The following is a 72,089-nucleotide window of genomic DNA, read 5'->3' as shown; positions in this document are numbered from 1 at the left end:
AATATAAATATTGTTCCGTAAGGGATGGCCTGGCGTAGACTTGTTACCCATGAGGAGATCTCAGGTCCACCTGCCACACATGATTCGCCTAGTGTGGCATTTATATTGTATCTATCTTATAGCAAATAAAGTCTTTCTATATTTAATAAAATTTATTAATTTAAAACAATAAATATAAATTAATTTAATTAACTTTATAACCTATAATGTCATGTATAGTATAGAATCCACTCAAAACTGTTTACTTCTATTTTTTTTTCTTAATAAACAAATATTTTTATTAACATTTAAAAATTTTCATTTTTAATAAAAATTAGTTTATATTAATCATTTATATTTATTTATTGTATTATATAAGATTTTTTTATTTATGAAATAATATACATATTATATATATTTTTATTGAGAGATCATTTTTAAAATATTTAAATACATATTCTATATTTGTAATCATATTTAATTTTTATTTTAAAATTACTAACAATATTTTTTACATGAAAATGAAATAAAAAATAATATTATAACTTATTATTATTAACTAATTAAACATCATCACATTAAAAAAAAAAAACTCAAATAAAATTTAATTATAGTATATATTATTATTAAACTGTGAGATCCGTTCATCGTGCTTTTGCCGTAAGTTGGTAAGGTCCGAGACCATCACCTCCGGCAGCGGGCTATTAAAGCATTCATGAAACGCGCTTTCGAGATCCGCCCACGTATTACATGAATTCGACAGCAGATATGCATACTGCGTAAATACTGGCCCTGTGAGGGACAACGAGAATAGTCAGAGTTTGAACCAATCGTTGGTCCCGAACTCTCTTCTGCATTGAGCTGTGAACCACCTAATGTGTTCAATGGTGGACCGTGAATCTTCGCCTGAGAACAATGTGAATTCTGAGACCCGTGCATTCCGGGGAAGCTCTGGCAATCTGATCCGAAAATGGCCGTTGATAATGCAGACAAGCGGGAAGCCAGATAGGGTCGCCATACAGCCTCCGAATTGCTTCCTTGATGACCTGCGGATTAATAATCGGTCGCGGTAGAGGAGCAACTAGGGCGTATCTTCCAGGCTGCCCGGGCCTAGCTGGGCGCGAGGAAAATATTGTTGATAGCCTTGTGGAGGGTGAGCCGGAAGTGGACGTCCTCTATTCCCCTCGGCTGGTGCTCGCGGAGGTACTGCCGGTGAAGGGACAAAATTTTCGAAATTGATCGGGGGACCCTGCTGTGCAGGTCCGTACCCTTGTTGTGCAGCTAGTCCGGCAGGGGGGCCTCTTGGTATACTACTTGCCCCCCGGGGGAGGTGACAAGGTCAGAGCATGTGCACCCGAGCCTCAAGCCACTGCTACAGCCAATGGGACTGAGCCCCATGGACCCAGAAAAGCAGAAGTTGTCCCCCAAGGCAGATTTCGGAGGTGGGACAGATGCCCCCCAAGTCATTTCCGGAGCCGAAGGAGCGGCCAGAGGTGTTGAGGCTGTGGTCAGCCGTGCCCCCCAAAGGTCAACCGTTTCTCCTTCAACACGGATGTTTCCTTGCCCATTCGGCCCCGCGGACGATGTGGGCGCACTCACAACGCCGAACAAATGATTGTTTTTTCATTGGGCGGCTGGTGGCGTGTACACGTTGTTCCCCGGATGTCCCTGATGTGGCGGCGGCCTTAAAATGGCCTGCCCCAAGGATCGGCAAGGTCCTTCAGCCATTATTTCATCCGAGGGGTTACTATTTTTGTTTCTTTTGCTCAATATGGTCACATTACCATACTGGAGTGTCGTTGGAGAGTATCCAAACGTGCCCCCTGTGTTGCCTTCGTCGGAGGTGCATTTTTATCATCTCCGAGACCAGCCGCCGGCGCTTCCCCTTTGCGCAGCTCCTCCTCTCTCACCCATACAATCTTGTTTCAGATAAATGGTTTCAGGACGCCTGCGAGATATTGAGATTCGTGGAAGGCTGTTTGAATTTCCTCACCGATCTGAGATTGGAGGGTGTTGGCCGAGATTGTGACCAACCTGACCACGCCTCCCGGAGCTACGGACGATTCGTCATGGGTAACTTCTCCGGAGATGCGTGGGGCTGAAGTTTCACTGGCTATTTCTCTCTCCTTTGACATCGTGATTTTGTTCGGCAATGCTACCTTGCGACTCCTTAATCGCATAAAAGGTGCGAGACTCGTCGAAGTCCCACTGAGCGTGTAAATCTGTTGTCGCTAAAATTCGTCGATGACGGTCCAAAAAAATCTAGGCCAGTCAAAATCGACAATAATTGGGTTCTCCGACTACTAAAAAAGTATTCGACCCAAGTCTCGCAATCAAAATGAATCGATGAAAAAATAATATAGGGGTTGCGTTGCTGAATTATGAAGAAGCTGAAGAAGAATGGTAAAAAAGATTATTTCAGAACTTGGATTAAATTGGATAATTAAGGCTAACAAGAAAATAGGAATAAAAATAATGCAGGAATAAAAAGTAAAAAGAAATGAGATGAATTTGTTGTTTTGGATCGGATGTATTGGATCTTATTGTCTATCTTCTTTCCTCCTCTGTTTGCTCCTTTTAAATCCTCACAAATTTAGGAACTACCTTAACCAATCATCCATTATTCCTTATCCACATAACCCACTCCCCTGAAACGGTTCTACCTCAAGATGTTAGGTCAGTGGGCTGCCAATCCAAGTGAGCTGCTTCTCCTCTGGGCCGATATTGTGGAGCTTTGGGCCTATTTCTGGTTCATTCGGATTGGGCTTAAATTATTTTTATAGGATCACAAAATGATTACTCTCAATTAGTTTTGTGTATTAGACAACTTCTTTCTAAGTAAAATCCCGTCGAATAATGTCACGTCTATAATTAAAAATGTTGATAATTATGACATTATTATATAGATATTTTAATGTATTCTTATTCTAATTTTGCATATAAAATAATGTTTTAAAGTATATTTTTAAATTTTAAATATCATTGTTCTATTGTTTGTTGTCCACGCACTTTTAGGATGGACTGTTTAATACTATCCGACTTTAACTAAAACTATTTTTTTAATACCAAACGACATATTCCATCTAACAAATTTATAATACATAATACATCAAATATTATAAATTTATTAGTGTGAAAAATATACTAATTTATATATTTAGTTTATTTTTATACTGAAAATTTCTATATTTAACAAATATATATTAATTATATTTTTAATATGTAATATACACTATATAAAAATGTTAAAATGGATTATTACCTTATAATACATGTAAAACTAATTATAAAAATATAAAATCCCACACATATATATATATGTTTCTTTTTATATTACAGTTGTTACTTAAATTTGAGGGATACATAAGAATAGGTATAATTTTCAAAACACTGGATAGCTCATATAACAAAATCTAATCTAAATATAAGATAAATATCTTTTAACATACTTAAAATTTATTAATTTTCAACTCAAAAAATTGAGTTGGATATGAAATAGTGTGTATTCAAATTTGCTCAAATTTATATATTGAGGATTCTATCAAACTAGCCATTATCTTAAATAATATTTGGTTGATTTTAACCACTCCATTGCTACGTATTCTCCAATTAAAGATTATTATGGCTGAAGACGAATATTGTAAAAAAAAAAAAAAAAAAACCGTGCATCAAGTGGATTAGTTTCGGGCGATGTTGTAGAGCTCATTCTCAAGTTACTTCCGGTTAATTCTTTCGTCCGATTCAAATCAGTTTATAAGTCATGGAATTGTACCATCTCCAGTAGGGATTTATTTTTATCAAACTAAGAAGTTAATTCCAGGCCCGTTCCGAGCTTTTTTGAGGCCCGGGGCAAAATTGAAATAGTGAGTCCCTAAATATATATTTTTATATTAACATAATAATAATAATAATTTTACACATTTTTAATGTAAATGATAAAATAAAATTTATTTTTATATATTGAAAGATCAAAATATAAATAAAATTAATGGGGCATTTATTAGTATAATATAAAAAATTCAAAAAAAAATATACGATTTAATATTTTTTAAAGGAATTTTTTTATAAATAGTCAAAATCTTTAAAAGAAATTTTCAAACAAAAGTATTATTTGAGATGTTTTGTTTAGTATTTTGGTTTGAAGAAAAAATTTTGATATAAGGTATAACAAATTATGTAAATAATAAAAAAATAATTGGTTTATTTGTAAGATTTTACTTTTGATTTTACTATTCAAATATTATTTTTCCTTTAAAAACGTCAAATCAAACGCTCAATTTTCATTTATTTTACTATACTAAAATCTAATTTTACATTCAAAATATCACATCAATACATATTATATCAAACATCTATTTCAATTCCAAATTTTACTATTCAAAATCAAAACCTCTCAAGTAATATATTAATTTTTTTGAAAAATGGTATTGAAAATTTTTGGTAAAAAAATAAATTTATTATATAATACCAATTTTTGAAAATATCACCAAAAAATGTAATAGAATTTAAAAATTTAAATATATAACCATAAAAATAAAAATATAAAAAACATATAAAATATTATTTTCTATCATATCTTCATTTACATAATTCACAACAAAAATATATAAAATTATACAATTAAATAAACACACTAAAACATATAAATAAATAACTAAAAATTTAATATAAATATAATTTATTTTAAAAATAGTATGAAATAAAAATTTTATTTAAAAATTAATTTTATTTATTCTTTAAAACATTTAACAATAATAATAGTATTAATATATATATTAAGTATATAACAGTATGTATATATATATATATATATATAATTGGGGGCTTCTATGACGCCCTAGAGAAAATGGGCACAGGGTCGGGCCTGGTTAATTCTATTTGATTTAAATAATAACGGTTCGTTAGAATAAAATATATATATATATATATAACTGATTATAATAAAAATCTCTACAATTGTCTCAACTACAATTAAACTATTATGTTGAAGCAGGCCTTTAAAAGAGAAAGAGGACTTTGTTTGAAAATCGTTTATTCTTGAATCTACCATTTATCAATGATATTTTTCATTTGTCAAAGTTATTATTATGACAATTTATTCAAAATTCAAAATTTAAATTATTAATTCATAATTTTTTTATTTATACTTTTATTATTTTTTTTATTTAATTTTTTAATAAATTTTATATAATACTTTATTTTTACATAAAAATACTATTTTTAGCTTTCATACCCAAGCAAAATAAGAAATGTATTTGTTTCATTTATAGTGTTGGTAAGTGCAATTAGAAGAATGGTTGACAATATATGTTTTAGATATAAAAATTAGAAGAATGTTTTGACAATATAATTATATTTTAGGATGTTTGTAAAAAGTACAAGTATATTCTTAAATATTTTTTGTAGATTTATTTTTATTGCATATTTATTTTATTGCTTTGACTGTGCCTAAACAATAATTATCTTAAAGTATGGTCATTTGTTTCATATAATGTTTTTTTATGGTTACAACAATATACTTTCATATAAACCGTTGAACACATGCTTAAATTAATTTTAATACATATTTATCAACACATAAGATTTATTTTATAAAAAAAATAATATATTTTATTAGAAAATATAGAAATAAAATAATAATAATTTTTATTTGAAATCAAAATTTAACACACCCAATATATATAATATTAATAAATAAAAAGTTAATAAATTATCCAATAATAATGTATATAATACGAGTTTGCAACCAAAATATATATATATATTCATGCCCCCACACCTCCAGATCACCTACCACACATGATTAGTCTAGTCTAACTTGTCTGTCGCTATGTTTAGGTAGCTGTAGTCAAAAAAATTGTGTTATATTTTTTTATAAACAAAAAATCGTACAAATTACATGTTATTTAAATATATGTGGGTCTTATTCTCTATTCGGATTCTTTGATTCTCTTTCCGAGTCGATCCATTTTTCAACTTAGATTTGGGTGGCTTCTTTGATCCAAAGGAATTTGGTCTTCGGTTTGATTTTGCCGCCTTTTGGAGGACTTTGGCATCCATGTTAGCGATGTTGATCATCGACTTTGGATTTGATGTCTCCTCCGGATAATCCGAGGGAATTTGATCTTTTAGGAGGTAGATTTTGTGTTCCATAACGCCTTTGGCGACATGTCCTTTTGACTTTTGGATCGAAGAGGGCCGAGTTTATGTCTTTTATTAAGAACACGACGAATATCTTGAAGCTTTGGAAACGACGTTGGAGGCTCTTTCTTGGCTTTGATTGATTCCTCGATGACTTTGGGAGCTTTGATCCTTCCTCCGGCTCGGGCATACGACGAAGAACGTTAACTTCATCGATTCGTCAATCAATATTATATCATTTGTCCAAATCGGTGACTTTTCAATGAAGAACGCTTCGAATGACATGAAAAACATTGCAGAGAGTCTAGAGAGACTTACCATTGCGCGAGTCTTCAAATGAACTTCGATGTGTAATTAATTGGCTAAGGCTCCTATTTATAGGGGAGGGTGGCCTTGGCTTCCTTTTCGAATGGTGCCACGTGGCGCATCCTCATTGGCCAATAGAAAGATTTTATAATCTTTCCTTTTCCATCACATGCCGTTTTCCATTCTTGACGGATTTGATTATGTATCTTCCTTTTTCGCCAAAATTTTTATATCATTGTCTTTTTTGGAAGATATTAATTTATATACTTTCTTTATTGACAAGATTAATTTATTTTGCTGCCAAATTTATTATGACTCTATTTATGCACTTAATATTTGTACGGTATTTTCCATTTTAAGCAGATTTTTGCATTAATTGTTGATATTTATTGTACAAAATTGACATATGTGCATAATTAAATATCATATATTTATATTATTGAAATTTTATTTTCTTCCAAAATAGATGATATTTAATTTAATTTAAACATTTAATTTTTAATGCCTACAGTATCGATTTTTAAAGATTTTTAAATATATCTTAAGTTGGTTGGATAATAATAAAAAGTAAATATAAATAAATATTAGAGTTTATATCTTAAATATACAATGTAAATTTAATATAATTTTTAAATAAAAATAAATTTTGAATATTTTTGTAGTATGATTTTTTTTTTTTTTTTGTGAATAGTAAAATATAAGTCGAGAACAGAAACATTGCAAATTTGTTTGAGTGCATTCTCTATGAAATATTTATTGAAAATTATATTATTAGATACTTATGCATATAACCACATCAAACAAACTTAAAATTTATTATAAATTTGTTTTCTTTACATGTTTAGGTTATTTTTATGCAATATTGACAATTATTGTAAATTAAATTGATACGGAGAAAGATGATCGCTTTCTATTTGGATCGGATGCCACATAAAATATAATGCTTCGACATTAGCTTCTCGGTTAGTTTTTCTAATGACGGTATCAAAATTTATTTGAATTTTTTGTAATAGGATCAAAATTAATTATATATATATATATATATATATATATATATAATGAAGTTAAAATTACTTGTTTTTTTTTTTTTTTTTTGGGACCATATTTGATCTTTTCCCTGAAGATTAATATCCGAATGCAAGTTTGCACCTTCTAGAATTTTATATTGGCTCAAGCTTCCAATCTCAAAGTGAGCACTTCAAATTTTTTCATTCAAACATTTGAAACATTATTAAAAGAAAATTTGGAGTTTGCAAAGTAACATGGAATATATAAAGATATGTATTGTATGGTCTTTTAGACCAATTTGCTTATATGGGCTTGTTTTGCTTTACAAAATTACATAAGAAAATGAATTCAAATATCAAAATGTGTTTGAAATGTTTGAATACTTTGATTTGATAATGAAAATTGGCCGTGACTTAAAAATAAATAAATTATGTTACTTACCGTAGACATTAAAAATTAAATGTCTAAATTAAATTAAATATAATGTATTTTAGAAGAAAATAAAATTCTAATAATATGAATATATGGTATTTAATTATGCACATATGTTAATTTTTGTACAATAAATATCAACCATTAATGCAAAAATATGCTTAAAATGAAAGATATCGTACAAATATTACGTGCATAAATAGAGCCATAATAAATTTGGCAGCAAAATAAATTAATCTTGTCAATAAAGGAAGTATATAAATTAATATCTTTAAAAAAAGGCAATGATATAAAGATCTTGTCAATAAAGAAAGTATATAAATTAATATCTTCCAAAAAAGACAATGATATAAAAATTTTGGCGAGAAAGGAAGGTGCATAATCAAATCCGTCAAGAATGGAAAACATCTTATGGAAAAGGAAAGATTATAAAATCTTTCAATCCACGTGGCACCATCCGAAAAGGAAGCCAAGGCCACCCTCCCCTATAAATAGGAGTCTTGGCCAATTCATTACACACCGAAGTTCATTTAAAGACTCGCGCAAGGGTAAGTCTCTCTAGACTCTCTGCAATGTTATTCATTGTTTTTCGTGTCCTTCGAAGCGTTCTTCGTCGAAAGGTCACCGATTTGGACAAATGATCCAATATTGGTTGGCAAAACGATGGAGTTAACGTTCTTCGTCGTATGTCCGAGCCGGAGGAAGGATCAAAGCTCTCAAAGCTATCGAGGAATCCATCAAAGCCAAGGAAGAGCCTCCAAAGTCGCTCCCAAAGCTTCAAGATGTTCGTCGCGTTCTTCATAAAAGGTGCAAACCAGGCACTCTTCGATCCAAAAGTCAAAGGGACCGCCGCCAAAAGCGTTATGGAGCACCAAATCCCTCCCTCAATGATCAAATTCCGTCGGATCATCCAAATGAGGCATCAATCCAAATTCGACGATCAAAATAATCAACACGGATACCAAAGTCTTCCAAAAGCCGGCGAAGTCAAACCGAAGACCAAAATCCCTTCGGATCAAAGAAGCCACCCAAATCCAAATTGGAAAAATGGATCGAATCAGAGAGAGAATCAAAGGATCCGAATAGAGAATAGGACCCGCATATATTTAAATTAAATGTAATTTGTACGATTTTGTATTTATAAAAATATAACACAATTTTTTTGTCTACAGATTTTTGGCACGCCCAGTGGGACGACTCTACATTTCATCTCTCTTTCCGTCGAATTCACAAAACGATCAATGGCTTCCTACAAGATCAAGACTTCCAACACTATGTCGAAAGCTGCTACTCTAGCCGCCGCCGCCAAAGGAGTCGCTGCTACTACATCAAGAACCTCAAGTGCTTCAACGAATGCTGGAGTGATGACACGAAGCATGGCTAAAAGAGTACTATCATTTTCCGAGGATGCACATCCGAAAATCACAAAGCAAAACTCACTCTATGAGGAGGACGAAAGCTTCAAGAGTACCTCCGCACTGGGCACCCCTCAAGAAGTTGCAACTCGTTCGACTGCATCGATTTATGCCCCGATGATGACCACGAATGCTTCAAACATAGAAGACCAAATTGTTGCACTGGCCAAAGTTGTTGAAGGGATGTCTCAACACATGCAGCAACAAGACAATGTCATCGCAAAACTACTTGTAAAATTAGACAAGCCGGAACCAACGAACCATAATGCTTCAGAGGCCCAAAATGAAGCAGAAACATCCATGGATCAACGCCAAGGTAAAGAAAAAATGGCGGGACCAATGCCGTTTCAAGCATCATCTGACTCCTTCATCCATTTATCCCAACTTGACGAGTATATCAAAGGAGCTCTCAAAAGGGAGTTTGAAGGAAGTTCAAGGCCAACAAATATGTATGCCAAGCCTTACACTTCAAGGATCGATGCCCTCAAGATGTTGTTGGGATATTAACCGCCGAAGTTCCAACAATTTGATGGCAAAGGCAACCCAAAGCAGCATGTGGCACACTTCATGGAAACATGCAACAACGCTGGGACATACGGCGATCTCTTGGTGAAGCAGTTCGTACGGTCATTAAAAGGCAACGCCTTCGACTGATACATCGACCTGGAGGCTGGTTCCATCGACAGTTGGGAGCAGTTGGAGTACGAGTTCTTGAACCGGTTCTACAGCACAAAAAGGACCGTCAGTATGACAGAACTCACCAATACTCGTCAATGGAAAGATGAACCAGCGATCGACTATATTAACCGCTGGAGGAGTCTGAGCTTGAACTGCAAAGACCGGTTGTCTGAGGCCTCCGGTATAGAGATGTGCGTCCAAGGAATGCACTGGGGGTTGAAATACATCCTGCAAGGGATCCGACCTCACACTTTCGAATAACTTGCTACCCGCGCTCATGACATGGAGTTAAGTATGGCTTCAAGCGGGATGCACGGACCACCAGTTCAAGAATCTTCAAAAGCAAAAAGATACGAAAGATATGATGCCGTAAAGAAGGGGAACAAAGCTCCTATCAAGTCTTTCAGAAAAGAAGCCTTTGCCATAAAAGCGACGACCAAAGCACCTGTGAAGATCCAAAGTAAAGAAAAGGAAGTTGCAAGGAAAAGACAGTCAACTCAGACAGAAAGACCTCCAAGGCCAACCCTTAAAGAGTTGCAATCCAAAACTTATCCTTTCCTGGATTCTGACGTCTCGGGCATCTTTGACGATCTACTCAGAGAAAACCTCATTGAACTTCCGAATTAAAAAAGACCGGAGGAAGCTGGAAAGGTTGATGACCCAAGATACTGCAAATACCATCGTGTCGTAGGACATCCCATCCATAACTGTTTCGTCTTTAAAGACAAAGTCATGGAGTTGGCTCATGAAGGAAAGATCACCCTTAAAGATGATTCTGCTTCTGTTAATGTCACTTCAATCATGTTCGGGTCTCTCGAAGTTGACATAAAATACAAAGAATCATATTGCCTCACTACCGAGAAAGGTGGCAAGGCGATCAGAGACAAATCGAGTGAAGAATGTGCCACGATAACTTTCACTGATGAAGATTTGATATTAGGATCCAAACCCCATAATCGTCCATTACTGGTCGTGTATTATATCCATGAACAAAGGATTAGCCGGATATTTTTAGACGGAGGAGCTGCAGTCAATGTCCTTCCTCTATACACATTGCAAAAATTGGGAATACCAGTAGATCAGTTGTTCGAGAGTCGTATGACAATACATGGATACAATCAAGAGGGACAAAGAGCACTTGGCACCATAAGATTGAGACTGTTAATCGATGAAATGGAAACTAACCCTTTGTTTTACGTGATAGATGCAAAGACATCTTACAACATTCTTTTGGGAAGAACATGGATACATGAGAATGGTGTAGTTCCATCAATGTGGCACCAATGCTTCAAATACACTCAAAATGGAGTGACAAAGAAAGTTCTCGGAGACACAAAGCCATATGCAGAAGCCGAGTCACACTTTGCGGACGCCAAATATTTCTCTACAGAAGCAAAAAAATCCAAGGTACATGAAGATGTCAAAGCACCACAACCAAACTTGGGGGCATAGTCAAGAGATAAAGAAAAAACACCTGCTCAGGTTCTGCAGACTCATTAATTGAGCCTCTGAAAGATTTGACTCTTCCGAAGACCCCACTCAACCCAATCTCCCCCTGACAGACAAGGAACGGAAAAGAAGAAAAAATAGAGGCTATGCGATTGCAAAAGGACAAAAGCTTTAGCCCAAAAGCCTACAAACTTCTCACAAAAATTGGATATAATCCAAATGAGGAGTCACTGCTGGGAAAGTTACCACCACAGACAACCCAAGGTTTGAGGGCTGGTCTTGGATACATGCCACAAGCTCCCGTACGCATCGCTATCAAAAGGGCTGCAAATCATTATATCACCAAAAGCGAGACTTTGTCTTCCAATTCACCTCAAAAGGGGAGGAATGCAAGAGTATCGGTTTTCGAGAGGCTAAAACCTTCTGTCTTCACAAGGTTAGGACCAAAGATCAATAAAGAGAAAAACAAGATGAATTCCATATCAAAAAAATATGTGGAGATGGATGAAAAAATCAAGAGCCGCTTTCCATCCCGCATGACGCGTCAAACAAAAATGACGATACATTGCGGTAAAGTTTTAAAGGCTAAATGGCAAACCGTTGTCTTCACCAAACCCAAAGAAGATAATGAAAAAAGTGTTGCATCATCCTGCTACTTCACTGAAGAGGGTGAAGAGACAATGATTGAAGAAGATGCAGGAAATGCACCCGCCGCGCTTGAAGAAGGGGTCAAAGCTGCAGTGGACGAGTTAGAAGAAATCAACTTGGGAAGTGAAGATCACCCAAGACCTGTCTATGTCAGCAAAGAGCTGGGTGAGGATGATATGAATGCCTACACCCGACTTCTCAATGAATTCCAAGATGTCTTCGCTTGGTCATATAAAGAAATGCCCGGCTTAGACCCGAAAGTTGCGGTCCACCATCTAGGTGTGAGGAAGGGAGCTCGCTCTGTAAAGCAAGCGCAACGAAGATTCCGTCCTGAACTCATCCCTCAAATTGAAAATGAAGTCAACAAACTCATTGAAGTGGGGTTCATCTGGGAAGTCAAATACCCCCAATGGATTTCCAACATCGTGCCTGTAAAGAAGAAGAATGGACAAATCTGAGTTTGTGTGGATTTCCGGGACTTAAACGAAGCATGCCCAAAAGATGATTTTCCTTTACCTATAACTGAATTGATGATTGATGCAACGACAGGACACGAAGAGCTTTCTTTTATGGATGGATCATCTGGATATAACCAAATTCGTATGGCACCTGAAGACGAAGAGTTAACCGCCTTTCGTACACCGAAAGGTATCTACTGTTACAAAGTTATGCCTTTCGGATTAAAAAATGCTAGGGCAACCTACCAAAGAGCAATGCAAAAGATCTTTGATGACATGCTACACAAAAATGTAGAGTGATGTGTTGATGAATTGGTTGTCAAATCCAAGAGAAAAGAAGATCACCTGCAAGACTTAAGAAAGGTTTTTGAAAGGTTGAGGCGCTACCAATTAAAAATGAATCCTCTCAAGTGCGCTTTTGGATTCACCTCCGGAAAATTCCTCGTATTCTTTGTCCATAGTCGTGGAATTGAGATTGAACAGGCAAAGATAGATGCCATCACAAAAATGCCTGAGCCTCGTAACATCCACGAGCTAAAAAGCTTACAAGGAAAATTAGCATATATAAGAAGATTTATCTCTAACCTCGCTGGACGATGTCAACCTTTCAACCGAATCATGAAAAAGGGAGTGCCTTTCCATTGGGATGAAGCATGCAAGAATGCATTCATAAGTATCAAAGACTACTTGACAAAGCCACCAGTGCTGACAGCCTCAATTCCTGGACATCCGTTGACGCTTTACATCGCTGCACAAGAACGTTCAGTTGGAGCCTTGTTAGCACAGGAAGCCAATAAAGGGAAAGAAAATGCCCTCTACTACCTCAGTAGAATGATGACACCAAATGAACTAATTTATTCACCGGTGGAAAAGATATGCTTGGCGCTCATCTTCGCCATAAAAAAGTTGAAGCATTACTTCCTAGCGCACACTATCCGGTTGGTGTCCAAAGCAAATTCCTTAAAATATGTCATGTCAAAGCCTGTCCTTTCTGATCGACTCGCGAGGTGGTACCTGCAACTGCAACAATTCGAAATCATTTATGTACCACAGAAAGCTGTAAAAGGACAAATATTGGCTGACTTCCTTGCTGATCATCCCATCCCCACTGAGTGGGAGTTGTCTGACGACTTCCCTGATGAAGACGCGTTTTTTCTCAAAATCACCCCACCATGGAAAATATATTTTGATGGCTCATCACACAAAAATGGAGCTAGAGCCGGAGTAATATTTGTCACATCATAAGGAGAAGTCCTTCCATACTCTTTTGCCTTAAAAGAAAAGTGTTCAAATAATGTGGCTGAGTATCAAGCACTCATCCTCAGCCTAAAAATGGCGATAGACATCAAGCAACGCCAACTTCAAGTATACGGGGACTCCAAGCTGATTGTAAATCAAATCACTGGAGAGTTTGAAGTGAAGAAACCAGAACTAATGTCTTACTTAAAGTATGCTAAGGCACTCATTGAGTTGCTCGGGGATGTCTCTATTGAATATGTCTCAAGGAAAGAAAATGGGCAAGCTGACGCTCTGGCTAAACTGGCATCGACTCTATCCATCCCGGACCAACAGGTGTATATTCCGATACGCAAAGTTTGGGTGGATTCCTGCAAGTATGAAGAAGAAGAATGTATTGAAAAAGAAGTGAAACACCTCATCGAGGTGTTTGAAATTGAAGAAGAAGAAGAAGATTGGCGGCAACCAATATTAGATTTCTTAAAATATGACAAGCTCCCGAGTGACCCGCGCAGACGAGCAGATATCCGAAGAAGAGCTGCACGCTATGCCTACTTCAACGGCATACTCTATCGTCGGTCATTCGACAACATGTTCCTTCGATGCCTCGGCAATCATCAAGCCAAACAAGCTATGGAGGAAACTCATGCCGGAATCTGTGGAGCTCATCAAGCCGGCCCAAAGTGTAACTTCCGAATAAAGAGGATAGGGTATTATTGGCCAACCATGGTTAAAGACTATATAGACTTTGCACGGAGATGCCAACCGTGTCAATTTCATGCTAACTTTATCAATCAACCACCGGAACCATTGCACCCAACTATTGCTTCGTGGCCATTCGATACCTGGGGCATGGACGTCGTAGGACCACTCACAAAGTCGTCCGCTGGACATCTCTATATCTTGGCTGCAACAGACTACTTCTCCAAATGGGCAGAAGCAGTTCCTTTGAAAGAAGTCAAAAAGGAGACGGTATCTGACTTGATACGAGTCAACATCATTTACCGTTATGTGGTTCCTCGGTGTATCATCACTGATAATGGAAGATCTTTCGCCAATACTCACATCGACAAGCTTTGTGAAAAGTTTGGCTTCCAACAAAAGAAGTCCTCGATGTATTATGCACCGGCAAATGGACTCGCAGAGGCATTCAATAAAACACTTTGTAACTTGCTGAAAAAGGTTGTCTCCAAATCAAAAAGAGATTGGCATGACCGCATTGGTGAAGCTTTGTGGGCCTATCGTACTACATTCCGCACTCCAACACAAGCGACACCATACTCACTTGTATATGGGGTCGAAGCTGTCCTCCCATTGGAAAGACAAATTCCTTCACTAAGGATTGCTCTCCAGGAAGAATTGACGACTCAAGAAAATGTCAGATTAAGACTCGAAGAGCTAGAGGCTCTCGACGAGAAAAAACTACAAGCTCAACAAAGACTGGAGTTTTATCAAGCACGATTGTCTCAAGCTTACAATAAAAAAGTCAAATCACGATCCTTTCAAATCGGAGACTTGGTTCTTGCTGTGAGAAGGCCCATTGTGATCAAATTTCGTTCGGGAAATAAATTTTTATCCAAGTGGGATGGACCCTACGTCGTCACTCAGGTCTACACAAATGGTGCATACAAGTTGACATCTCAAGACGGACTCCGGATAGGGCCAATCAACGGGAAGTTCCTCAAAAGATATTATACGTGAGACCTTCAAATCAAATCAAGACTCCTTAGCATGAGAATAAACTGCAAAATAATGATAAAAGCAAATTCAAGTTGCTTTGAACTACGTTATGACTTGATCCCTTTACCGGGTACTTAGGCAGCTTGAGATATACCTTCAAGTTCAGTCAAATAAATAAATAAATAAATAATAGTAAAGGATTTGGGTAAAATAAAATGCCCGAGAAAGAAAAAATAAAAAAAAAAAAAAAAGAGAATTTAAATTTATTGATTGGCAATCAAAATGAAGAGTACAAATTGATCTTAAACATTAAGATTATACAACTCTTCTTTGCTAATATCCAACAACTCTTCTAAGCTTTTTAAGTATTCTTCGTCTTGCGCGGGGACATTCTCAACGGCGGCGAGTTCATCCTTGACTTCAGCAATTTGAATGGTGATATTCTCATTAACTCCTTGACGTCGCTTAATAAGGGAAATATTCTCTCTTTTTTGCTCTTGTAAAGAGCGAAGCTTCACGTCAATATTCTCCACACACCCCTCTAACTCCTTAATAGCTTCGCACTCCTCAACATGCCTCGTCTCAAGGTGCGACAAGCGATCTTTGATCTCGGAAATCTGTTGGTTACGAGCTGCCAAGGATACGGCATCGATCGAGTCAGAACATGCCTCATCAAAAGATGCAGCGTCATAAAAAAGGGCCTTGACTCGGTCCTCAATATGAGAAATGTCAGAGTACTGAAAGCCTTTCATTGAATGGAACACTACGTCAACCTCGTCCTTAATCGAGGAAAGCAAACGAGCTGGTATCCTCAAAAGCTTACCCTGAAGATCCGACCATACTTTTCCTATATATTCGCGTTGGATCCCTTTCACAAAATCTGCGCCACAGAATTCTGAAATTGCGGGCACAACGGAATGAACAACTATGGGCTTGGTTGGAGCATCCTTTACTTGCTCATTGCAAACACCCCTGCTTTCCCCAATTACCTCAACAATGGAATCTCGGCTCGCCATCTTTTCATCCATACTCGGGATTCTTTGCTCCAACTGAAAAAGGGGATAAAAAAAAAACATGTAAAAAAAAAGAGAAAAAAAAAAGATAGAAGTTACCTCTCTCGCGAAATCACTCGAAGAATGGTGTCGGCTCGAACGAGGACTTGACGGGTTGATGATATGGGGATCTCGACGAGCTCGCTTCCAATGAACATCATGCTCACTACTGCTTCGTTCAGAGTCATAAGGTACCGCCCGCTTTGAAGAACCGACATTGGGAGTACTTGAATTTCCATTGTTCCTCTCAGGAACACCAGGGATAAGTAGCGGCATTTTTCGAGTTTTATCCGATGGCTTGGTCTGATCGGTGGTCTTTTGTACCGGCGGGATATACTCATCCAAGAAAGACCCGCAAACTTGAGTCCACGACTTCTTGTATACGTCGGAAGAAAATCCCCTCAGAATCGCAGGAATGCGTGGAAGAATAACTTCGGCTGAAGATTTCAAGTAAGTGCTTTGGTGCCAATGTTGATAGCCTTCCTCAAAAGCGCAGCAACGGACGTCTTTCAAAAGAACTCCGAGAATCTCTTGAAGCAAACCGAATTGACGGCAAAAACGGTGGGGACTATACGGCTCCATGAAGCATCAAAATCCATCCCGTAAAGTCAGAAAACAAGAGCGAATGGAGATGAAGTATTCTTGCTCGTAGTCTTCGCGCTTCCCGTCATCAACGAACCGTATGTTGAAATCTTTCGTGATCATGGTGCAAGCCCAACGAAAGTAGTCACCGCGCAAGATCTTTCGGCATGCAACATCTGCTCTATACGCACGAGCACTAACAGCCCCGGAGTGCTTCACCATCCCCGGACCACGGATTCCCTTCCATACGCCGTAGTGGGTCTGAAAATACTCAGCGATCCATCCGGTCAAAAAGTGGAGAAGAATTGTCGACCGAACTTTCCCAGGACATGATGAATCCGCGATCTGGTTCAGCCCTCTATAAATACTGGTTAAGACTGGAATGGCCAAGCTTACTGGAAATCCCGACGCCAGGACACTTGCCATCTTGAAAGTTGAAGGACGTATCAAACCAACATCGTCGAGCGGAAGCACAAAGATGCAAAGCCAACAAGAAAGGAACGCTGCGAGAAAAGTCTCCTCAAGGTGCTTCCGTCCAACTTTGAGTTTGGCAAAAGATGACTCTTGCGCCTTCGACCATGGCTTGTGGGCACCAATCTCTCCGGTAGGATTGTAAGTCGCATCAAGCCGAGAAGAACGAGTAGACTCCTTGCCGCGACGAATTTGAGGACGCTCGTATTTGACGGTCTTTTTGCACCAAAAAGAAATCCAGTCGGTTACGCTGACGCCACTTTGACCTTTGTCACGACTCCGAAGAAGGTGATAGGCATGCAACAGGTACCGGCACGAACGGGGAACCAGCTTCCTATCCTCTTTACTGCCATATAACTCCTTTGCGCTTGGTACCACCTCTTCGTAAAATAAGCCGAGTATGGGGAGGCCCGCCAAGGACGCCAAGTCACGGAGAGAGATCGACACTTCACCGGCGGCAGTCAAAAGGGTGTTGGTTCTGGGACACCACGCCTCGCAAACGGCCTTGACGATCTCCGGAGAATAGTCGTAGGAGAATAAGGAAGCATAGACCGCATCGTAAATGCATCCTCTCTTTAGTGGAATCTCGCATCGATCCAGCACATCCTCCGCCCATTCCCAATAGCCGGCCACGTACGAAAAGTTGTCATCAAATGAAGGAAGACAATTCCAAACGCACGCTCCCTCCATGATCGGCCGCCCCAAGGTTGGAAGTGGAAGAACATTGTTTGGCATGTGTTGATGGAGTGAGGATTGCAAAGTATGCTTTCCGCCAACGACATTCCGAAACCACGTCTTTGGGAAATTTGGGACCTCTAAGCGAGGGCGAGCAACTCCGCGCCCTATGAGTGGTGGATGCACCAATAGATGAGTTGCCTTGTCCAGCGGTTGACCTTCAAACTCGCAAATCACCAACTCGGTGTTTCCAGAGGGGGAGGAGACATCCTTGAAGTAAGCCATCTCGCCTACAAAAAAAAAAAAAGCAAAGATCAAAAGATGAGAAAAAAAAAAAAAAGAACAACACAAGAGAAAGAAACCTACGCTAGAATGAGAGAAATCAAGATTGTGAGAAGTTGAGAATGACAAAGCTCTCTCACGGTGAGGGGTTTATATAGTGTCTAAAAATTGAGACATGGAAAGGCATGCATAAGGGAAGGAAGAAGATAAGGAAATAAAGAGAAAAGAAAATAAAAAAAAAAGAAGATAAAAATAAAAATAAAGAATAAGGAAAGAATATATATACATCTATATATATATATATATGATATGTGTGTATAAAAAAAATGGCAAAAACGCCATTTAAAATACAATTAAAAAAAAAGAATTTTGCAAAAAAAAATGGCAAAAAAAATGCCAATTTTCCAAAAAAAAAAAAGAAAAAGGCTAAAACGCCACTTAAAAAAAAGTTGAAAAATAAAGCCATTAAAAAAAACGTCTTGAAAAAAAAAAGAAAAAAAAAGAAATTCTTTTTTTATGTTTTGAGACTCGTTCACGCCTTAAACGTTTTGCATCGGCTTAAACAAGTCTCGATGGGGCATTTTGTAGACATTAAAAATTAATGTCTAAATAAATTAAATATCATATATTTTGGAAGAAAATAAAATTCCAATAATATAAATATATATTATTTAATTATGCACATATGTTAATTTTTGTACAATAAACATCAACCATTAATGCAATAATATGCTTAAAATGGAAGATATCGTACAAATATTACGTGCATAAATAGAGCCATAATAAATTTGGCAGCAAAATAAATTAATCTTGTCAATAAAGGAAGTATATAAATTAATATCTTCCAAAAAAAGGCAATGATATAAAGATCTTGTCAATAAATGAAGTATATAAATTAATATCTTCCAAAAAAGACAATGATATAAAAATTTTGACGAGAAAGGAAGGTGCACAATCAAATCCGTCAAGAATGGAAAACAACATCTGATGGAAAATGAAAGATTATAAAATCTTTCCATCCACGTGGCACCATCCGAAAAGGAAGCCAAGGCCACCCTCCCCTATAAATAGGAGTCTTGGCCAATTCATTACACACCGAAGTTCATTTGAAGACTCGCGCAAGGGTAAGTCTCTCTAGACTCTTTGCAATGTTCTTCATTGTTCTTCGTGTCCTTCGAAGCGTTCTTCGTCGAAAGGTCACCGATTTGGACAAATGATCCAATATTGGTTGGCAAAACGATGGAGTTAACGTTCTTCGTCGTATGTCCGAGCCGGAGGAAGGATCAAAGCTCTCAAAGCTATCAAGGAATCCATCAAAGCCAAGGAAGAGCCTCCAAAGTCGCTCCCAAAGTTTCAAGATGTTCGTCGCGTTCTTCATAAAAGGTGCAAACCAGGCACTCTTCGATCCAAAAGTCAAAGGGACACGCTGCCAAAAGCGTTATGGAGCACCAAATCCCTCCCTCAATGATCAAATTCCGTTGGATCATCCAAATGAGGCATCAATCCAAATTCGACGATCAAAATCATCAACACGGATACCAAAGTCTTCCAAAAGCCGACGAAGTCAATCCGAAGACCAAAATCTCTTCAGATCAAAGAAGCCACCCAAATTCAAATTGGAAAAATGGATCGAATCAGAGAGAGAATCAAATGATCCGAATAGATAATAGGACCCGCATATATTTAAATTAAATGTAATTTATACGATTTTGTATTTATAAAAATATAACATAATTTCTTTTGTCTACACTTACAACTTGTATATATTTTATAACATTTAAAAATAAATTATTATGATTTAGTAGAAAATATATATTTATTATAATAGCCCTTTTTTTGATAATTTTGATAGTTTAAAATTACTTTTAATTTTATTACATTCAAATATTTTTTTTAAATATATATATATATATTCATATAAATATTAAATCAAACTGTTTCTACTTCTAGTTTTGACTTCTATTTTTTATTTTTTTTTTAAAGTCAATTCAAATAAACCTTAATATTATTTCAATCATCATTGTAAATCATGTTGCATCAAATCACTTCATTCTTCTTACACCTATAAAAACATAGTAATCACCTCTACATTCAACACCATAAAAACATCAACTACATCTTAATAACGCAAAACCAATTGATAATAACTCCATACTCAACATAATATATATATAGATGTCATCATAACACATACGAAATACACAATCAAATTGATGCATACATCAAGGAATTGGTCAATTTCTTACTAATCAAAAGTTAAAGGTTGAAACCAATAAATCTATTACAATCTCAAACCAAAAATCAAAATATAAAGTCATATCGAAGTATTGGAAAAGAAAGCATTTGTCATCGGCCCTAGGATTAATGCAAATGATCATTTTCATGATCATCTTTTATATATAGTTCTCTAAATTGTTTCGTTGGAAGAATTTTGTTATTTTGTAACTTTAAATTTGGCCAAATCTAATCCAAACCCAAAGATTATCTAAAGACTAATTATGGTTTATGAAAGGAAGGTAAAAAGATTAAAACATTAAGAATATTAGACACACATACATAGACCCAGAATGATGTAAAGACTAGTTTTTGCCACATTCTATTTCTATTAGGCTGATGTTAATGTGCAAGAAAACTCGTAACATAGAGTGTTGCTGCTGAAGGATTTGTTTCGTTGATGTCACATTCATTTGTTCTTATTGTAGTGCTGCCAATAAATTGGTGAGTATTGTTTTGGTGATGAACTTGTAGCAATATTTGTGACAATTGAGTTATTGATTGGTCAACTTGTTTGACCATTTGAAAATTTGGTGAGCCACATGTTAATTTGAATCTACTTTTGATTAGTGGAACTTCTGCCGCTATGCCTATTGAAAGTTTGTTTGGTTGTTGTCATATTCGTTTGTTACTTATTGTTGTGTAACTTGTAGCAATATCTTATATTTGAGACAATGGGGTTGTTGGTTAGTTAATTTGTTTGGCCGTTTGAAAATATGTTGGGCCACATATTGTATTTGAATCTATTATTCATTAATAGAATTTTTGCTTCATCTACTCGTCGACCTAAGTTTTTTTATTTTGAATAACATAATTAATATTTCTTTAATCTTTCGCATTAGTTTTTTTTTTGTTTTTGTTAGAGCTTTTCCAATCCATTGCATGTTTTGCAGTCATCTACAGTGTTACTCCGTAAAGTATTAACCCCGTTCTATTTTTGGAGTGGAGTGTTTTTTTGTGTTTTGTGTATTTTTATTATTTTCAAAGGCATATTGTGTAATTTTTATTTTTATGTTATATGATATATAATTGTATATTTTAAAAAGTGATATATAATTTATTTTTAGAAAATAATGTATAATTTTATAAATATAAAAAATTATATAAAATAATAGTATAAAAGAGAAAATTAAAATTTATAATTGAAAAAGTTATATAAAATAATAGAATTGTCAATCATCGTTGTATCATCTTAAATAATATTTTCATTGGATCTACTAAGAGTGTGTTTACTTTTGGTGATTACGGTGGATAATATTATTTTATTCAATTTATCGCATATTTTTTATAATGATTAAATCTGGTATTGATTAAAACCCGCTAATTAAAGATAGTTAACATCGGTATGATTAACTAATACAAGTAATATATGCTAATTATGATAATTAAATGGATAAGATTAATTTATCCAAGTATATTTATATTAAATTTTATTTTATTTTATATTTAATCCAACTAAGCATCATATTAATTATTCTCGGGATTATATAATCTATTAGAATAATTCTACTAATTATAATGCAATCTTAAAAATAAACGACATCTTTAACAATACAAATTTGTTTTTAAAAATAAACGACATCTTTATTCAATTTATCGCATATTTTATTTTGTTGCATAATTCTATTGAAATACACACTATTATGTCTAACTATAATAATATTTTGAGTGGATTATATGTTTTTAAAAAATAGATTATTTGCAAAATGTTATGACTCATTTGATTACATAACTAGGTGTCATTGTAAAATAATGCCATGTAGCAAATTGGATGATTAATCATTCTTCTTAATTGCCTATATAAAGGGCTATGTATTTAATAAAATGAGAGGATTGATTTTTGTTTCATTTTCACCCTATCTCTCGGCTCTCAACTCTCTCTCTCAATCTCTATCAACTCTCTCTCTCAATCTCTATCTCTCTCTCTCTATATTATATACACACTTATACATATATATATCTAAGTTATAAATATATATTATATCTTATAACTATAGTTATATTTGATATATTTTATAACACGTTATCAGCACGAGGCTTTGCCGAGGAAGTGCATATAAAGATAGCGTATATATATATTTTTTTTGTTGTTTTTGTTATATTACTCGGAAGGTTGCGAAAATTCTGGTAAGTATTTATTTTCTTTTAATTATGTCTAATATAGCAAAGTTTGAATTTCCCCCACTGGCAATTACTGGAAATAATTATATGCCGTGGGTAATGGATGTCGAAATGCATCTCGAATCCATGGGGCTTTCGAAAACAATAATTAGTAAAAATGAATGCACAAATCAAGAACGTGCAAAGGCAATGATTTTCCTACGTCATCATATTGACGAAGCCCTAAAAATGGAGTATTTAATGGTGAAAGATCCATTTGAATTATGGACAAATTTTAAAGATCGATTTGGACACTTGAAATCTGTTATATTACCGAAAGCGAAACATGCATGGCAACACTTGCGATTGCAAGATTTTAAAACAGTTGCTGATTATAATTCCATGATGTTCAAAATCACGTCCCAATTAAGATTTTGTGGAGAAAATATTTCTGATAGGGATATGTTGGAAAAAACATTTACCACGTTTCATGCCTCTAATATAGTTTTACAGCAACAATATCGAGAAAGGGGTTTTAATAAATATTGTGATCTTATTACTTGTCTACTTGTTGCTGAACAGAATAACGAATTATTGTTAAAAAATCACGAATCGAGGCCAACTGGTGCGAGTTCATTCCCTGAAGTGAATGCGATTCAGTGTTTAAATAATATGCCTAGATTCTACCGCGGACGAGGTCGCGGACAAGGCAGTGGACGTGGATTTAGTCGTGGACGTGGATTTGGTCGTGGACGTGGAATGAGTCATGGACGTGGAGCCGACCGTGGACGAGGTCGTGGCAGGTTTGTTTATTATCGTCAGGGATATTTTGATGAGCAGGAATCAAATAGGCCTATGAAGCGGCCTCAGAACGATATTGGTCAGAGTTCAAAGAAAAACGATGATAAGTGTTATCGTTGCGGAATGGCAGGGCATTGGTTCAGAAATTGTCGTTCCAATTCTTATTTTGTTGAGCTGTACCAAAATTCCCTGAAACAGAAAGACAAAGTGCCTGAAGAAGTTCAAGCACCGGAAAATGTCAATCCTCCAGAAATTAATTTTTCAGAGAATGTTGCCAGTGGAAGTGGGGGTGATAAATGTAATGATAATACGCAATTAGATGTATCTGATTTTCTAGTACAACCTGAAGGTGGGTACTATGAAAATCCCGGAGATGCGATATAAATGCATATAGATATGTGTATATATATTTTTGTAACACATGTAGTTTTTGCTCCCGACATTTTGTAATGATATGACAGCTATGTATTTTTTTCCAAAATTTTGATATATTTATTCTTATATTTCTCCCAGAAGAAGAAATATGAATGCTGAGCACGTTATAATGAATAATATGGAAGACAGTTCATGTCTCATTGATAGTGCATCAACGCACACCATTTTGAAATATAAGAAATATTTCACCAACCTGAAGTTGGGAAAAATTGAGGTGAATACCATAAATGGTTGTGCGAAGTTAATTGAGGGCTCTGGAAGAGCGATAATATTTCTCCCCGAAGGAGTAAAACTTGATATCCAAAATGCACTATATTCTAGTAAATCTCAAAGAAATTTGTTGAGTTTTAATGATATTCGCAGAAATGGATATCATATTGAGACATCAAGTATGGCAAATAATGAATTTTTGTTAATTACAAAATTCATTGATGGACATAAATATATATTAGAAAAATTGCCTTCATTGTCTTCCGGATTATATTGCACAAAGATTAATGTGGTTGAAACATATCTGGTAGACCAAAAGTCTACAGATTTTGTGATTTGGCATGACCGGTTTGGGCATCCTGGTAATACTATGATGAGACGAATTATTGAAAATACCAATGGCCATAACTTGAAAAATCAAAGGATATTAAATACAAATGAGTTTATATGTGTTGCTTGTTCAAAAGGGAAGTTAATAACTAGACCATCACCGCCAAAAGTGGGAACTGAATCCCCTTCATTTTTAGAACGAATTCAGGGTGATATATGTGGACCTGTAGATCCACCATGCGGACCATTTCGATATTTTATGGTACTTATCGATGCATCTACTAGATGGTCGCATGTGTGTTTATTATCTACCCGCAATTTGGCATTTGCGAGGTTGCTTGCTCAAATAATTAGATTACGAGCTCAGTTTCCAGATCACCAAATAAAGAAAATTCGTCTTGATAATGCTGGTGAATTTTCATCTAAGACTTTTGATGATTATTGCATGTCTATTGGAATTGACATTGAACATCCTGTACCCCATGTACATACTCAAAATGGTCTAGCTGAATCACTTATAAAAAGTTGCAATTAATTGCAAGACCTATGCTAATGAAATCCAAACTTCCTGGCTCTGCTTGGGGATATGCAATTATGCATGCAGCAACACTGATAAAATTAAGACCGACAAGCTATCATAGCTACTCTCCAGTACAATTAGTATACAAAGAAAAGCCCAATATTTCACATTTGAGAACTTTTGGGTGCGCGGTTTATGTGCCAATTACACCGCCCCAACGTACAAAAATGGGCCCCCAACGGAGATTGGGGATATATGTCGGGTACGAATCACCATCTATCATTAAATATCTTGAATCATTAACTGGTGATTCATTTACGGCTCGTTTTGCTGATTGTCATTTTGACGAGTCACATTTCCCGATATTAGGGGGAGAAACTGATCAACTGAAAAAGGAAATTACTTGGAAAATACCATTCAGTTTTCTTGATCCTCGTACAAGTCAAAGTGAATTAGAGGTACAAAGAATTTTACATTTGCAGCGAATAGCAAATCAGTTGCCTGATGCTTTTTGTGACACCAGCAGGGTCACTAGATCTTATATAGCTGCTGAAAATGTACCTGCTAAAATTGTTATTCCTGGAGACAAAATACAAAGTGCTAATGAATCAAATGTACGCTTAAAGCGTGGCAGACCTGTAGGTTCCAAAGATAAAAATCCTCGAAAGAAAAGAGGAACAAATGAAAGGATTGAAGATTTGAATATTAATCAAAACCCTCAAGAAACAGATAGTAACATTGATCAGATTTCTAGAGAAATTGATCCTGATAAACTTGATGATGATGTTAATTCTAATAGAATTTCTTCTGAAGAGAATGAAATTATTGAAAATTCAATAAATTATGTTACTACTGGAAAGCATTGGAACCGAAGTGATACAATTATGGATAATGCTTTTGCATATAATGTAGCACTTGATCTAATGGAAAATGAGGAGGATCCAGAACCTAGATCAGTTGATGAATGTCGGAAAAGAATAGATTGGCCAAAATGGAAAGATGCGATCCAGTCTGAATTAAATTCACTGGCAAAACGAAAAGTTTTTGGACCAATTGTTCAAACACCTGAAGGTGTTAAGCCTGTTGGCTATAAATGGATATTTGTTCGAAAGCGAAATGAGAATAATGAAATTGCCAGATATAAAGCAAGACTTGTTGCCCAAGGTTTTTCACAAAGACCTGGAGTTGATTTTAATGAAACATATTCTCCAGTAATGGATGGAATAACATTTCGATATCTTGTCAGTTTGGCAGTACATGAAAATTTGGATATGCGTCTGATGGACGTTGTAACTGCGTATTTATATGGCTCGTTAGATAGTGGTATTTACATGAGAATCCCTGAAGGGTTTAGTATGTCTGATGCATATAAATCAAAGCCAAAAGAATGTTATTCTATTAAATTACAAAAGTCTTTGTATGGGCTTAAACAATCTGGTCGCATGTGGTATAATCGTCTCAGTGAATCATTATTGAAAGAGGGATATGCCAATGATTCTATTTGTCCGTGTATTTTTATAAAGAAATATGGGAGAAATTTTATAATAATAGCTGTCTATGTGGATGATTTGAATTTAATTGGAACCCCTGAAGAGGTCCAAGAAGCTATTGAATATTTGAAAAGGGAGTTTGAAATTAAAGATTTCGGGAAAACGAAATTTTGTCTTGGTCTACAAATTGAACATTTGGAAAATGGGATTTTGATACATCAATCTGCATATACCCAGAAGGTATTGAAACGATTTGCAATGGATAGAGCACATTCATTAAGTACTCCAATGGTCGTTAGAACTCTTGATCCTATTAAAGATCCTTTTAGACCAAAGAGGAGAATGAGGAAGCACTTGGTCCTGAAGTACCATATTTAAGTGCTATTGGTGCACTAATGTATCTGGCTAACAGTACTAGACCGGATATAGCATTTTCTGTAAATTTATTAGCCAGATTTAGTGCAATTCCAACACAACGACATTGGAAAGGAATCAAACATATTTTTCGTTATCTCCAAGGATCTATTGATCTTGGTCTATTATATCCAAAAGGATCTCGACGAGAATTGATTGGATATGCAGATGCTGGATATCTTTCTGATCCGCATAAAGCCAAATCTCAGACTGGCCATATGTTTACTTGTGGCGGTAAAGTGATATCTTGGAGATCCACTAAACAAACATTAACCGCCACATCTTCAAATCATGCAGAAATAATAGCAATCCATGAAGCCAGTAGAGAGTGTGTTTGGCTAAGATCAATGATTCATCACATTTTACAGAATTGTGGTTTGAAATCTGAAAATGGTAATCCTCCCACTATTCTGTACGAAGATAATGCAGCTTGTATAGCGCAACTGAAAGAGGGATATATCAAAGGAGATAGAACGAAACATATTTCACCAAAATTTTTCTTTACTCATGATCTCCAGAAAAATGGTGAAATAAATGTACAGCAGATTCGATCAGACCAAAATTTAGCAGACTTGTTGACCAAGGCTTTACCGACCGCAACGTTCGAGAAATTAGTAAAGATCATTGGGATGCGTCGGTTGCAAGATTTCAAATGATGTCCACATCAGGGGGAGCGTTATTTCAAGTGATGTCCACATCAGGGGAAGTATTCTTAATGCATGAATGACGTACTCTTTTTCCTTAAGTAGGATTTTTGTCCCATTGGGTTTTTCCTAGTAAGGTTTTAACGAGGCGTATTCATTGTAGTTAAATGACACCTAAGGGGGAGTGTTATGACTCATTTGATTACATAGCTAGGTGTCATTGTAAAATAATGCCATGTAGCAAATTGGATGATTAATCATTCTTCTTAATTGCCTATATAAAGGGCTATGTATTTAATAAAATGAGAGGATTGATTTTTGTTTCATTTTCACCCTATCTCTCGGCTCTCAACTCTCTCTCTCAATCTCTATCTCTCTCTCTCTATATTATATACACACTTATACATATATATATATCTAAGTTATAAATATATATTATATCTTATAACTATAGTTATATTTGATATATTTTATAACACAAAAATATTTATAATTCATATTTAGCTTTAAAAGTATAGGTCATAATTTTTATGTTTTAAGAATTACATGCATGAGGCTTAATCATATTTTTAAAAAATATGGTAAAAAATTCTCTAGAAATTTTGTGAGATTTTATTATATTTTTAAAAATATTGCACAAAATTTTCTAATAAAGAGATTATGTGTAACATTTTCTAAAATTTTTCATGCAATTTTTAAATTATAAACGATTTAAATTCTTGTAATACCCATAAACAATTATAACTATTTGATTATCTATTTCTGATCGAATGCTCATATACTTACGAGAAAAAAAAAAAAAATTTGTACTAAAAAATAATAATTTCGGGCCATAAATAAGATATAATTAATTGTAATTGTGACGATTTATGGAATAAACTCTATTTTTATTTAAAAACAATTAGGGTTCAATATTATATTTATACAAGAGATATATTAGGTAGAATATATATATCAATATATAAAATATATATACTATATATATATCAACATCCCCCCTCAAACTCAAGGTGGAACGGTGGAGCCCAACTTGAGTTTGCTCAAAAATGACTGAAAACGGCCGGGAAGGTGAGGTTTGGTGAATCCGTCGGCCGTCTGATCAGCAGAGGAAATAGGAGACAAGGAGATGCTTCCATGAGCAACGTGATGACGTACAAGGTGACAGTCGATCTCAATGTGCTTCGTACGCTCGTGGAAGACATCATTTGTTGAAATCTTCATGGCGCTCTGACTGTCGCAATGGATAATAGTGGCAGACGGCTGAGGCACTCCATGTAATGCCCCGATTTCGGAATGTATAAAATAATATTATTATAGCAAATAAATATTTGACAATAGTAATGGAATCAAGAAACTAATATTTTGGGATAAATTATATTCCAATTTTGTATATTAGTTATAATTAAATAGACTGTTAAATAGATAAATATCGATAAAATTAAAAATAAATATAAATATAAATATAATATATAATATATAATATAATATATATATAATAATAATATAGTAGATGATGATAAGAACCTTATCATCATCGTTAATAACAATAATAATATAATAATAATATATAATGTTTAATAATAATAATAATATATTACGTTTAATAATAATAATAATATAATATATATATATATAATATGAAAAGAAAGAAAGAATCCAACGCAGCAGCAGCAACGAACCAAAGGAGGAGAAGGAAGGGAGGAAGAAGAAGGAGAAAGAAAGAAAAAAAAAAAAGAAAAAGATTTAGCCGTCCGATTCCAATTCCGACTTGGGTATGGTATTCCTTGCTATTCGTAGAGTCCGATTATAAATTTTAATACGAATTTTGATATTGGAGTATTAAATTAGAAATTCTTCAAAAATTCAAAATTGGCTATTTAGCTATTTAATCGATGAATTTCTTTAGCTAATAGCCTATTCGTAGCGCCGACATTATATTTTGAGAATTTCGTACCAATCCAAGTCGAATAAAAAACGGCAGTATATCGCACCTGCCTGCTTGTTCATACCTTTGCGTATTTTTATTTAATAATCGGGCAATATAAATATTATGAGGTAGAAGGATTTTATAGCTAGAATATCATATTCTACTAAATATAAAAGTTTGGAGCCCGACGAGTTAATTATAGAAATTAGCTTTTGAATAAGCAGGTAGCTCCTGAGAATAAGCATAAAGCTCATCTGATTTGAGTAAATAATGGGACAGGTGTACGTTGGAGGAGATTTGGGTGAAGTTATAAAATCCAGAAAGTATCGGTAGGAAGTAAGCAGTAGGGAATTAAATCTAATTTTAAGAAATTAGGTATTTATGTTGCATGTGATTCTGATTCTGATATTGATATGATATTATGTGGAATCATTTGGTCAGTGCATCTATATATGTATATATGTGTGTGTATATGCATGTGTGAAACTTCGTTTTACGATATTTGATATACGTATTTGATCGTGTTGGTGAATTTATAAAAAGGAGGATAGGTGGGCCGTCTCACCAGCCCTTTTCATTAAATTCACTTATTGACATGCTGCACACATTGCACGATTTATCGGGTATGTTTTATGGATCTATCGTTTAGTCGCCGTGTGCGGTAGTGCTAGGCGAGGGCATCATCTGGGGTTAGGATACTCGACCCCGATGTACCGTAACACTTTGGCGATAGTGGACGATAGTAGTCGGACAACTGGGTGACTTAGTCGCACGGTCATTCAGGGATTAGACCCATTGCAGTTGAGACGTATTTGGTCTAATCATTCGGGTTCGGTGTTGTTCCACTCATTGGAGTAGCTACTAGTGAGGTCTACCGGTAGTTTAGGATCAGATGCCAAACTCCAAACGCGATCCCGTTAGGGCGTGCGAGGAGGAGTAGAGTTTCCGGGTTTCCTTCGGGTGATTCCAGGTTGCACGGATTCTACTACGTTACACGGGGTAGGGCTAGACAGGAGGGTCCTATCTTCGCTATCACAGACTATGGGGTGTCTTGTGGTTAATGGCGACAACGTTCGACTATCCATGTATTGATTGCGGGAGTCGTATGGTGGTTATATGGGAGTGACCGGGTGACCGTTATATTATTATGGGTTTACCAGGTCCTTCCTTGAGCCGAGGATTTTCCGGCTATTTATTGATGATAGTCTAGTGAGCTGTTATTATGGAGCCGAGGTTATTCCGGCTGCTCACTTTGACATATGTATATGGGTATATGTGCATGAGTTGTCGATTTTGACATTATTGTTACATTATTTCAGTATGGGCATGGCATGGCATTTATTTTGCAAATGACGGAAATTAAACTCTATTTTCGAGCATGACATGGCATATTTTATGTTAGTTCTTAAAATGGATTTAATTCTAGACTGCTTTTAAGAAAAATATTTGATTCAGGTACGCATGGCACCTCCGGGACAGGGGACGTCTCGGGAGATAGAAAGACGGGCTGAATGAGTGAACTGCATCTGATGTATTATATGTAAATTCTAACTAGAAAAACCTCCCGTTTTGGGAGTATGTTTTTGTAAATATTTATAAACTTGTTTTTTTGGAAATAATAAAATGCTTATATAATTAATTTTAGCCTTAACACTGTGTTGTGGGGCCCGAAGTAGGAGGTGACGACCTCATGATGCAGTGTGGCGGTAGCATTTCCAGTATGAGCCAACTGGGGGTGTTACAAGTTGGTATCAGAGCCTAGGTTTGATAGATTTTGGCTCTTTGAATTAAAAAGGTTTTGAAAATAATAATGATATTGAATTGGTTTGGTGAGGTTTGGGTTTTGCGGGTGCATTCATGTTAATGTGATCTATCTTTTATTGTTATGCTTGGTTTAGCTGTGTGCTGAATTGATATTGAATCAGGAAAAATTGGGGGCAGTATGTCGAATTCTCGAGGTGGTGGTGTACGTAGGGCTATTCAAGGCCCAGAGTTTGATCCTTCGTCTGATGAGTCACAGTATCCTGTGCCAGCGCATGTACCAACAGAGGCACCTAGTCAGGATTTCTTTCGGCAGTTTATGGCCGCGATGATGCCTCAACAGAGGAGTTTCATTGATGCTGTGATGCGGCATAACCCACCAACATATTCTGGTTCAGTGGAGCCAGGAGTCCTTGAGTTTTGGGTTGAAAAGATGGAAAAGATATTTCGTGTTGTTCAGGTTCCGCCAGATCAACGAGTTAATATTGGAGCCTATTTCTTGGAAGGCCGAGCAAATCGGTGGTGGTTAGGTGAAGAAGCTGCAGGTGTAGACCAAGTGGATATGACTTGGGATGAATTTAAAGCAAAGTTAAAGGCTAGGTTTATACCGTCGCATATTCGAAAAGCGAAGAAGCAAGAATTGCTGGACTTAAAGCAGGGCTCGATGTCAGTTGAAGATTATTTTGTGAAGTTTAATGAGTTAGAGATGTATGTTCCTGACTACTTTTCCTGTGAGCGAGACAGAATTGACCATTTTGTAGACGGGTTGCAACACAGAATTCAAGAAGCTTTAGCGGTGTTGGATATCAGTTCATTGTATGAGGCTTACGAGCGTGCTGCCCGATTTTATCAGAAGCAGGAAGTCAGACAAAAGGAGAGTGAGAAGGAAATAGGTTATCAACATCAGGTTCGAGATAAGGGAAAAGCTAAAGTGGAGGATGAGCCCAAGGGTAAAAAGAAATGGTGGCAAATGTTCAGGTCTGGGCCATCGTATAAGGGGATTTCGATTAATGAACCGAGTCAGGAGAGGTCTCAGCAATCGGGGGCTGTTTGTCGGCGTTGTGGAACAAGCCACCCAGGTACTCGTTGTGATAAAGTTCCATTGACATGTTTTAAATGTGGTGGTAGTGGTCACATTGCCAGGTTATGTCCAAGTGTGGTAACTGCAAGGGAGTTTCCAGAACCGAGGTTTAGGCCATGGCAGCCGCCGTCTTCGCAGTCACAAGGGAGAGGATTAGGATCATCTTGGCAAGGGGGACGAAGTCAGTCACGTTCGTCATCTAGGCAGCCAGGCAGAGGACCTGACCAGCGTGGTCGAATAAATGTTCTTACCCAAGCAGAAGCTGATTATCATCCAGGTGAGGTTTTAACGGGTAGATTTCTGGTTTGCGGTTTTCCTGCTCTTGTGTTATTCGATTCGGGTGCAACGTTCTCGTTCATATCTAAGCGTCTAGTTAGACGATTGGGTTTGAATTCATCAGTAGAAGTGGTAGTGGAAGTTTTACTTCCATCAGGAGAAGTGCTGGAATGCCGAGAGCTTTATATGCAGATTCCGGTTAGTATTGAAGGGGTTGATTTTGTTACTAACTTGTTGGGCATCAAGCTATCCGAGTTCGATGTAATATTGGGGATGGATTGGTTAGTGGCATATCAAGCTCAATTTGATTGTCGAAAAAGATCAATTTCGCTGGTTGGAGCGATGGGCGAACTGGTGAATTATGCAGGATCTGCCAGACAACCTTTTATGAAGGTAATTTCATCCCTATCATTTCAATCATTTATTCGTAAGGGGTTTCCAGTATATCTGTGTGAGGTAAGAGATTTGACGCAAGGGGAGCAGCGATTGCAAGATATTCCTGTAGTCCGAAATTTTCCTGATGTATTTCCTGATGACATTCCGGGTATGCCACCAGCTCGTGAGGTGGATTTTACTATTGATATTGTGCCGGGTGCTGAGCCAGTATCAAGGGCTCCATACCGGATGGCACCTTTAGAACTAGCTGAACTTAAATTGCAACTACAGGAATTGCTAGATAAGGGTTACATTCGGCCTAGTACATCGCCTTGGGGAGCTCCAGTTTTATTTGTGAAAAAGAAGGATGGAAGTTTGAGGTTATGTATTGACTACCGTGGACTGAACAAAGTCACGGTGAAGAACAAATATCCTCTTCCGAGGATTGATGATCTATTTGATCAACTGAGAGGTGCAACTATATTCTCAAAGATTGACTTGAGATCTGGATATCATCAGCTAAGGATTGCAGAGCATGACATTCCGAAGACAGCTTTTCGGACTAGATACGGGCATTATGAATTCACGGTTATGTCCTTTGGGTTGACTAACGCCCCGGCTGCGTTTATGGAGTTGATGAATAGAATTTTTCAACCATACCTCGATCAGTTTGTGGTGGTATTTATTGACGATATCTTGGTCTATTCCCCAGATAAAAAGACGCATGCAAAACATTTGCATGTAATATTAAACATATTGCGTGCAAGAAAGTTATATGCCAAGTTATCCAAATGCGAGTTTTGGTTGAAGGAGGTTGCTTTCTTGGGGCATGTTGTTTCTGGAAAGGGTATCTCAGTAGATCCTTCTAAAGTGGCGGCAATCTTGGATTGGCCAAGACCTACCAATCAATCAGAAGTAAGAAGCTTTTTGGGTTTGGCAGGATATTATCGGCGATTCGTTCTTGATTTTTCGAAGATTGCAAAACCATTAACTAATTTGCTGAAAAAGGATGCAAAGATTAACTGGGATCACGAGTGTGAGTCATCCTTTTTAGAATTGAAACATCGATTAACTTCAGCGCCAATTTTGGCTTTACCAGTGGAAGGTGAGGAGTTTGAAGTGTATAGTGATGCTTCGAAGCAGGGATTGGGATGTGTCTTAATGCAGAATCAAAGAGTTATTGCTTATGCATCACGACAACTAAAACCTCACGAAGAGAATTATCCGACACACGACTTGGAAATGGCAGCAGTTGTGTTTGCTTTGAAGATTTGGAGACACTATCTTTATGGAGCCCATTGCAGAATATTTACTGACCATCAAAGTTTGAAATATATCTTCACCCAAAAAGAATTGAATTTAAGACAAAGAAGATGGTTAGAATTGGTGAAGGATTATGATCTTGAAATTGTATATCATGAAGGCAAAGCAAATGTTGTAGCCGATGCCTTAAGTCGAAAACCAAGGCATAACTTGGGCTTCATGTCGGTTGCTGATGAACTGTGCCAAGATTTAGCGCGGATGGAAATTGAGGTACTTGGACGGGGTATGACTCGGGGATATTTGCAAATGATACAAGTTGAGCCTGAAATTTATGATCGCATTAGAGCGGCTCAAATGGAAGATAATAAAATGGTTGAGCTTGCAGTAAAAGTTCAGTACGGTCAGACTCAAAATTTTAATATTGCTCCAGATGGGAGTCTTCGATTTCACGGGAGGTGGTGTATCCCAAAGGATCGAAATGATTTGAAAGAGCAGATTATGAGTGAGGCTCATAATACACCATACTCAGTGCATCCGGGGGGGAAATAAAATGTATCATGACCTACGTCAACATTTTTGGTGGAAGGGCATGAAGAAGGATGTAGCCAAATTTGTTGCACGATGTTTAAATTGTCAAAAGGTAAAAGCAGAACATCATAGACCAATGGGGTTGCTACAACCTTTAGAAGTTCCACTCTGGAAATGGGATTCTATCGCAATGGATTTTGTAACAGGACTTCCAAGGTCAAAGTCGGGAACAGATGCAATTTGGGTGATTATAGACAGATTGACCAAGTCAGCAGTGTTCATTCCAGTACGTATGACTTGGAGTATGCAGAAATTAGCCAAATTATATGTTCATTATGTGGTTAAACGACACGGTATTCCTGAGGTGATCATATCAGATCGTGATCCACGTTTTCAATCTCGATTTTGGCAAAAATTGCAGGAAGCCTTTGGTACTCAGTTGCATATGAGTACTGCATTCCATCCTATGACTGATGGTCAGTCAGAAAGAACTATCCGTATTCTGGAAGATATGCTAAGAGCTTGTGCTATGGAATTTCAAGGGAGTTGGGAAGACCACTTGGATTTAGTGGAATTTTCATATAATAATAGCCATCAAGCAAGTATCGGAATGGCTCCTTTTGAAGCTCTTTATGGTCGAAAATGCAGAACTCCTTTGAGTTGGGACGATATGAGTGATCGACTGATACTGGGTCCGGAAATGATTGAGGAATCGAAAAATAAGATTCGAATTATCAGAGAAAAGATGAAGGCAGCTCAAGATCGTCAAAAGAGTTATGCCGATAGAGCCCGACGTGAGGGTCAATTTCAAAGTGGAGATTTTGTCTTATTGAAAGTATCCCCAATGAAAGGTATTAGAAGGTTTGGGATTAAAGGAAAATTGAGTCCGCGTTATGTTGGACCTTATGAAATTGTCGATCGAGTTGGTGATTGGGCCTATCGGTTGGCACTTCCAAATTCTATGGAGCGTATCCATAATGTGTTTCATATATCTCAGCTTCGTAGGTATGTTGCAGATCCTTCTCATATTTTATCTCCAGATGAGATAGAGCTGAATGAAGATCTTTCGTATGAAGAAAAGCCTCTGTGGATCATGGACACAAAGGTCCGAACCATGAGGAATCGAGATATTCGTATGGTGAAAGTAATGTGGTCCAGACATGGAGCGGAAGAGGCCACGTGGGAAGTAGAACAAGAAATGTTCAAAGCATACCCACAATTGTTTAATTAAGTTGTCTTGTTATGTGTTTGAGTTTAGATTTCGGGGACGAAATCTTTTTAAGGGGGAGTGGATTGTAATGCCCCGATTTCGGAATGTATAAAATAATATTATTATAGCAAATAAATATTTGACAATAGTAATGGAATCAAGAAACTAATATTTTGGGATAAATTATATTCCAATTTTGTATATTAGTTATAATTAAATAGACTGTTAAATGGATAAATATCGATAAAATTAAAAATAAATATAAATATAAATATAATATATAATATATAATATAATATATATATATAATAATAATATAGTAGATGATGATAAGAACCTTATCATCATCGTTAATAACAATAATAATATAATAATAATATATAATGTTTAATAATAATAATAATATATTACGTTTAATAATAATAATAATATATATATATATATAATATGAAAAGAAAGAAAGAATCCAACGCAGCAGCAGCAACGAACCAAAGGAGGAGAAGGAAGGGAGGAAGAAGAAGGAGAAAGAAAGAAAAAAAAAAAAGATTTAGCCGTCCGATTCCAATTCCGACTTGGGTATGGTATTCCTTGCTATTCGTAGAGTCCGATTATAAATTTTAATACGAATTTTGATATTGGAGTATTAAATTAGAAATTCTTCAAAAATTCAAAATTGGCTATTTAGCTATTTAATCGATGAATTTCTTTAGCTAATAGCCTATTCGTAGCGCCGACATTATATTTTGAGAATTTCGTACCAATCCAAGTCGAATAAAAAACGGCAGTATATCGCACCTGCCTGCTTGTTCATACCTTTACGTATTTTTATTTAATAATCGGGCAATATAAATATTATGAGGTAGAAGGATTTTATAGCTAGAATATCATATTCTACTAAATATAAAAGTTTGGAGCCCGACGAGTTAATTATAGAAATTAGCTTTTGAATAAGCAGGTAGCTCCTGAGAATAAGCATAAAGCTCATCTGATTTGAGTAAATAATGGGACAGGTGTACGTTGGAGGAGATTTGGGTGAAGTTATAAAATCCAGAAAGTATCGGTAGGAAGTAAGCAGTAGGGAATTAAATCTAATTTTAAGAAATTAGGTATTTATGTTGCATGTGATTCTGATTCTGATATTGATATGATATTATGTGGAATCATTTGGTCAGTGCATCTATATATGTATATATGTGTGTGTATCTGCATGTGTGAAACTTCGTTTTACGATATTTGATATACGTATTTGATCGTGTTGGTGAATTTATAAAAAGGAGGATAGGTGGGCCGTCTCACCAGCCCTTTTCATTAAATTCACTTATTGACATGCTGCACACATTGCACGATTTATCGGGTATGTTTTATGGATCTATCGTTTAGTCGCCGTGTGCGGTAGTGCTAGGCGAGGGCATCATCTGGGGTTAGGATACTCGACCCCGATGTACCGTAACACTTTGGCGATAGTGGACGATAGTAGTCGGACAACTGGGTGACTTAGTCGCACGGTCATTCAGGGATTAGACCCATTGTAGTTGAGACGTATTTGGTCTAATCATTCGGGTTCGGTGTTGTTCCACTCATTGGAGTAGCTACTAGTGAGGTCTACCGGTAGTTTAGGATCAGATGCCAAACTCCAAACGCGATCCCGTTAGGGCGTGCGAGGAGGAGTAGAGTTTCCGGGTTTCCTTCGGGTGATTCCAGGTTGCACGGATTCTACTACGTTACACGGGGTAGGGCTAGACAGGAGGGTCCTATCTTCGCTATCACAGACTATGGGGTGTCTTGTGGTTAATGGCGACAACGTTCGACTATCCATGTATTGATTGCGGGAGTCGTATGGTGGTTATATGGGAGTGACCGGGTGACCGTTATATTATTATGGGTTTACCAGGTCCTTCCTTGAGCCGAGGATTTTCCGGCTATTTATTGATGATAGTCTAGTGAGCTGTTATTATGGAGCCGAGGTTATTCCGGCTGCTCACTTTGACATATGTATATGGGTATATGTGCATGAGTTGTCGATTTTGACATTATTGTTACATTATTTCAGTATGGGCATGGCATGGCATTTATTTTGCAAATGACGGAAATTAAACTCTATTTTCGAGCATGACATGGCATATTTTATGTTAGTTCTTAAAATGGATTTAATTCTAGACTGCTTTTAAGAAAAATATTTGATTCAGGTACGCATGGCACCTCCGGGACAGGGGACGTCTCGGGAGATAGAAAGACGGGCTGAATGAGTGAACTGCATCTGATGTATTATATGTAAATTCTAACTAGAAAAACCTCCCGTTTTGGGAGTATGTTTTTGTAAATATTTATAAACTTGTTTTTTTGGAAATAATAAAATGCTTATATAATTAATTTTAGCCTTAACACTGTGTTGTGGGGCCCGAAGTAGGAGGTGACGACCTCATGATGCAGTGTGGCGGTAGCATTTCCAGTATGAGCCAACTGGGGGTGTTACACTCCAAGATCAGCCAAAAGCCAGCGAAGCCATAGAAGCTCGGCAGCGGTATCGGCAAGGGCTCTATATTTAGACTCTGCACTGGACCGGGAGACAACCGTCTGTTTCTTGCTGCGCCATGAAATAAGCGAGTCGCCAAGGAAGAAGCAAAACCCGGTGGTCGAGCGGCGATCAGAGGGATCTCCCGCCCAATCAGCGTCAGAATACCCGGTCAAAACTAAGGAGGAACGAGCGGAATAATGAAGTCCATGAAGAAGGGTACCTTTGACGTACCGGAGAATCCGTAGGACAGCAAAATGATGAGTCGTCCGAGGAGCAGACATAAACTGACAGACGATATGGACGGCATAAGCAATATCCGGTCGAGTGACAGTCAGGTAGATGAGACTTCCCACCAGCTGACGATACAAAGTCGGATCATCAAGGGGAACGCCGTCCATCGGAGTAAGACGACAGTCAGAATCAAGAGGTGTAGGAACAGTCTTGGAGTCAGTGAGACCGGCACTAGATAGGAGGTCGGAGGCATACTTGGCTTGAGAGAGATAATATCCGTCGGAGGTGTCGGAGATCTCAAGTCCTAGGAAGTATCGAAGAGGCCCTAAACTCTTTATCTCGAAGTGGCGGTGTAGATGAGCCTGCAACTCGGAGATTCCTGATGCATCATCTCCCGTAATGATCATGTCATCCACATAAAGCAATAAAATAGTAATTCCAGCTGACCCATGTCGAAAGAAGAGAGCCGAATCATGATCACTAGAAGTAAAGCCAAGCTGGAGTAGAGCAGAGCTAAATTTCGAAAACCAAGCTCGAGGTGCCTCTTTCAAACCATATAGGGCACGGCGAAGTTTGCATACCTTAGAAGAGGTAGGAAAACCAGGAGGAGGAGACATGTAGATATCCTCGGATAAATCACCATGCAAGAATGCATTCTTGACATCAAGCTGATGCAGGGGCCACCGACGAGCGGCAGCGATGGCGATAAGACAGCGGACAGAGGTGAGACGAGCAACCGGGGCAAATGTCTCCTCATAGTCGATACCATACTGCTGGGTGTAGCCTTTGGCTACCAAACGCGCCTTGTAGCGCTCGATAGATCCATCAGAGTGAGTTTTGATTCTGAATACCCACTTGCAGCCAATAGGTTTCTTGCCAGGGGGAAGATCAACCATATCCCACGTATGGGTTTTCTCCAAAGCCTGCAACTCCTCAGACATAGCCTGCCGCCACAACGGATCCGCATACGCCTCACGAAAGGACCTGGGCTCATGATGGGACAAGGTGGCAGAGAAGCAGTGATAATCAAGTAAGTGAGTAGGAAGGTGACTAACCCGAGTGGAACGACGAGGGCCAGGATCAGGGGCTGAGATCGAAGTCGTGTCAGGCTCTGGTGGTGGTGATGTATCGGAGTCGAGAGTAGGAGTAGACTCGGGGATCAGCTGCGGTTCAGGAGGCGCAACCGGGACAGCGTCAGGAGCGGGAGACGGAGACGAAGCCGTGTCACTGGAAGGGAATAGAGGTGGAGAGGACAAGGTAAAGAACGGAGACGAACGATCAAAGGGGACTCGGAAGTGAGACAAGGAAGAGAATTTGGTATCCTCCCAAAATGTGACATGACGAGAAATACGTAGCCTATTGGAAATGGGATCCCAACAACGATAACCCTTATGTTCTAACCCGTAGCCCAGGAAGCAACACAGACGCGCGCGAGGTTCTAACTTAGTGCGCTCATGATGAGGGAGGAGGACAAAACTGACACAACCGAAAGGGCGGAGAAGACTATAATCAGGGGTACGATTAAATAGTCTTTCAAAAGGACTGACATACCTAGGACAGAGGAAGGGACACGATTTATAGTGTGGACAGCGGTGAGTGCGGCTTCCCCCCAAAAGCGATCTGGACAAGAGGCTGATAAGAGAAGGGTGCGGACTGTATCGAGGATATGTCGGTGTTTACGTTCGGCGCGACCATTTTGTGGAGAGGTGTATGGGCAGGAGCATTGGACAGCAGTACCTTGATCAGATAAGAAACTAAGAAATGATGAATCAGTATACTCAAGAGCATTATCTGTGCGGAGAATTTTTATGGTAGGGGAAAATTGGGTATGTATCATTTTAGCAAAGGTCATATAAATAGATGGAAGTTCAGAACGATGCCGCAGAAAGTAAATCCATGTAAAACGAGAATAGTCATCAATAAAAATCACAAAATAACGAGAACCATTCATAGACACAGTGGGCGAAGGTCCCCAAATATCCGAGTGAACTAAGGAGAACGGAGTATCCGCAATGGAAGTACTATGAGGAAACGACACAGCAGGTTGTTTTCCCAACGAACAATCCACACAATTAAAAGACTCAAACTTAACAGAACCCAAACTACCCTGACTAATCAAAGACCTGACTTTATTGGAAGACGCATGACTGAGACGACGATGCCACTGAAGGCAGGATGGTGTAGAGGTGGTGGCAGCTGAGATAGAGGGACGAGGGACCTGGAGTGACGTAAGTTCAAATAAGCGGCCCGTCTTCCGGCCCTTCCCAAGAGTCCGCCCGGTTTGCGCGTCCTGAACCTGCACACCAGTAGAAGAAAATATTACGGTGAGACCTTGATCAACTAATTGACCAACGGAAATCAGATTTAAGGTTAATTGAGGGATACAGTATGTGTCGGGGAGGGATAAGGATGAGGTGGATGTATATCCGGTATGGGTGATGCGCATATGGGTACCATTGGCAGTAAGGATAGGAGGTAAGGATGGTGCGGTGGATGTGGAGGTCATAAGGCGTATATCAGAGGTCATATGATTACTGCAAGCAGAATCAAAATACCAAGGAGAGTTACCTGATGTGGTAGACATGGCGGTATTGGAAGATAGAACCTGTTTAAGAAGAGCTTCCAGGTCCTGAATCGTAGGAGGCGCAGGCGCAGGCGCAGCAGAGGCTGTGACAGAGGAGGTACCAGACTGAGGTCCACGAGAATTCCGAGGCTTGTAGTTACTACTTCCAGAGCGAGACGGCCTAGTGGGGCAATACTGTATAGTATGGCCTAAAACATGACAGTAGTGACACTCCACCTTTGGGCAATGACCGAAGTCATGATCAGAGGACTGACATCTTTTGCAACGATGAGAACGACTCTGAGTAGGAGTTCGGGCAGTGACCGCAAGAGCAGAATCAAGCTGAGGAGCCTTAGCTAGGTGGAGACGAGTTTCCTCAAACAAAATCTCCTGAATAGCTGCATCCAAGGTAGGAAGTGGATGCCGATGTAACAAAGAGGCACGAACTGCCTCATACTCTGGACGCAAAGCCATCAAGACCTGAATGAGGCGAAGATGATCAGGACTGATCTCTGCTTGATCCAACCGATGCCAAAGGGGTTGCACTTGGGCAAGGAAGTCGTTGATAGATTGTCCTGGTTCCTGTTTTAGATCGTGGAGAGTGCTCCATAACTGATAATAATGTGCCAAACCAGTAGCACGGAAGCGGACTGCCAAGAAATCCCACGCTGCCTTGGCAGTGTCAAATTGGGCAAGCTGAACATGGATCGCCGGAGTGGAAGTATTGCGTAACCAAGTGAGAATTTGATGGTTTTTACTATCCCAATCTTCCAATTTTTCAATATAAGATTCAACAACTGTGGTGGTAGGCGTAACTTCTCCTATAGAAACCGGAGCAATGGGGGCAACTATATCTCCCGTAACAATTTGCCACAATTTCCGACCTATCAAAAAACTTTTCATCGATTGTGCCCACAAACTGTAATTATCTCCGGACAGAACAACATTGATCGGAATATGTACATCCATCTTTTCCATAGAAACTCAAGAGAGAACAATATCTCAAACCTCAAGCCGAAAGCCGAAACGACAGAAATCGAATCAAACCCGAAACACAAAAAGTCAACCGGATACAAAAAACTGCTCAAACGGAAGAAGTGAAGATACCATCGCGGAGGAAATCAAATTCCGAACACGACGGTGCAAAGATCGCCGCCAACGGCCGCCGCACGCGCCTCCACGCGCCGGCGAGGCGTCCGGCCGGAAAACACGTCGGGCGCGTGTGTGGCTCACGCGCCGCCATTCGCCGAACTGTTCCGGTGTCCGGCCGGTCTCGTGACGGCGAAGACGATGGTGGTGGCGGTGACGGTCGGAAGTGGTCGGAAATATGCTATCTGAAATTCGTGGGTTGTTTCGATTTGGTCGGGAAAAAGCCTGGCTCTGATACCATGTGACGATTTATGGAATAAACTCTATTTTCATTGAAAAACAATTAGGGTTCAATATTATATTTATACAAGAGATATATTAGGTAGAATATATATATATATCAATATATAAAATATATATACTATATATATATCAACAGTAATTTTATTTAATTTTTTCAATTTACTATAAAATGCTCTTTGCATGTGAAAATTACGAAACTCTTACAGCAGAAAAATTGTAAGAATTTTGGATAGTTCTTATTTTAAAAAAATTATCAAAATTTGAAGTTATTTCATAATTATACGTACCATACATACATAAAATTTGTAAATAGGATTTGACTTTCCAATGAAAAATGATAATATCTAGCTAAAATTATGACAAATTCTATAAATCAAATTAAATTTTCCTAATAATAAAAATGAATAATATATATATGGCCACGTAAAAAACTAATAATAATAATAAAGAAACGATATAATAATTGCTGCTCATATTTTATAAAGCGGGCAAAAAATTATTTCTATTGCATAAATAATTTATGAAATAATAAAGATTTAAAGATGTTATATAAAAAATTATAATATAATATTTAAAATTTTATAAATATGAATTAACACTCTATAGTAATTTTATTGGATAGAATTTTATGTTACTTTCATCAACTCAAATTTATTTCAAACTAACAAATTATTAGTATTTCTTTTGAGTAAAAATCCAAATGGAGAAAATCTCAATAAAACTAAATCATTATATGATATATCTTTTTTTTCCGAATACGATTTTGTCGATTACCTTTATATCAATAAAATCCTAAATGTATAATCTAGTTAAGATTATAGCTATTAGTGTACATTATTCAAAAAAAGAAAGTTTTCATTAACTACTTACGCTCGAATAGAATATTGCACGACCTATAAAAATGTCGATATTCATTAAACATTTATCCATCCATCAGACACAATAATATACCTGTTGTGACTTGCATCCCAACAATACCTCTATAAGCACATTACTTGCATTTCATATATATGTATATTGTGATGACATGAGAATCCGCAACTATTATTTTTCAAGTGCGTTTTTGGTAAACCTCCGACTGAACATAATAGCCTGCATTTTATATTTTAAATGTATGATGATTAGTCATCGTCCATCAGCTACATTTAAATGCAATTAGGTCATCTATGGCGAATGAATCGATAGCCCTGCCCCGTCTAATATATGTGCATATATATACATAATGTGTATGTATATATAATATATAAATATATATATATAATGTATGTATATGTGTATATATACATTATGTATATATATAAGACTTTGGGTGATGGGGTTGGGTGGGGCTGGGATGATCCGATGCTGAGGATCCCATCCCGGTTGATGTGCTATTTCATTTGTTACATTTATTCTACTTTAATATTTTGTTATTTTATGTCATTTTTGTTGTTATATTATAGATATAATCTAACAAGTCTCAATTATTTTGCAATAAAAAATTTTAAAAATAATATTACAAACAAGAAACTCTCTCTATTTCTAAAGTATATTCATGATTTTAATTTTAAAGTTGAATTATGGTTTTTTTTTTTTTTTATGTCTTGTGATGTATATCAGTGAGAATTGCCAATACTTCCCTTTAATTATTTTATAATGAATATTGGCAAAAATCAATATTTTGATAATTGTCTATTTTCATTTTCTTCTTTACTGATCAACATTTAACAATTTGTTTTATTTTATTTTATGATTGAAAATTATATATATACTATCATTGTTCCATAATTATGTATTTATTTATTTATTTTTTCATAATTGTACTTAACGTTAAAAATATTTTTAAATTTATATAATATACAAATATTATGACATTTGTATTACACAAAATTAATAGAGATATTTTTGTTATTTTCTCTTAATTTATATTATGTATTAATATAATAATTAATATTAAAAAATCTATATGTAAAAACAAATTAATACTCCCTCCGTCCAGCTAGAAAGTATACATGTTTCTATTTTGGGACGTCCAATTACAAAGTAACCATTTCATTAAATACCCCATTTTTTCCACAAATACCCCTACTTTACATCACATAATTACTTTTATACCAAAAAAGTAAGAGCAAAAATGTCATTTCACTACTTTCATCTACCCACTATAATTAAAATACTATTATTTCTTAATCTCCGCGTCAAAAGTAAATGTATACTTATTTAATGGACGGAGGGAGTATTTTATTACGTGACGAAAGAAATATATTTTTTCATATATATATATATATATATGATATTGAAATCAAAGTAATTATTACTTCATTTTCTTTTTAAACTATAAATAGATAATCATTGAAACTCTAATACATCATCACAATATACAAATTTCAAATACATATACATTTACAATAGCATGAATTTTTTTTATTTAATTTCTCGATTATTTTAATTTACACAATGAAGGCAAAACAAATAAGTAGTCGACAAAAAATTTTCATTTAATAATCAAAAACTCGGATGTCATGTATATTACATTTTCAAATGGTGCTGATGTCACTAACCTTCTTGTAGAGGCGGAGGCATCGATTTGAAAATATGATCTACATGCCACATTGGTTTTTGATTCGTCAATAAAAAATTCTTTGTCGGCCTCTTGTTTGTTTTGCTATCATTTTATAAATTAAAATTAATTTAAATAGGCAATGATTATTTTAAATAATTGTTCGAAACTTGTAGAATGTGATGATGGATTAGAGCTTTGGTGGTAATGTATTTTATAGTTTTGAAAACAATAGATTAACAATTAACTTGATTTGATGTCGCACTTTTAGTTTGTCTCACAAATGAGAACCTCCGCCATTTAGTAAATTTCAATCTTGACCTAAAAAGGAACCTTAAAGATCATAAATTGGCCAAGACATGTAGGTTATGTTTTCGATTCCAAGAAATGAATTGTCCTTAAAATCGGCTGCTCCTTCTCTTTGCCGGCTTTTGATCAAACTGATTGGATTGCTATTTTTTTTTAGTTAAAGAATGGGGAAATTACTTGGCCTATCTTCTTGATGTTTCTTGGATCTAAATGACACCCGATCTTCTGACCACAATCCATTCTTACTTCAAGTCAATAAGGATCGAATTCTCTTCATTTTTTGGTACATTTTCTCGCCTCTTGTTCGTGCTTGTCCAGTAAGTCTATAAACATGTTGTTAAGTCATTGCATATGTTTGTATATTTGTTGGTTGATTATATAATAATTAATGATATGTATCCTTTTAAAATTAAACTTTGAGATTAATAGTATTTTAGAAAATTGGTAGAAATTTATAGTTCTTATCAGAGATTTTGAAGTGTCTAATTCTTTAATATTTTTTTAGAAAAATCTAATAAAAGCATGAATTATTAAAGTGCATAAATTTTTTAATACTTAAATAATAATAATAATAATAATAATAATAATAATAGAACTTTTTAAATGTCTATTTTGAAGCATATCTTTCGAATCATTATCATCTCAGACATCAAATTGAACAAGTAAAACAGCAAAAATATCCAAGAATGCTTATCTCTTCAACTATAAAATGAAGAAGAAGAAAGGAAGGATTGAACTTACAATTTACTCACACGAGAAATCAAAACAAAGGAGGAGGACGACGAAGCTGAAATTGAATTTATAATTGAAATTGAAACGGTGGCAGAAGAGAAGATTAGGGCTGGGCTGGGCTGGGCTGGATCTCATTTTGCTGTATCGGGCTTTTAAGTTTAGGGCCAGCTTAGTCTAGTTTGAACCAGCGTTGGGATTTTTCAAAAAATTATTTAGAATTTTTTATTTTTTTAAATGCAAAAAAACTAGAAATGTCAACGGGCGGATTCAGGATGAGTTTTGCAGACCCCAGGAACCGCTCTGCTAGAAAATATTATGACTCAAAACCCGTCCCGCCCAGCTTCAACTCGGCCCCATGACCTGTCTCGCTTTGAAAATAAGATTATTTGGGGCCAACCTAAATAATCTTATTTTTTTTTAAGAAAATAATAAAATAATTTTTAAAAAAAATAGTTTAATACTAAATAAAAAAAAGTATGTGCTAAATACCAAAAAATTATAGTTCTAAAAATAAGAACAATCAATATTGACAATAGTTTGTAGTGATGACGGTCAGCCGATTATAAAAAAAATTGTAAGAAAACAAATGCTAAGATAAATTTGATTTAGAATTAAAGTTCTATTTTATATTTAATTTTTTTTAAATAAATAAATAATAGTATAATTTATATTGTATAAAAATATAAATAAATTATAATAATTATTAAAATACCCGAACCAGACCGGATCTAAAATTCAAAATTCACAACCCGTCCCGAATCAAATTTTTTAGACCCGAACCCACCCCATTAAAATCGGATCCAGAGTGGGTCCAAATTAACCCGACCTATTTGACATTCCTAAAAATAACATCATCACAAATTCACCATGAAGTTATCCCTTAGGAAACTGTAACATGCATATTTTATTTAATGAAAATATAGTTTTGTCACTTGTTTGTTAACGACAATAAATATCTATATTATTTTACTTGATAATTTCTTTAAGATATAGATAATCCAATAACATTTAAAAAGATAAAGATAAAAAAAAATAGAAAATACTATAAATATTATATAAAAATATAACATATAATACATATTTTATAAAATACTAGGATATGCTGTCAATTTTATTTTATATATGTGTTGAAGATTTATATATAATGTATTATTTAGTATATATTATAGTGCAATTAGTCAACACAGTAATAATCATCAAATACATATAACAAAATCAATTAGGTCGATGCAGTATAATTTTGTTATCGTCATATTTAAATATTAAAATATTAAAATTTGACCAATCAACGGTAGATTATGAATAATGGCAACCCAAAAAAATATAAGCCCAATGTGATGATGTATGACTTGTCTCCATCCATAAATTAAGATGGTTGACCGTTTGGTTGTAAAATGCATTGTCTTTAACAATACCATAATGACACCCGTGGTTGTCATAGAAGTAATAATTGGGAGAAAATGCAAACAAATTAATTCAGTCGTAATGGATTGGAGATATGGGGAAATTGGAGAAATGTTACTATAAGAAATTAAAGAAGTCTAGCCAATTTATCCACTCAATTTATCTTTAATTTTATTTTATTTTATCTTTTTGCATTCTTCTTTTTTATTTTTTTAGAATTGCGTAATTTGATATTAATTCAAATACAATTTGTTTGCGCCGTTCGTTATTCAATTAATTTACATTGTCTTTTTTCAAATTTATTGCATACTATCGGGGATTCGCATCGAATCGCCCGGGAATCCACATATTCTCCTGACAAGAAATTTTAGACCGGAAATTATTTTCCAAACCAACAATAATTGATGTTCAATACATAAAACTTTCATTACTAGTTTTAACATATGCTACTCACTATACTATTGGGCTTATTGTCGGTCTTGCAAAAACAACAAAGATGTGCAAAGTTCTATTATTAATATAGAGAAGTGTAATCTCTTAAATTGACTACATGACATATTATGTCATATCCTATTTATGTTTATAAGAAACAAAAAGCACAAATGAAGTAAATGTCTAAAATGTCTAGAAAACACTCAATTTCATTTCAGTGCAAAGAATACTAGTTATCTTATTTCACACAATCAACTTTGTTGTTCTGGTAAGCCCAGAATGCAAAGTTGGTAAGAAAATGCAGGTGAGTAGAATTCTAATGAGATTGTTGGGAAAGAATAAGTGTTGTACCAATATACTTTCGAGCACATATTTAAGGGCTAACTCTCGAAGCGTAGTTATATCACAGTTATAACGACATTTTGTCAACAAAATAAATACAGAGACCAAAGCAATAAATGACAAGATATTTGATAACCCGGCTCGGTTATAACCAACCTACATCCGGGGGATTCCAATCCGGGAGAGGTTCATTAATCAGTGTTGATTAAAAACAAAACACTCAAAACTCCTTCAACCCAAACTACAAAGCTAATTACTTAGGAATATCCCTCCACAGACATACGTTGTCACAAACAATTAACAAATAGCTGGGCTGCTCAGATTTTGAATATTCTCCTGATCGGAACTCCTATTCCCCTTCGACCGAGGAACTCTCCGACGAGATAGTAGTGTATATCACTCACTCAATGCATGGAGATAGGAAGGCTTGAGATTGAGAGGATTGTAACAATATTTCTCTCACTACACCTCTCTCTAAAACCACTACCTTCTCCTTCCCACAAATCTTGAGCTGTGTAAGGCAACCACAACGGGCATGTTGCAGACATGCAGTAAATTTCCTTGATACAAACAATGAATGGTGTGTATCTATTCACTTCTGAACACAAGAGGACAAACTCAAAATGTCTATTTTGTCTTGAAAAATCACCATTCCTAGGAAAGACAATAAAAGGCAACTTGAAAAGACTGCACAGCTGAGTCTGCACAGCTGGGTCAAATGTTGCTATTTTTGGAATCTAACGATAATAGCAGCAAAAAGAAGATTTGTCAATATGCCAAAAATAGGTGATGGAGTTTTTCAACTTAACAAAGATAAAGTATTTTTAATGCTCTCAACTTTGCGTCTCTCATTCTCCATATTTCGAAGGGTATTCAACTTATATATTCATTGAAACTATTACAGGAAGAAAGAGAAATCAAATATCCAACTAGAGCTGTCAACTAATTCATAGACAGCCTTACTCTCATCTAGATTAAGGATTTGTTGATGTTATTGCTTCAGAGTGAACCAAATACTTGTGCAGAATATTGCAAGGTGGACAATGAGAGCTAGGTATGTTAGGCGTTGTGGCTTAAATCCTTGTAACTTGAAGATAACTAATAGAGGACAAACTCCTAAATTGGTATCCATAGAGGTAAGTTCTTTATGATCAAACTGGGTCAATAAACTCTTTGTATTATTTATTTTGTTGCATACATTTACATTTATTGCTCTAGCACTAGGTTGTTATTACTACAAGTTTACCATATAATAACGGTTGTTTTTTTCATTATGTGGTTCATAACACCTGCACATTCAGTATGAGGAGTTGGACTATTTTTTGTGTTCGAGTGGATTATGGACAACACCAATTTTCAACATCCGGTATTAGAGCAGCATGCTCAACCTCCTGAATAGATTAACTTTTAGTGCAAAATGAATCAAAAAGACAACTCGACAACCAAGCCTTGCTTGTTTGATGGCTCTAACTATCATTTGTGGAAAACCAAAATGGAAGCAACTATGATATCTCAAGAAAATGATATTTTGGAAACTATTAAGTTCGGTGATAGCACTAATTTTTTGAACATATTTTTATAGTATTTCTGTAAACATATCTTACGATTTTTTATTGAATTTGTCATAATCAGTACCAAAATGTCTTGATAAATGCATTTTGTGTCATTTTTGTAGTAATTGATGTGTCTTGATATTTTGAGGTATTTCAAATCCAAAAATCATAAAGAAATGTATTTTGGGAGAAAGTGAAATATTGCGGGCGAAAACAAAGAATACAAGCCAATCTGTCTATTTGGAAATTTATTTTAAATGCGAATTTTGGCAAACCAAGTTGTCTTAAGAAAGATGGCAGATAACGATCCACATCTCAATCCGTGTCAGCAATCATCTTAACCGTTGATTCAGTTCGTCAGGTATCAAAAGTAACTTTTGTCTTCTAAAAATTTAACCGACGCCTATAAATAAGACTCAACTTGAAACTCATTTATCCAAATTTGACGACTTGATAATATGAAATTCACATTTCTTGAAGAAAAGCTCAAGCAGTAAAACGCGTGCTATCCACCCATCTCATTTTAAGAAACTGTATCCTATTTGTTTTATTCGTGTGACTTTGTCCATTTACAATTATTTTTTATTTTTTTACTATTCAACAATCATAATTCCTAAAAAATATACTATTTTCTGGCAGGAATCACATCAAGTCAAGAATCATAATCCAAAAGAATTGATGAATTTTGATTTGAATCTGAATCTTCTAAATGACTACATATGCAAGCTCACCCAAAACACTTTGTATCCTTAAATATAAAGATAAATATATCATTTCCAAAATCTTATAAATATATATATGTACATATATACATATACTTAAAATGCAAGTGTTTTGAAAAGTGTGACCATTTTGTGCCAACACACCATGTAGACAATAATGTATATCAACACCCAATCTGAACTAGTGTATCCTAATTTCCATTCATCCTTTCCATAATCTGAAGTTGCAATAAATCCCTTAGTTCACAAATATTTTAGAAAACAAAACATTCATGAGACCAAATATTATCCTGTAAATGGATATGCAAAATCATATTGTTTTCCATCAAATGGGGAATTAGAACGGATGAATCTCCTCAAGCAGCTTGAGAAAGAGGTTGATTTCCGCCAACAGCTTCACTCCTGTAAGCATAGACACACATGAGATTAGAAAGAATTCACTCATTATTTACTCGAAGTTAACATATGTGAATTAAATCAACTCCAATAATCCCATGTAATAAAACACAGGATGTATTAAAATTTCAGTGGTACTTCCTTCTACTCTTAGTTTGGCGAAGTGCTGCCAGCAAGAGGGTCTTATCAAGCAGAGTAGCCTTAAACTTTGTATTTTGACATAGGTCATTTATAACTTCAAGAATAAGCAAAACAATCGTAAAAACTTTCCTTAATAGCATATGCAATTAAGTTGTCCGACAGTTCAACAGGTGGTTAGTTTGTTTTCCGTGTTACCAAAAACTCAGCACAATCAACCAAATATGGTTCTTATTCACAATCTCTAAAGTTAAGTTACTAAAAATTCATCTAGAACAGCCAAATGCGTTCAGTTCCTACACACTGTTCCTAAATAATGATTCGAGAACAACTCTGCTTACAAAAATTTCGGCTCCACTTAGATAGAAAGTTTTGGAGTTTTGATAAAACTTTGAGAATAATAGAAAATTATATTTGATGTGATATTTTAAAAAGAAAAATGTATTAGATGTGATGTTTTTGAAAAAATTAACTTGAATAGTGTCAAAAGTTTCAAAAAATGTCTGCGTCTACAAAGCCTCTTTTCTGGTTAAAAATTAAGTACTTGTGCTCTACTACATGAAACAGACAAAATAAGGATGAACTGCTTGCGCCATTCTGTGTATATGCATGTACATTACTTGAACACCAAATCACAATAAGGAGTCACTAGAGTTGAACTGCGATACTTTGAATACAAATATTAGAAAATAAAATAAAATCTTTACCTCTTTTGGCCTTCTCCAACTTCTACTCTGAGAAAGTTTTCAATTCTCACAGTGGAACCTATTTCCTTGGACAGATTATCCAACAATGTCTGCAAAAGATGCACAAGATATTGAAAGAATTACAATGAGAAGATCCAGTAAAACTACTACCAATACCCATCAAATTTAAGGTTGGACAGAGAAAAACATTCTCTAATGTTGTTTTCAGATTGGAACACTAAAGTACTGCTTCAAGTTCACATCGTTTATGATTTGGAGGGAACTCACAGGAGAACTTTCGTCGATTACTCCCTCATCAATTTATGATGTTTGGAGTACACCAAACAACATTGAAAGGGTTATTCAAGAACACCATAAATTAGAAGGCAAATGAGCCTCAACGTAAGGATATAAATTATTCTATCTACCACTTCATTGGTTTCAGCAGCCTCACATTACATTGTGCATACTACATTCAAGAGGAGACAAATTTATGTATTTATAAAATGACTACTATGTAATCGGATGGTCTTTGCTTTGGTAAAATGAAAATGACGGAAGTAGAGAATAAAACAAACTGGGAAATAGGAAACGAAACCCAACATCTAAAAAGACTGCACGATACCTTTATGTTTACTGTATCATTCACAACAAACTTCTGCTCCATAAGAACCACTTCCTCAAAATACTTTCTTAGTCGACCTTCAACCATCTTATCTATAGCCATCTGAGATTTCCCAGTACTTTCTGCCTGAAAAAGAAAACAACAAAGTAGCATGAAGGAGAAGAGAATATTTACACAAAAATGGTGAAGATGATTTAATACAAAAACATTGTTTAAAGAGAATAGTAAACAACTACTAAACAAATAAGTAAAGAAATTGATGAGAAAAAAGGCTCAAACTTAGTTTGAATTCAAGGAAAAATGCCGAAGAAAAATTTTGCAAATAAGGATCTGAGTTCAGTCGTGCTATAAGATAGAACAACATTTCTAAAGAGTTTGTTCAGAGCCTGCTTAACGTTGCTCTAAAACTAATGAGCATTTTTCTAATGAGCCTTCTTTTGAAACCCGATCTCTTGACACAAGGTATTGTTTTCAGACCAAACTATTGTTACTTTCATAGATTAGCAAACAACTAGCCCTCTTCATAAGATAAAACTAGAAATGTAACCGAAGATTAAATTCAATGGAACTGTGACTGGAGAGGGGTAAGGAAAACATATTCAAACCAATGCAGTTTCATGAAACCAGAAACAAATTCTCCAACCACCACAATTGTTCATACACGCAGTATGACAGTCACTGAAAGACAGATCGTAAACTAATCTCTTTTAAGGATCATGGTAAAAATGCAAACATTGTGATCAATCAGATAAGCAACCACGCTGACTTAAGGTTTTACAATGTTATTCCAAACACTTTTCTTACTGATTAAACATTTTGTGCTTCAGAAGAATAAGAAATGGCACTTCAGATTTTCTTGAAAATATATGAGAGGCCATTGAGTTTAACAGATAAATAACACTAACACAACTGTGACAAATTCACCATACATACAAACTGTAAGTACCTGAGATCGAAGAATATCACGCTCATTTCCTAATGCGTCGGGAGAAACATCTTCCTTTGTCAGGAACAATGGCTTTGCAGCTACTACATGCATCGCTATTTCTGACCCAACACGCTCAACAGCATCCAGTGGGACATCCTTATTTTCTACCTCAAGTGATAAGAGACCAGCAATACGTCCTATACCTGAAATCTCAGATTGATTGCAAGAACATGATTTGAAGTCTAATATTGTGTCATCATACAATACACTTGAAAGATTTGGAAATGAAAAATTACTGTTCTTATGTTTTGACAATTTGATATAAAAAGTTTTCAATATAGCCGCTTCAAGGAAGCTCAGTGAAGGTTTTTACCTGGTTGGGGGCTTGTATGGAGATATGTGGTTAAGACACCATGGGAAGGTGCAGATACTGCAAAACCCCCTCCAACTTTGACATTTTCACCCATCATTGCAGCCACTTCTGTAATTGCGTCTTCAACAGTTTTCTGTCCAGCTAATTTAGGATGGTCAAAATTCATCTTCAAATTCTGTAGAAAAATTAATATGCATATATACATCAGAATCATCAAGTATGGTTAGCGATCAAGCATAAACCAAACTGGTCCTTTTGCTAGAAAAAGGCAGAGGTGCAGAGCTGCCACGTTCATGAGATTAATCTGTAAGTAGGATATTTGAAAAGTCGGAATGGCCACAAGAGTCAATTGATTGGAATATATTTGGATAATGGGTACATTTCAAACCCAAAATATATACTAAAAATTCTTCTGCAGACATAAATAAGACAGTTTGCTCACCTCCAGAAACTCAGCACTAACGGGAACAGTTGAAGAGGCCTGGTTAGATCCATCATTCAGCAAAGCAGACTTCGCCAAAGATAATGCCTAAACAAATCACAATTTGTACAGAAAAGATATATCTGATCAAGGAGATGGAACTAGAAGTAAATTGGCAATGAAAGGAATGTCAGTTGTAAATTATAAACCAGAAAAAGAAAAAAAGAAGAAAGAAAGAAAAAAGAAAAGATAATCTCGAGAGACGAGAAGGATTATATCCTATGTTTATGTAAAGACTTTTAAATCTAAAGGTTCATTAGGTAAACAAAGGATTATATCCTATGTTTATGTAAAGACTTTTAAATCTAAAGGTTCATTAGGTAAACAAATTTAGAGTCGATACACAGATTGAGACAGTTTTTATATGAAAGGCAACAGAAAGAATATCAATTTTGACACTTACCAAATACTGAAAAATGTCGTTCCTAGCAACAAAATCAGTCTCACAGTTGAGTTCAACAATAACAGCCTTCTGTTGATTTTGAGCCAACGCAAGAAAACCCTCAGCAGCAGTTCGAGAGGACTTTTTTGATGCAAGAACTACCCCCCTTTTCCTCAAATCCGTCTGTGCAGCTTCTGACGTAATCAACATGGCCAAATCATGAGACAAAGCTACAGGGGGTGACAATTTCCAATTTCAGAAACTGGAAAAGAAATAACTGAAGATGCAGACGCACCGATATCCCAGTTGCAAGCAACAAGGGCGGATTTCACTTCCTTGATCGGAGCACTTGTTCTCTCCCTCAGCTGTTTTATAAGATTTGTTTGTTCAGATGCAGAAGCTTGAGAGGAGTACCATCGACTTCTGATGCATATTCTGAAACTATTGGTTGAATTGGAATAATTTGGAAAACCAGAAGCTTTATTTTGCAAAAGCCTAGTAAAAGACATTCCTTGATCTTGATGATGTGCTACAGCTGTAGAATAACCATGGCCACATTTCACTGGACTCGTCAATTTCTTATATAGGATTCCAATGGGGCGTGTAAACTTCATTGAACTAATATCCTAACCCTGGAACAAAGATGAACCAAACCCCTTCAGAATCATTAAGAAATACATGAAAATCGACAATATACATTGATCATAAGCATGGTTCGCCGGATCGGCCAGGACCGTTCCGATTCGGATATTTCCTTTTGTCGCTCGCTCTCTTTTTCGTTGTCGTGCTCTTTTCTTTTTTCTGTTTCGTACTCCTCTTTCAATTTAAAATGTGAAAAAAATTTAAGAAGAAAACGGCATTGAAGAGGAATTGAGACGAATTTTGAGAGGATACCGCCTGCTGCGTGCGGTTTAGACTTGCCATAATTGTTTTTTTTTTTTTTTTTTAATCTGGCCGTCCGTCGCGCAAGAGCAGAGCAGGAGAAGAAGAAGAGGTGAAGAAGAAGAATCGGTGAAAAAGAAGAAGAAGAAGAAAGGAAAGAATCGGTGAAGAAAATAAGAACGAGGAAGAACCTGGTGGCTGCCTTGGTTAGTGCGGCTGCGGCTGCGGCTGCGGCTGCTGTGGCGTGGAGGAGTAAAATGATTTATTAGCTCTTAGGGCATTAGGATTTTAGGCAATTTTATATATTTTAAAATTATAATAATATGTTTAATTTAATTTTTTTATATATTATCAATTTTTTTATTAAATGAAAAATTATTAATAATATTAAAAAATACTAGTACTAATACTATAATATTATTTTTTATTTATATTTTTTTAATTTTTAATTATATTATTAATATATTAATATTTTTATAATTTATTTATATATTTTTAATTTATAATTTAATTTAATTTAATTGCTTATTAAATTTATTGTTTAAATTATTTTTACATTATAACAATTTAATTAATTATTGTTTATATAATGAATATATAATAAATAAATTTAAATAGAGTTCAAATTTTAAAAAATAAAATAAAATAAAAAATATATATTTATTAGGTTCGATTTCGATTTCGATTTCGGTTTAATATTTTAACAAATTGTAACCGGTGGTTAATCGTAGTCGGCGGTTTGAACCTCATGGACAAGTATGGTGCGGTTGGGTAAAACTTTTGAATTTGAATAGTTATATGATGTGATATAAATAGGTGTTAGACGTGATATTTAATTTTGAATATAAAATTGATTTTTAGTATAATATAAAAAATAAAAAATAGGTATTTGATTTGATGTTTAAAAAAATAAAAATTAGATGAATAGTGTAAATCCAATTCAATCCCCCCAAACAAACACACCGTTAAGTTAATTTTGATTAATTTGTTTATTTAATTTATAAATTTAATTCAATAGCTACTACATGAGTGAATGAAGCATATCTTCTGAATCATAATCACCTTCGGCATCAAATTGAAATAATAACAAAACAACAAAAATTTAATGCTTAATTCCTCAGCCGTAAGAAGAAGGGAAGGACTGAACTTACAATTTACTCGCACATTTGCTCTGACCAAGCCGACTGTGGAATCGATGGAAGGAGGACGAAATGGTGGCAGAAGGTTTGGGCTGGGCTGGATCTCATTTTGCATAATTGGGCTTATGTGTAGGGTCATCTTAGGGCGGGTTTGTTTGGGGGTTTGGATTTTGAGTTGGGATTTGAATAGTAAAAATTTTGAATTTGAATAGTTGTATGATGTGATATAAATAGGTGATGATGTGATATTTTGAATGTAAAATTGATTTTTAGTATAATATAAAAAATGAAAAATACGTGTTTGATTTGATATTTTTGGGGGGAAAATTTTGGATAAATAGTAGAATTTTGGTAAAATTCTTAAACGAACAAACCCTTAGTATATTCTGGACAAGTGTTGGGCTTTCTTAAAAAATAAAATAATGGTATGGAATTGAGCTTAAATTTTTAAAATAATAAAATTAAAAATTAAAAATAAAATTTTAACATAATAAAAATAGATGTTTATTATTTTAATAAAAATGGGTTTGTTTGGTTTTGAAGAGCTATATATGCAACCACAGTAAATTAATTCTACAAATTCCTAGTCAACTCTGCAAATTAAAAAAGTTACTCTGGGTGTGCTTGCTTGGAGTTTGAATTTTTAGTTGAAATTTGAATAATAAAATTTTTAAATTGAAATAGTTGAATGATGTGAGATAAATATGTATTGATGTGATATTTTGAATGTAAAATTAATTTTTAGTATAATATAAAAAAATAAATGTTTGATTTTATATTTTTTGTGAGAAAATAATTAATAAATAGTAAAAATTTAAAATTTTTTAATAAAACAAGACAACCTTTATGAACTTAAAAGAGGCTTCCAAAGTGGGTATAAAATACTAACTAAACGAGTACTCGAATTTGAATTTATACAATTTTTTCATGATAATTGTTTATTCATCAAGTAGCACAATCAAAATATTCAGGTTCTGAGTGTACATACGGATGATATTCTTTTTAACTGATTTATCCTCTCGATTACTACAAGAGGTGAAGATCTATTTATATGAAACTTTCACCGTCAAAGACTTGGGAGATGCAATTTTCTTCTTAGGAATTGAGATTAATCAACAATAAAGGTGGATTAGTCTTGTTCCAAAGACAATACATTCATGACATTCTTAAAGACGTGAAAATGCATGAGGCAAAGATTGTCTTTACACTATTACCAACTATTTTGAAATTATGAGCTAGTGATATTATTAATCCTTACTTAGATACTACTCAATATAGCGGGCTAGTATATCTAAATTTTTCTAAGCCAGACTGTCTATTTACAACTCAACAACTTAGTTATTCATAAACAAATCATTAATGACATATTGGAAGGATGTTGTCCATCTTCTCAAATACTGAAGAGCACAATGAATTATGGATTTTTCTTCAATTCATATTTTTCGTTACAATTAGAGACTTGTCCTGATAGAAGATAGTCTGTAACTAGTTACTGTTTGTTCTTTGGTAGAATTGTCTCTTGAAAAGCCAATAAACAAGCTATTATAAACATATCCTCTACAAAAATAAAAGGTAAAATTGTTTGTAACTCTCTTGTATTTTCGAAATTCAGCGTAAAATCTTCTTGTACTTTAAAAATTGCACGACGCCTCCTTGTACATTAAAAAATATTGCATAAAACCCTACCGCCATGAAACTTCTCTTGTGCAATAAGAAGATGATTTCCTATCTATATTTTTTGCATGATGTTAAGGTTTTATGCAACATTTTTTAAATATAATGGGGTGTCATGCAATTTTTTAAAGTAAAGAGGGGATTTACGCTAAGTTTTGAAATTACAGAGAGTTTCATGCAATATTTTTGAAAGTAAAAAGGGGCGTCATGAAATTTTTAAAGTAAATAAGGGATTTACGCCAAGTTTCGAAACCACAAGGGAGTTATGGACAACTTTGCCAGAATAAAATATAGGAGCATGAGTACAACAACCTGTGAGTTGTGGATCTTATTTTTACTAAAAGCTTTGAACATCTCAGTATTGTAGCCAATTCTCGTACATTGTGATAACCAATTAGTCTTGCATATCAGTTACAATCTAGTCTTTTACAAAAGAACCAAGCACATACAGATTGCTTATCACATTATTAGGGTCTTTTCATTCTACCCATTCATGTTAAAGGCAAGCATGAACCTGCTGACATTTTACGCCTTTGTACAAGACTCTTCGCGCCAAGTTCAACATGATTGTCATTGACTTGAAAAAAGGGTGTCAAGATATGTAGAGAAATGGTGAAGAAGCAGACAAAGAAGATGATGACATAAAGAACACTTGACAATTGGCTCAATATAGTGGGTTAAATGTATTTTATTTCTTTTATGTGTTTAAAGTAGTTGCTTAGTCTATTAGCATAAGCTAGTTTGTTTAGGTTGTTATAAAAAAAGTTTTTAGGCATGTAACTCATTTTATATACATCTATTTTTCTAAGAAATTCTCAATTTATTCAAGCCACTGCATACTTAATTTTCCAAAAGGTTGAAATCAGTGTTTTATAGTTTGGATATGTATTCGTAAAGGCTTTTTCCTCTACAAACTATCGTGATTACTTAAAAAATATTGTAGATAATAACAATAGAAGATAAAAATTCAAGGAAACAAACTATAATATTTTAGAAAAAAATTGGTTTTTAGTTTTTTCTGTGACCTTTATTATTTTAGAACCATAGTTGGATCTTATATTGATTAATCCCATAAGTTGCTGATGTGACAGGGCGTCGTGGATACATAAAAAAATTATGAGAATCATTTTAGAACTATAACTAGAATTATTATGATTAGTACCATAATTAAAAAAAACTTGGCAGAAATGATCCTCAAATGTTGGTCATGTATTATCCACACAATCTCCAGCGTGCCACGGTGCTGCCATATCAGCAATTCCGCCGTCTAAGTAGGGGGATGAAAATGGGTCAAAGTAGACCCGAGATCTTACCCGAACCCGACCAATTTATAATTATATTCTCACTTATTACTTAAAAAAAATCTATAAACCTAGCAGCACATTCGCACGCACAAAGCGCACCACGACAACCACAGTGTCAGTTCTCTTTTCTAGATTTCGATTTCTTTGATTTTCCTCACCAATCCATTCTCCAACTCAATTTACCATCGTCAAACAATGTTGTTTTTCCTATAATGTAAAATATTGTGTAATTTTATTTCTTTATTTTGTTGCTATGATTTTTTTTTATATTATTTGTTTTTAAAAATTTTATCAGATCTTTGTAGATTGTGTGATTTTTTTCTAGTTCGAATTGCAATGATGATTTATTAGTTAAGTGCATATTATGCAATTTGTTTTATTTCTAGTGTTGTCGGTGGTCTGCCACTCTGCCTGCCTGCGCTTGCATGAGTGAGTTATTATTATTATTATTTTCTAAAATTATTTGAATAATTGATAATTTGATAGGTCATAGTTCTATTAGATCATTTGGTATAAATATTTGAAATTAGTTCAAATACAGTGATGTTTGCATGCAATTTTCCTTTTTATGCCTTCTTCTTGTATCTTCGCGTGCAATAGTGCAATTTATTTATTTTTTCAAAAATTAAATTGATAATTTGATAGTTTATAATTTTTATTAATCTATTTGATATAAAAAAAATTAATTCAAATGCAATGATGCTTGCGTGCAATTTAACTTTTTCTGCCATTGTCCGTGTTGCTCTTGTGTTGTCTGCGTGCAATAGTGTAGTTTTCTTCTAAAACATAATTCATAATTCATAGCTCTCAAATGTATTATTATTATCATTTTTTTTTACTTTTTTTTTAGATGGATTCTGAATGAGCTGACAATTTTATTCCGCCGGTTGGCAGCATTCAAGAAAATATAAATACACAAGAAACTCCTAAAGAAAAATACTAACAATAATAGTTTGAAAACTAATGACTTCACCGATGTAAAAAAAAATGACATCAAAATGGTGAGAGATCATTTTTAAAGGAAAAAGATTGATGTGATATATGCGGAACGCAACTATTACAAAGCCTATCTCAAAGCACTGAGTGGTTATGAAATGACAAATTTGAAGAAAAATTATGAAAAGATTTGTAAAAAGTGATAAAAAAAAAAAAGGACATTCGACAAAGTGTTATGATGGTAGGAAGCAAAAAACTTGGAGGACGTCAAGCACTTGAAATCTGTATGTTTAATAAGAAGATTCAAGGCAGGATCTTGCAACAATGGTGATAATTATCCGTTGCCAATGGTCAATCATATTGGTTTTTGGAGATTTTTTGGTAATCTTAAACTATGTTTTAACGTGATTAAAAAAAGTACTTTGAAATGTGACCTTTTTAAGATTAATGAGATTTAAAATATGAAGTGTTATGAGATATTGGATAAACTTAATAGTCGAATTGTCATCACAACGGACATGTGGACCTCAAACAATAATAAAAGATGATTTAATAAAAAATGATTTATGTCAACTACTGGATATATTATTGATGACTGTTAGACGGTACAAAATGTCATTTTGAGATATATTTATTTAAAAATATTTTTTAATTTTATTGTATATATAATTAAAATTTACTAACAAATATTTCACAAATTGTTACATTTCACACAATATTATAGGCAAAAACACAAAATCCACCCGTGATTTCACGAAATTGTATCAAATCTCTCGTGCTTCCAAAACTGTTTCAGACTCCTTTATAGTTTCATAAATTTTGCGTCTAACCCCTCGGTTGTTCTTATTTAACAGTGTTTGATATGCATGCGCCCAAATTGTGAATGAGTTTCAAAATATTCATTTAAAAACTTTTGTAGTTACAAATATACTAATTCTTCTTAAATTTAGTCTAAAGGAACGATAAATATAGTAAAAAATAGTTGTTTTTTCTCTAGTTTTAAGATAATTTTCTTTATTAACATTCTTTGGGGCTAAATATAAGAATGAATATATTTATAATTTTAAGGGTTTAGAAATGGAGATTCTGAAACTCATTTTCAATTTGGTCACATATAAGTCAAACACCATTAAATAAAGACGGTCTAGTAAATTAGACACATAATCTATGAAACTATGAGTGAGTTTGACAAAGTTTTAAAAGTATAAAAATTTAATGTTATTTTGTAAAACCATAAATGAAGTTTGTATAGTTTTACCAAATATTATATACAAACTATTATTCAAACTAAAATTAAAAAAATCTCAAATAAATATATTCTTTATTATTCAATTCTTCTGTAGGTTTAATCCATTTTATTTTATTTGATCGTCTGCGTACTCTGCACCAAATATATTTATTTTTAAATTTATATATTATAAATAATACATCTAATTCTATATATTGACAACAATATCACTTAATAATTTTTTTAAAAAACAAACATAAGTTTATATCTATCCATTTAACACAACAAATTTTTATATGTTAAATACTATTTCATCCCCTCTTTAGAATTTGCCAAGTTTTTTTCATGGCTTAAATCTATGTACAATCTATTTATAATAAGTAATTGTTATGGACAAAAAAATGTATTATTTTTAATAAAAATAAAATTTGTACAAATTATATTTGATTTGAATTTAAAGCGGGTCCTATTCTCTAAATGGGTCATTTGATTCTCCTTCCGGGTCAATTTATTTTCCAACTTGGTTTTTCTATGGCTTCTTTGATTTGAAGAGATTTGGTCTTCGGTTTTATTTTGCCGGACTTTGGAGAGCTTTGGTCTCCGTGCAGACGATTTGATCGTCAGCTTTGGATTTGATGTCCTCTTTGGACGATCCGAGATTTTGATATTTGATTTAGCTTTGTTGCCTTTTGGAGAGCTTTGGTGTCCGTGTAGCGATTTAATCATTAGCTTTGGATTTAATGTCTTCTTTAGACGATCCGAGGCTTTGATCTTTGATTTGGTTTTGCCACATTTTGGAGGGCCTTGGTCTCCATGATGACAAATTGATCATTAGCTTTGGATTTAGTGTCTTATTTGGACGATCTAAGGCTTTGATCTATGATTTAACTTTGTCGCCTTTTGGAGGACTTTGGTCTCCGTACGAACAATTTGATCATCAGCTTTGGATTTGGTGTCTTCTTTGCACGATCTGAGGCTTTGATCTATGATTTGGCTTTGTTGCCTTTTGGAGGACTTTGGTCTCCGTGTGGGCAATTCGATCATCAACTTTGGATTTGGTGTCTTCTTTGCACGATCCGAGGCTTTGATCTTTGATTTAACTTTGCCGTCTTTTGGAGGGTTTTGTTCTCCCTGTAGGCGATTTAATTGTCGGCTTTGGATTTGATGTCTTCTTTGGACGATCTACGGCTTTGATCTTTGGTTCGACTTTTTTGCCTCTTTAGTCTCCGTGTGGGCGATTTGATCGTCTGCTTTGGATTTGATGTCTTCTTTGGACGATCCGCAGCTTGGATCTTTGAGGAGGTAGATTTGGTGCTCCATAACACTTTTGGCAGCATGTCCCTTTGACTTTTGAATCGAAGAGGGCCTGGTTAATGCTTTGGTGAAGAACGCGACGAACACCTTGAAGCTTTGGGATGAACTTTGGATGTTCTTCATTGGTTTTGATGGACTCTTCAATGGCTTTTGGAGCTTTGATCCTTAAAGAGGTGGATTTGGTGCTCCATAACACTTTTGGCGGCGTGTCTCTTTGACTTTTGGATCGAAGAGGGCCTAGTTGATGCTTTGTTGAAGAGTGCGATAAACATCTTGGAGCTTTGAAAGGAACTTCAGAGACCTTCCCTTAACTTTGACGAATTCCTCGACGGCTTTGAGAGCTTTGACCCTTCCTCCAGCTTAGATATACGACGAAGAATGTTAACTCCATCGATTCGTCAACCAATATTGGATCATTTGTCCAAATCAGTGACTTTCGACAAAGAACGCTTCGAAGGATACGAAGAATATGAAGAACAATACAGAGAGAGTCTAGAGACCTACCCATTTGCTTGAACCCTCGATGTAACTTCGGTGTCTCAAATGAACTGGCCATGGCTCCTATTTATAGGAGATGGGTGACCTCGGCTTCTTTTTTTAATGATGCCACGTGGCGCGTTCTGATTGACCAACATAAAAATTTTATAATACTCCCTTTTCCATTGGATGCCGTTTTCCATTTTTAACGGATTTGATTGTGCACATTTGTTTCTCACCAAGATCTTTATATCATTGTTTTTTTCAGAAGATATTAATTTATATACTTTCTTTATTGACAAGATTAATTTATTTTGTTGCCAAATTTATTATGGTTCTATTTATGCACGTAATATTTGTACGATATCTTCCATTTTAAGCAAATTTTTGCATTAATGGTTGATATTTATTGTACAAAAATTAACATATATGCATAATTAAATACCATATATTTATTTTGTTGAAATTTTATTTTCTTCCAAAATACATTATATTTAATTTAATTTAGACATTTAATTTTTAATACCTACAATTGTATTCAACTATAATTTATTATCCTTATTTTAACAAATAATAATCAATTTATCGCTATTTTTTTTTTTATCAATTAGTTAACAAATTTTTATAGCGCTTTACTTTTTACCTACTATACTTTTATATTAAAATCTCCCTCGTTTTTTATTTTTGTGTCCAAATAAAATATCACAATTAGCCCGATGGAGAGAATATTATTCTTTATACCCGGTAAAAAATAAATAAATAGATATATAGTATTTCTTTTGAAATATAGTATTTCAAAACTTATACCACAAAAATTGAATTAATCTACAAAACCAATGTCCTAAACAGACACACCACACACAATCCAAACCCAAATCACATATACATGCACACATTCATACACATATATATATGTATAAAAGACAATTTTCGAACAAATATTTCCTACATAGTAATTTGTCACTTGCAACAAATAGTACTAGTGTTCATCACCTTGGCCCAGAAAGCTCCATGCAGTGAGCATCATAGTCATCATCCATGGCCGCCAACACGAAGGCGCTCGACGACATGTCCGTGTCCTCATTCAGACGCAGCCTTGCCGCACTATCACAAGACAAATTCGCCGATCCATTGAAGATGTAGTTGTGGGAGGCTGCCCATTTCTCGGCCAGCCCGTCCCCTTCCAGCATCCGAACAATATCTGACATTTTTGGCCGATGGGCCGGCAAATATTGCGTGCAAAGTAACGCCACTTGCAACATTTCGCCTACCTCTATCGGGTCGAAGTTCACTGCCATCTCTTTATCCACCAATTCCTCGTACTTCTTCTCCTCTTGTATCTTCTTAACCTACATTCCAGAGATTGGGGATATGAGAACATGTGATTTGCTAACTCAAATGTGATTTTCGAATACATGGAACATCAAATCTATAAATTTCATATTAATTATTATTTATTTTTATAAAATATTAGTATTAAATATTAAATTTATATTATTCTAAGAAAATAATTCAGAACTTTCAACATTCTCTAAATATATTTAAAAGTGAGATAAAATAATAAATTATCCTGTAAAAGTGAGAGATTAAAAAAATAAATTCATATAAGTTACTATTTGAAGTTTTAAAAAAATTAAATATTTAATGTGATATTTTTTTTAACTAAAATAAATATTTAATATGATATTTATAAATTAAAAAAAATTACTATGGATAAATATACTAAAACTTTTAAAAACATATACATAAATAAAGTTAACTTTTTGTATTAGTGAGACCAAAACATAGCCAAATTTGTTATAGGATAAAAAAAAAAAAAAAACAATGCTACATTACAACGTTTAATTTTTCCTATTCAGGTTTTGCCCATAAAAACATTCACAAGTTATTGCAATAGATCTAATCAAATCATACTTTATACTCTATGGTTTCTTTTTTTTTTTTTTTTTTTTTTTCCTTTCTTTTTACAATTAATATATTAATTTCTTCGATAATTATTTTATATATAGAAAAAATCAAGTGAACGAATGTAACAATTATGGCAAATTGAGAAGGTTAAAAGGGGCGTACCCATTGTAGCACAGCACCCTTTTGGTGTACGGACTTGCCAAACTCAAAAGCTCTCATTCCAGTTATGAGTTCCAACAGCAGAATCCCGAACCCAAAGACGTCTGTTTTCTCCGACGACTGGCCCGTCGAGAGGTACTCGGGTGCAATGTGACCAACCGTGCCACGAACCGCGGTTGTCACGTGAGACTCCGCATGGTCCAGTAGCTTAGCAAGCCCAAAGTCACCCACCACAGCCTCGCACCACTCGTCCAGCAGCACATTCGCCGCCTTCACATCCCTGTGAATTATCTTCGGGTCGCATTGTTCGTGCAGATATAGCAGCCCCCTTGCTGCCCCTATCGCTATTCTCTTCCTCGTGCTCCAATCCAAAACCGGCTTCCCTGCAAGTATAAATGAATCGAATCCTCGACTATTATCATATAATGGTTAAAAGTTAGAAATTTTTCATTAAATGTGTGTGAAAGGAATTTTATGTACTAAGTAAGTTTGATGTCATCGAACTATATCTAATTATCATCTTTTGTTCGGCTAGTGTTTATTTCTACACGATTACCAAAATATTTCTATACATCAATCAAAAACACAAAACATCATTTCTTATAATATTTTCACGATTCTCAATACCTCGTACCAGAATATCTAAAACTATAAAAATTAAACAAACACAATGTTGGTTACCTCAACTAAAGATAAGTTATCCAACGAAATCGAAAATATAGATTTTTCCCGACAAGGTAACATGTACAGGATTAAGATAAGAAAATCGATTTATCATAAGAAATAGATGATTAAAGCACATGCGAAAAGATATATGAAATAAAAGTGATAATTAACCATAAGTACGAAAATAAATAGGCAACTTTCTGGCTGAAACTTTGCAAAGATTGTCCCAATCAAACAATGGACAAACATCCAACCTTTAGAGCCTTTTGACCTTCTAAGAACATAAACTAAGAGCACATAACATTCGCGTGAACACGAAAGAAACATGAAAAGCAATGTTTGGAAAAAGTCATCTATATCTCAAAGCATACCTACTAAAGTAAAGAGCGAACCTAAAGTTGGGGAGTGAAGGCGATAGGCAACTAAGTGATACAAACAACATAGTTCACCAAATCTACCTAAGAACACAAATTAAGAGCACATAACATTCGCGTGAACGCAAAAGAAATATGAAAAAGAATGTTTGAAGAAAGTCATCTATATCTCAAAGCATACCTACTAAAGTAAAGAACGAACCTAAAGGCGACATGCAACTACGTGATACGAACAACATAGTTCACCAAATCTATCAAATCGAAAGCCATAATGGTAACAAAAGTTATAACAGGGAAGAATTCGAGCTGACATTTATGACTGACCTCTAAGCCTCAACGCGACGCTGCCATTGGGCATGTATGGATAGACGAGGAGTCTTTCGCTGGCCGTGGTACAGTATCCGATGATGCGAAGCAAATTTCGGTGGACAGCTAGGCTGATCATCTCTAGCTCGGTCCTGAACTGCGTTTCCCCAGTGGGAGTTCCCATTATGTCCTTGAGCCGCTTGACAGCCACCAATGTGCCATCACCGAGCTTTCCTCTGTAAACGTTGCCGAATCCTCCGGCGCCAAGTATGGTTTTTGGGCTGAAGTTGTCTGTCGCGTGCTGCAGCTCTTTGAACGTGAAGCTCCTCAAATTCCCAAATCGCGTGAGCTCGAGGTCGTCATCTTGAACATCTGCCAATGGAATATGAGAAGTAACATTAGCGTACCAATGAGTGGAGCTGTTATGCAACTTATGCTAGCCGAGTTATTCCAAACAGCTTTATTTTACATTATTAATCAATATCACCTATAATATTATATCAAAATACTTTTTGACTAGAAAAATATACTATTTTCGTCTAGTAAATTTAGTTTAGCTCCATTCCTTTATGTTTGTCTAAAGAAGTGGAACTAAATTTTCAGAGTAGAAAATATATTTAATATGACAAAAAAAAAAAAAAAAAAACTCAATTTAAACAAAGTCTTGTTCTTTAAAGACTCAACTTGTTTTACTTATTCCATCCCAAATCAATGGTCACATATTTTTTTGATATCAAATTAAAGAATTTTGATATTATATCTATAATATTTATTGGACCTTTCATCCGGAAGGAAGAGAGTATTAATTATAATAATTAGGCAATGCTTACTATGTTAATTTATAATTCAATACAATTCTAACAACTGTATGGACAAACAAGACATGATATAACTTCAAACATTATACAACTTATATTAATATAATGCAAATTTAGTATGTAAAGTACTAATATATAATATAGTTTTACATAACATATGCTACTACTAATTTAGCAAACAAAATATATATTCATACAATATATCTATCTATAACTATTAAATCACAATTCATGATTTATTCAACACAATATGTGTTATGTTAAATAAAAATGACATATTTATATATTTTATATTTGCCGGAGCAAATTTAGTTTCTCATAATAATGAATAGAATGAGGCTCGGAAAATACAAGAAGCTTATAAAGACAAATAAATTTGATTGGCGAGAAAACCCAATAAGGTAATAAAATAAAACTTCTATTATATTTTTAGTAAAAATTTGTAATGATCTCAAATTCGTACTATTTAATTCAAACTTGTTTATGTAACCAAGTGAATTTAAAAGTTCCACTAAATTAGGGGGAAAAAAGGATAATCCAGGTAAATAAAGATTAAAGTAAATATTTATTTCTTTGAATCCACTTTACTATACTATAATATTCTTTATAAGAATATAAAAGTGTAAAAGAGGGAGGCAAGCTGTTTCTTGCCTGTAATGTTCAAAATAGACTGCTTCGTTTTCCTGTTTCTTTTCCATAAGAGAAATCCAAACACAGCACCAATCACTGAAACAAAGCTGAGGCTCACCCCAACTGCGATGGCTAGCTTTCTTGACTGTTTCTTGTCTGAAATAGTTAATAAGTTTGTATTACTACAGCCTTAATCTACCCAAAAGCATATAATAAGTTCTTTAAATTTAATAATACTCTTGTGTATGGTATACCTGCAGATGGATCTATGGAGAATGAAAGTGGGCTACCAAGACTTGGTCCAGAGCACTTTTGTGTTGCACAGACCAAAGGGTTCCCCAGAATGCTGCAAGAACACGACAACAATCATTAAATAACATTGAAACCATACAAGCAAATACAAACAAAAACAATAGCAGCAGCAGCACTGAGTTTAACAAAAATCAAATCAAAGATGTTCAGAGAGAGAGAGAAGAGGCTTCACTTGAATGTTTTGGTAGGGAAATGGGGAAGGGGTCCACTGAGATTGTTGAAGGACAGATCCCTAAAAGAAGAACATATATACACAAAATCACATGTGCCAAAATCAGCCATAACAAAAGCTCATAAGCCAAAATACTGTGTAACAAATCATCATCATCATCGTCATCATTATTATTATCATCTCTATCACTCACTCACAAGAAAGCAAGCTGAGGAAGACTGGCTAACGACACAGGCACTGCCCCACTCAAGCTGTTGTTGTTCAACCTCCTAGTTATTACACACAATATCCAAACACGTACAAAGCCAAAGTCAAAGAAAAGGATGTCACATGAACACACAGATTTTAAAGCCCCAATGTAAAGCATTCAATGAAGAAAAATAATAAATAAACAGCTTAAAAAAAACCCAACATATACTGCAGGCTCTTCAATAATCCCAAAGAGTCAGGAATTTGAGCAGAGAGCTTGTTGTTGGACAGATCCAATGTCTGTAGGTCTCGAAGGTAGCCGAGCCCCTCTGGAATGCCTCCAGATATATTGTTGTTTTGCAGTAATCTGCGTCGGAAAAAATCGAACAAATTGAATCAACCGAAGAGTAAAAAAATTAGCATACTGAATTGAAATCGAATTTCATACACTTGTTTGAGGTTTGTGAGGTTAGCAATGCTCCCCGACAGAGTTCCTGATAACCCCTGACTTGGAGCTCCCCTTCATATACATAGTAGATTAGAAATAACTAAAAATAAAATAAAATAAAAAGAGGCGCAGAACTGTGAAATTTGAAAAAAATAAAATAAAATTAGGGTTTATCGTACAGAGCAGTGACGAGATTATCAGAATTGCAAGTGATCATGGACCAGCTGCAAGGGTCGACAGAGTCCTGGTCCCAATTAGCGAGTGCTCCGTGAGGATCATCCAAACGCTGCCTTATAGTGATGAGTGCTTCAACTGTAAATCAGAAATTAGTGAGAGCATAAGTGAAGAAAAAATTGCGACGATTATGAGGAACAGAAATTTGGGGATTTGGTAATGAAGAATCGTCTGACCTTCAGGATTTCGTGCCTGGAAAGAGAAGGCCGGATTGAAGAGACATGCTAAGAGATTGAAGGAGATGAGGAGCAATTTGATGCGGAGAACCATAGACATGTTTGATTCGAGCTTCGAGCTCAGAGCTTAGAGCAGAGCATCTCTCACGCTTTGTTCTGTTTCTTTGGCTCACAAGAACTCCATGAAAGTGTAGAGCATGCAAACTGTGTTTGTGTGCATTTTTGAACGTCTTTTTATATTAACATCACATTGTTTTTCGTATTTAATCATATTTATTATTTTTAAAAAGTATTGCTATCTACTTTTGAAATTTAGTTTTAACTTTTTTTAATAGTATAAAATTACAATTTTTTTTTTTTAATGAAAATATGTTGGGTTATCGTATAATAAATATAAATAATTGAAAAATCTGTATATATATATATATATTGATTTAAAAAGCATTCTGGTCGGGTTTTAGCGACAACATATAGTGTTAACAAATAATACTCTCTTAGTTCAATTCTAAAGATTTTATTTATATTTACGTCATTAATATTAAAAATATTTTTATTTATATAATTTTTTACACAAATGCCATTATAATAGTATTATAAGGCACTAATGAAATATTTTTGTCATTTCCTCTTAATTTGTACTATTTTTTAATATAATAATTAATATTCAAATATCAATCTGCAAAAATCTGCAAAAATAAACGAGGCCTTAGAGCTGGATGAATGTAGTATAATATTATTGTCTTAGGCTATTATGTCATGGTTACCGTAGACAAGAGAATTTAAAGAGAGATATAATTAGTAAATAATTAAAAATATTTTAGCAAAAATAATTACAATATAACAAGAATTATTATAAGTTAATATTAAGATAACTAATTAGTATAATTTAAATTAAAAAAATTATAAATTATAAAACTTTAAATTTGATTAGAGTGTATAATTTTAGTTTTTTTCTAAAAAAAAAATGACATAATATGTGAAACTGATAGAGAGTAATATAGACAACACATTATGGACATTATGGGTTTGTTTGTTTGGGGGTTTGGATTTTGAGTTGGAATTTGAATTGTAAAAATTTTGAATTTGAATAGTTGTATGATGTGATATAAATAAGTGTTGATGTGATGTTTTAAATGTAAAATTAATTTTTAGTATAATATAAAAAATAAAAAATAGGTGTTTGATTCGATATTTTTGGGGGAAAAAATATCCAATCCCCCAAACAAACACACCCATCCGTCCCACTTCTCATGTCCACCTTTCTATTTCCGTTCGTCCTACTTATTTTGTCATTTTTCATTTTTGAAAAGAATTATACACTTTAATCTTATTTTAAAAATTTTAATTTATAATTTTTTTAAATTTTAATTACACTAATAAGTTATCTTAATATTAATCTATATTATTTTTAGTATATGATAATTATTTTTACTAATACATTTTGAATTATTTACTAATTATACCCTTCTAAATTCCTGTATCTACAGTAAAATGGACAAAATATCCGAAACAGAAGGAGCATAATACAAATATAATATATAAACTAACCGCATATGATACACATGTCTTTATTAAACATATTGTGCGTAATAAAAATATGTAAAATTTATATACTATTCCTGCATTCTAACATATTGTACAAAATCTTTGTAAAAGAAATTTTGTAACAATAGTTTCAAAATACGAATAAACATCAAATAAGTTTAAGATATTTTTGTATAATAATATTTTAGAAAAAAATAAAAATAAAAATAAAATAATATAGTCTTATTTTTCAGTTCATATGTTCAAACAAATTTATGACGAGAAAAATAGTAATCTTTTATTCAATATCCAATTAAAATTATAAGAAATGTAACTAATTTTAAT

General features: G+C 34.8%; 5 protein-coding genes and 1 long non-coding RNA gene across 10 annotated transcripts; 4 read left to right on the top strand and 2 right to left on the bottom strand.

Moving 5' to 3' along the window:
- The first annotated feature begins 10,691 nt into the window (after positions 1–10,691).
- On the top strand, positions 10,692–11,411 carry LOC127258479 (uncharacterized). Its single transcript, XM_051285330.1, has one exon. It carries the CDS (start codon positions 10,692–10,694, stop codon positions 11,409–11,411), a length of 720 nt encoding a protein of 239 aa, XP_051141287.1.
- An 11,575-nt stretch (positions 11,412–22,986) lies between these two features.
- Positions 22,987–24,051, top strand: LOC127258458 (uncharacterized). Its single transcript, XM_051285308.1, has one exon. It carries the CDS (start codon positions 22,987–22,989, stop codon positions 24,049–24,051), a length of 1,065 nt encoding a protein of 354 aa, XP_051141265.1.
- Positions 24,052–29,273: 5,222 nt separating this feature from the next.
- Positions 29,274–38,561, top strand: LOC127259177 (uncharacterized). Of its 3 annotated transcripts, none has more exons than XM_051286355.1 (4): positions 29,274–29,482; positions 31,563–32,064; positions 32,143–32,756; positions 38,318–38,561. In XM_051286355.1, the coding sequence occupies exons 2-4, from the start codon at positions 31,580–31,582 to the stop codon at positions 38,371–38,373; spliced, it is 1,155 nt and encodes a 384-aa protein (XP_051142312.1). In that variant the 5' UTR covers positions 29,274–29,482; positions 31,563–31,579; the 3' UTR covers positions 38,374–38,561. The 3 variants fall into 3 exon arrangements, with proteins under 3 accessions (XP_051142312.1, XP_051142303.1, XP_051142295.1); XM_051286346.1 differs by having other exon boundaries at positions 29,275–29,482; positions 31,093–32,064; XM_051286338.1 differs by having other exon boundaries at positions 29,275–29,973; positions 31,093–32,064.
- LOC127259193 (uncharacterized) lies at positions 36,656–37,909 on the top strand. Its single transcript, XR_007840453.1, has 2 exons — positions 36,656–36,707; positions 37,142–37,909. It is a non-coding gene; the product is annotated as an uncharacterized LOC127259193 (long non-coding RNA).
- A 12,481-nt stretch (positions 38,562–51,042) lies between the features above and the next one.
- On the bottom strand, positions 51,043–56,030 carry LOC127259462 (elongation factor Ts, mitochondrial). Of its 3 annotated transcripts, none has more exons than XM_051286829.1 (9): positions 55,948–56,030; positions 55,170–55,506; positions 54,896–55,068; positions 54,454–54,540; positions 54,012–54,186; positions 53,657–53,841; positions 52,711–52,836; positions 52,107–52,195; positions 51,043–51,267 (listed from the first exon to the last, which is right to left on the bottom strand). In XM_051286829.1, the coding sequence occupies exons 2-9, from the start codon at positions 55,486–55,488 to the stop codon at positions 51,222–51,224; spliced, it is 1,200 nt and encodes a 399-aa protein (XP_051142786.1). In that variant the 5' UTR covers positions 55,489–55,506; positions 55,948–56,030; the 3' UTR covers positions 51,043–51,221. The 3 variants fall into 3 exon arrangements, with proteins under 3 accessions (XP_051142786.1, XP_051142794.1, XP_051142779.1); XM_051286837.1 differs by lacking the exon at positions 55,948–56,030 and adding an exon at positions 55,609–55,917; XM_051286822.1 differs by lacking the exon at positions 55,948–56,030 and having other exon boundaries at positions 55,170–55,917.
- An 8,582-nt stretch (positions 56,031–64,612) lies between these two features.
- On the bottom strand, positions 64,613–70,433 carry LOC127259593 (probable LRR receptor-like serine/threonine-protein kinase At4g30520). Its single transcript, XM_051287012.1, has 11 exons — positions 70,221–70,433; positions 69,990–70,122; positions 69,811–69,882; positions 69,586–69,729; positions 69,371–69,442; positions 69,174–69,233; positions 68,944–69,035; positions 68,711–68,845; positions 67,260–67,613; positions 65,899–66,278; positions 64,613–65,177 (listed from the first exon to the last, which is right to left on the bottom strand). Exons 1-11 carry the CDS (start codon positions 70,318–70,320, stop codon positions 64,818–64,820), a joined length of 1,902 nt encoding a protein of 633 aa, XP_051142969.1. The 5' UTR covers positions 70,321–70,433; the 3' UTR covers positions 64,613–64,817.
- Between the last annotated feature and the right edge of the window lie 1,656 nt (positions 70,434–72,089).

The sequence above is a fragment of the Andrographis paniculata genome, unplaced genomic scaffold (genome assembly GCF_009805555.1).
Source record: "Andrographis paniculata isolate CXL003 unplaced genomic scaffold, ASM980555v1 Contig14END, whole genome shotgun sequence".
In the NCBI taxonomy this organism is placed as follows: domain Eukaryota; kingdom Viridiplantae; phylum Streptophyta; class Magnoliopsida; order Lamiales; family Acanthaceae; genus Andrographis; species Andrographis paniculata.
Note: the sequence above shows the minus strand (reverse complement) of the source record. Positions and strands in the feature narration are given on the sequence as shown.

Bases quoted from the DNA above. Each gene is read 5' to 3' on its own strand.
- LOC127258479 (XM_051285330.1), top strand. From the start codon at position 10,692: ATGGAGTTGGCTCATGAAGGAAAGATCACCCTTAAAGATGATTCTGCT.
- LOC127258458 (XM_051285308.1), top strand. From the start codon at position 22,987: ATGGATGTCGAAATGCATCTCGAATCCATGGGGCTTTCGAAAACAATA.
- LOC127259177 (XM_051286355.1), top strand. From the start codon at position 31,580: ATGTCGAATTCTCGAGGTGGTGGTGTACGTAGGGCTATTCAAGGCCCA. The intron at 32,065-32,142 runs GTCAGTTGAAGA...TGAGCGAGACAG, and splicing joins GACTTAAAGCAGGGCTCGAT to AATTGACCATTTTGTAGACG. The intron at 32,757-38,317 runs GTGAGGTTTTAA...TATTTGATTCAG, and splicing joins AGAAGCTGATTATCATCCAG to GTACGCATGGCACCTCCGGG.
- LOC127259462 (XM_051286829.1), bottom strand. From the start codon at position 55,488: ATGAAGTTTACACGCCCCATTGGAATCCTATATAAGAAATTGACGAGT. The intron at 54,541-54,895 runs GTAAGTGTCAAA...TGATTTGTTTAG, and splicing joins ACGACATTTTTCAGTATTTG to GCATTATCTTTGGCGAAGTC. The intron at 52,196-52,710 runs GTATCGTGCAGT...CATCTTTTGCAG, and splicing joins ATGATACAGTAAACATAAAG to ACATTGTTGGATAATCTGTC.
- LOC127259593 (XM_051287012.1), bottom strand. From the start codon at position 70,320: ATGTCTATGGTTCTCCGCATCAAATTGCTCCTCATCTCCTTCAATCTC. The intron at 69,730-69,810 runs GTATGAAATTCG...TTTCCGACGCAG, and splicing joins CTCACAAACCTCAAACAAGT to ATTACTGCAAAACAACAATA. The intron at 69,443-69,585 runs GTTGGGTTTTTT...TGTAATAACTAG, and splicing joins TTGAAGAGCCTGCAGTATAT to GAGGTTGAACAACAACAGCT.